Below are 72,089 nucleotides of genomic sequence, written 5' to 3'. Positions count from 1 at the left end.
ACAAGTCTGATGATTTTGACCATGGGACAAAAAAGGTTGGATTTGAAGCAATTTCTTCAAAAGATGGAGGTTTTCAGCCTCCGAGGGTGAATGGGTGTCTTCCAAAGAGTGAACACAAACCCGTGCTTGTGATTCAACCTATAACTATGGAGGAAGATGTCAAATACTTATATAATCATGCTCTGATTTGTAAATTCATGGGGATTAGAGTTTCTCTTCCTTTTCTAGAATCATGGGCTTGCCACACTTGGAGCCCAAAGGGGGAGATGGAAGTGTTGTTGATGGCTAACATCTATTTTGTGGAGTTTTTTTCTTGTATTTCAAGCAAAAAAAAGGCCTTTGAAGGGGGGCCTTATTTTTATAATCAAGTAGGTTTATTTATTAAACCTTGGCATGTTGGATTTAACCCCTCAAAGGAGTTACCATCAAAAGTCTCAGTTTGGGTGCAACTTTTGTGGATCCCATTAGAATTCTGGAGGCACAACATTTTCCACTCAGTGGCAGCTTTACTGCTTGGAAAACCAATGGGTTCGTCAACACAGACAATGTATAAAAAGGTAATTACTTATGCTTGGATAGGTATTGAGATTTATTTGAGTAATCCTTTACTAGACTCCATGGAAATCCAATTGGGGACCTCTTCTTGGATCCAAAAACTTGATTATGAAACCCTTTCATTCCATTGTCACATTTGCAATAGATGTATCCCAGAACTAACAATGCAAGGCCTTTGGGTAAAGAGTTGTCCTAGCCTCCTCCTAAAAAAGATAAAGGGAAAGCTCCTCTTGTGGAAGACAAAGAGGGTTTTACTTTGGTCAAGCCTCGTGGCAAGGGTAGAGGTATGAAAATAACTCTAAAGAATAGATGAGCTAATGAAGTTTGTAACACTTTTGAGGCCCTAAAGAAATTAGATCAGTTTGACGCAGCCTTGGCAGGTTTACCTTCAAGATAGATACCTATGAGCATGTGATATAGAAGCTAGTGGGAAGGACTCCATTCTTCCTGAGGAGCCCATGATAAGAGGTCTTGGTTCTCAAATGGATATAGATATAACTCTTCAAGCTAAAAATTCATTGGTGGTAGGGGTGGTAAGGAAATTTGATTTGGGGTAGGTGGAGGTGGCTCTAGGGCTATTCATGAGCTGGTGTCTCAAGATGTTGGTACTGGTAAAGGCATATCACCTGCTTTGGGGATACACCAAAAAAGTATCAAAAAGGGGGCTCTTGAGAAGCCTTCCAAGGTGGGTAGGAAGAAGGACCAGGAGAAAGTGAAACTAATTGGTGAAACTTTGGTAGAGTCTAGATCGATGAAGCCCATTGATTCACACTTCTCTGCTTCTCAAAAATTATTGTTCTCTCATGGAATGTAAGGGGTATGAATAGCATCCCTAGACAAAAGGATATTTGGGATTTAGTTTGTGGCCACTCTCTGGATATTATTTTCATCCAAAAGATGATGTTGTTTGTGGAGGGAATGTTGAGTGTGGCTCCAAGGATTTGGGCCAGAAGTCAATGCCAATGTATAGGAACCCAGGATTAACTCAGGTTGTGTTGCTTGTCTTTGAGACCTGAGAAAAGTGGTTCTTGTGTGGCGGATTTCTAGTAAATCCTCTTTGTCTATCGGGGCCTCAAGTTTGGAGTCAAGTGAAACTATTTTGCTTACTAATGTGTATGCTCCAACTGATCTTCCTAGGAAATATTTGTTTTGGTCCCACAATAAGATGGTTAGATCCCTTGTTCCTTATCTTCCTTGGATTTTGGCTAGGGACTTTAATGTTTTTTTAGGTATGGATGAAAAAAGGGGTGCCAAGTTGGATCAATCCTCTAAACTCTTAAGGGATAATTTTGATTTTCTGAAGTTGGTGGACATAAAACCGTCTAATGGAGTCTTCACTTGGAATAATAGGTGATGGGGTTTTGATTCTATTTCTGAGAGGTTAGACAAGTTTCTAGTCTCCAATTTTTGGATTGGTGATGGGTGGAACACATTCTCTAAGGTCCTTGATTGGAAGGGCTCAGGTCATTGGCTGATCAAATTTTCTAGTTCTCTCTTTGGGTCCCCCAAAAATCCTTCCTTCAAATTTCAGCTCATGTGGCTTTGTGACTCTTCTTTGCATGAGTTTATTATTGATTGGTGGGATATGGGGAAGCTTGCCTTTGAGACTACAATGTATTATTTTTCCAAGAGACTCTAGTTTGTCAAGTATAAGTTAAAGAAGTGGAATAGACAATCCTTTAGGAATGTTTTCATGGTCAGAGATGGGACCTAGTCTCGCTTGAACGATATTACTCGCTAGATTAGAGAGAAGGGTTTAGTTGCGGGGTATTTTAATTTAGAAGTTGTTGTTGTCAAATAATTAGAAGAATAGGAGTTGAGGGAGGAGATCTTTTGGAAGCAAAAATCGCGTATTGAATGGTTGCAAGTTGGGGATAGAAATACTACCCTTTTTTATCACTCCGTGAAGGATAGGAGGAAAGGGAACCTTATTACTTCTCTCAGATCCTCAAAAGGGAACCAACTCTCCTCTTACATGATGATTTCTAGAGAGGCCATTCAATTATATTCTAGAATGTTTACTAAGGACACTCCTTTGGCTCCTGAGGAGGAAGATCTTATTCTAAATAGTATCCCTTCTTTGGTCACTAATGATATGAATGCAACTCTAATTAAAACTATTACTTTGGAGGAGTTGGAAGGGATTATTTTTCAAATGAAGAAAGGAAAATATCTTGGGCTAGATGGTTTCCCAATAGAGTTTTATTAGGAATTTTGGTAGATTGTCAAAATGGATCTTCTTGAGCTAGTTTTGAAATATCAAAGGAATAAACAGATGTTGAAGGCTATGAATGCTACATTCCCAATTCTTATACCGAAAAGGGAAGGAGTTGATTCTTTGGATCTATTTTTTTCTATAGCTTTGTGCAATGTGGTTTATAAGATTATAACTAAGTTGATTGTTGAAAGGCTTAAACCATGGTTGGGTACTTTGGTGTTAAAAGAACGAGGGGGTTTTGTTGTCGGAAGGCAAATTTTGGATGGGATTGACGTGGCTATGGAGGCTATTCATTTGATGGTTTCTTCCAAGGAGATGGCTATGTTTATCAAGCTTGACATGGCCAAGGCTTATGACTGAGTCAAATGGTCTTTTCCTCACAAAGTCTTGAGAGATTTCGGGTTTGACAGGGAGTGGATCATGTGGGTCATGAGTTGTGTTACCTCCCCCTCATTCTCAGTCCTTATTAATGGTGAACCTTTGAAGCTTTTCAATTCTTCTAGGAGGCTTCGCCAGGGGGACTCTTTATCTCCTTATCTTTTTGTTATCATGGTTGAAGGTCTGGGAAGATTTATCATTTCTTGGGTGAGACAAGGTTTGATTCATGGTTGGAATTGGGGAGGCAGTACTATCCCTCAGTCGCACTTACAATTTGTGGATGACATGACCTTGATGGGGTTGGCTAAATTCAATGGAGCAGTCAACTTTAGGAGATTGTTAGATATTTTTTGGCAACTTTCAAATAAGGATCAATGACAATAAATCCTTCATTTTCTTCTTAACACTCTGCAATCTATTCAAAACAAGATTGCTCAGATTCTTAGGTTCCAAATTAGGACTGTTCCCATCATGTATCTTAGGTTTCCTCTGGCTATTAGTCCTTCACCTAGCAGATTTTGGTAGGAAATTCTTGAGAAATTTTGTAAGGTCTCTCACTAGACCTATAGATGGCTTTCTTCTGCTGGAAGGGTAATTATTTTAAAGTCAATTATTCAAGCTCTCCCTTTTTATAGAAGTTTTGTTCAAGGTGCCCCTTCTAGTTTAATTCATGAGTTTAATGCTCTTTCTTGACAGTTTTTATGGGTAGGTAATTTATCCTCTAAAAAGTAGAGCTTCGTCAAGTAGGATCTGGCTTGTAGGCCAAAGTAGGTGGGGAGTCTTAGGCTTAGACAAACTAAAATGAATGGGCAAACCTTGGTAACTAAACTCTATTGGAGGTGGTGTTGTCATTGTGATTAGGATTGGGATAAGATCCTTTCTTTGAAATATTTAGGTGGTGTTGAGAGTAAAGATATTCCCCGGTGTAACCTGGAGGGGAAGGGTTCTATGATTTAGAGTACTCTCCAAAGAGGTGCTAAGCTTACTAAGTAGGGGCTTTTCTGGATTTGCAATAGGGGTCTAGAGGAATTGTTTTGGATTGACTCTTGGGATGGCTTTCCTCCCATCATATATATGTTTCCTCACCTTTGAATTTTGTGCTCCATTTTTCAAGAGGTTGGTTGGAGCAAGGTAGTGGATTTTAAGACGTTCAGGTATGTGGGCCAAGTTAAAGTGTTTCAATGAAAATATCTACTTGAATGGCACCAAGAGCTTAGCAAAATTTTGGGGAGAAAATATTGTAATTCCTTAGAAGGGAGAGATATTTTGGATTGGAGTCCTAATCCTAAAGGTAATTTTTTTGTAGCTTTTGGATACTAGGAGTTGGTTAGGCAAAATTTTGGGCAAATGGAGATTCCCTGGTGGAAATAGGTTTGGAGTAAGTTTTCTTGGCTAAAATATAATTTCTTCATGTGGTTGGTTGTTCAAAACAGGTGCCTCACCTAGGATAATTTGAGAAAGAGGGGTTTCCAGTGTCTTTCTATGTGCACTTAGTGTAATAGCAGTGAGGAATCAATGTCTCGTATTTTCTTCCAATGTCCCTATGCTGAGGAAATTTGGCATTGTTGTTGGAGGCTTAGGAGGAAGGCTTGTTTTCATGCATCCTCATTGTTGGAGTTCTGGAATCTTGTTGGGAGTTCACTCACTAAGACCCCAAAGTTACACATTTCCTGGAACATAGGTCCTACTTTTATTCTCCGTCAGTTATGGCTGGAAAGGAACATAAGAATTTTTTAAGACAACAAAATTTTGAGTCACCAATTATGGATGATAATTATTAGTATTTTATAGGAGACTTTTCTTGCTAAATGCAACTTGTTTGCCCAAGTGGACCCAAGAGATATGGGAGTTCTTCAAAGGTTGGGGCTTGAGGATGGGCTTGAGGATTGGAGTTTGAGGCCCCCAAGGCCAATTTGGTTCAAAAGTCCAAGCACAAGTTTCGTCAAGATGGTCATTGGTCAAACCCCAAGCAAGGGGTGCTTAAGATAAATACGAATGGCTCTTTTAGGGGTAACCCTGGGCATGTTAGGATTGGTGGTGTTGGCAGAGATAGCTCTGGAGTTGTTCAGTTCCTTTTTTTCAATTTATAAAGGGTAACACACAAACAATCTTATGGAAGCTTATGCTATTATTGATGCTTTGGAGATGGCTTATGCTCTGGGTTGGAGAGAGATTATTTGTGAGTCAAATTCACAAGTTGTGATTGATTTGTTAAATAGGAGGCAGGTGGAGGGAACAATTTGGCAATTAGCTCTAGTGATTAATCAGATTTTGAAATTCAGTGGTTCCTTGGTTACCGTCACCTTTTGTCATATCCCCCTGGAGTGGAACAAGGTGGAAAATTGTCTGGCAAAATGGGCCTCTGATCAGATGGAAACGTGGAATATGAGGGACTGGAGACTCTTATCTTTGGAGTATTCTCAGATTTTAGAGGAGCTAGTTTCAAAAGATATGAGAGTGTTTTTAGGGATTGAGTCTTGACTTATTTTTGGTCTCTTTTGTTGTCTTGTGGGTTTTGAGATGAATTGGTCTTCTTTCTTTGTGATGGCCTCTTTTGATTAATAAATTTTTACCCCCTTTTCTTTTTAAAAAATGTTATTGTATGACATTTTTATCAAATTTATTTAAAAATTGTATCTCTTTATTTGTTGGGTATATGAGAGCTACATTTAGATGTGATAGTTTAATTTATTAAAATACTAATAATTTAATTATTAGTGATGAGAAGGATAATTTGAGTTGTTTTAGGTAGTATTTGAAGGCCAACACTAAAAAATTTGGTAAATAGCTAGAATTTATAGTAAAACTTGATCTATATCAATAAGCATGGCATAAATATTATGATGAGTAAGGGAGATTTAAAAAATTTAAATAAATAAAAAATAATAGTTGACTTTATTTGTTGGGTATGTAAGAATTATATTTATATGTGGTAGTTTGGTTATATAAACCATTTATGCATATATGCAATGCTACCATGATTAAATTTAGATGTGGTAATTTATTTATTCTACATTTGTACATGTTTTATATTTTTGATCGGTAATTTTTTATTTATTATTTAATTAAGGAAATTTACATGCTAGCTGTCCAAATTTCAGAAACCATCCAAAAACTCCAAATCACCCTTCAAAAAAACATCTTGTTTTCCAACCTAACCATCTAAGAAAACCACCCTACAAAAAACCACTCGAGTGCACAAAAAACGGCTCATTATAGTAACCACCTACGATATCTAGTTTTTATAGACTATATATCTTCTAACAATTTTTATACCGACAAACAAGGATTAACCCTTGACTCAAAAAAATAGTAAAACAACTTTAAATCAAGCTACCCGGAAGAAGGACCAGGGTCCGAGCGCCTCCTCTTCATCGACTGACTCTCTGCCTCTTCCATCGCTTGGGCCTCTTCAACCGCCCTCTACAATGCTTCCTCCACATCCATCAAATCAACAAATGTTTTTCAGAGCCTCCCAACTCACCCGTGCCTCCTCCTTGTAACTTTCTCTTGGCTGATAATCTAGCCACCTTAAGAAACATAATGTACTTGTGGCCTGCAATTTTGTGAAAATTAACAATCTCTTCACATAGGTCAAAACCCTTACTTGGAACCGCCCACTCATACACTGTTTCCAATCCCAGATAGTAGTCTTCGGGAATAACGGCTTCCACCACCTTCTTAATAGGCCCCAACGACTGTTTGAATTCCAAACCCCATGCCACTATGAGGGAGTACACATCCATGTTCGACTGGTACCGATGCTCCACCACACCATAATTGTCACACAATAGCCGCTAAATGCATTCAACCAATAACTCATCTTGGTATAGGAACATACCATTTAATCTTTGCTCTGAAAATGGCCCGAGGAAGGGGCAAAGTTGCTTTTTCATTTTCAGAGTAAAATTTGCTTCCATTGTTGGATTACTTCACCAACTCACCACAGTTTAAATTCACATTCAAATGCATCGACAATAAGAAAAAAACCCATTATAAATGGTGCAAAATATGAATTTAAACCCATTAATGCCATCTACTTAGAATGTCGCCTTTCTCTCTCAGGAATAAAGTTTGCATGCTTCCCCATACATTAATGGAAGCTTGCATTTAAAGCTTGTACTCCTTGAGAATTGAAAAACATGCCAACGGATAGTTTCCATTACTCCCATAATTGCCCCTACCTCGGCAAGTCCTTGTCCATACAAACACTTGATTACACTTCCTGTACCTCACCTTAAATGTTTGAGTAGTCTCAACCAATTGTTTCAAAACACCTAAGCACCCCATTGCACTTCTTCATCTGCACTACCCCCACCACTTGGTCACATAATGGTCCAATCTACATGCCACATTGGACAAATAATCCACCACCCCATTTCCTGCTCTTTTGATATGTGAAATTCAAAAATCATGGAAATTGCGCAACTTTGAGCAGATGATAGAAATGAATTTGTTAATTTGCTAGCATGGGGATGATCCCTTCGCAATTGCATTTACAACTACTTGCAAATCCCCTTACAAATGTACCTTCGAGACCTTCAAGTTATTAGCCATTTCTGTCGCAAGCAAAGTTGCTTGCACTTCTAATTTGTTATTCATCCCATTTTGCAACCACTGAGCACCATTAAGGAGGACTTTACCTTCCTCATTGCACGCCACACATCCTGCACCTGAAATGCTCGGGTTGCCCCTCGAAGCTCTGTCAAAATTGATTTTAATCCACCCCTATTTCGGTTTTGTCCAAACATCCACCGACTCCCTAACTGCACTAAGATTAACCTTAGACAACCCATGAACGTGTTACATTTGTACATGTTATTATATTTATACTTTTTATATAAAATATAATCAAAATAATTATTTAAAAATATCGTGTGATGAAAGGAGATATTTTTCATTGTTTTTCAATTGAGTAGTTGAAGGCTAATAACTTATCATTAAAAAATGTACATTCATTAAGTAAGTTGATAGTGAAAATTGATTCATATTTATAAGGAAGGTTTAAATCTATGAGTACACTTCGTTTTTATCAATTTATTAAAAAATATATGTAACTTTATTTGTTGGGTAAATGAGAACTACATTTAGATGTGATGGTTTACTCATAATCAATTTTTACAGATAACATGTAATGTTCACTAAAATTAGATTTAGATGTAGTAGATTACTTATTCAACATTTAAATGTTGCCATATTTACACTTTTAGAATAAAATATCATAAAAAGAATAGATTGAGACGTTTTGTAGTGTTAAATAATATAATTATGTCATGAAAATGATGTTTTGAGTTCTTCTAGTATTTAAAGGTTAAAAATTATCAGTTAAAATTTTGTTCAATAGATTAAGCTGGTAGTAAAACTTATCCATATTTACGAGGATAGCTTAAATATTATGAATAAGGGTATTTTTTTAACAAATTTATTCAAAAATTATATCCAACTTTATCTATTGAATATATATAAATTAAATTTTAGATGCGATAAGTTAATTATATTAAACTTTTATGTATATGAATACACAATGCTCACCATAATTAAATTTAGATGTGGAAAATATTTATTTAATATTTGAACATGTTTCTATATTTATATTTTTGTGGTAAAATATAATTAAAAAATTATTTGAAAATACCATGAGATGAAAGGAGATATTTTTTACTATATAATAATGTAATTGTTTATGATGAAAAAGATATATTGAAGTATTGGAGGGTAATAAATTTTGGTTAAAATTTTGAGATTTGTTCAATAAATAGAATTGATAGTGAGGCTTGATCCATATATGTGAGAATGGTTGTTATGAGTAATGACACTTTTTTTAAAATGATACCTAACATTATTTGTGAGGTATATGAGAATTACATTTGGGATACTCTACTGGCATCCATTTTTTGCATGTATATGAATATGTAATGCTCTCTACATTAGATTTAGCTATGGTAGTTTACTTATTCAACATTTTAGTAATATTACAATATTTACATTTTTCATAGCAAAATGTATATCATGAGATGAAAGGGGACATTTTTTAGTGTTCAATAATATAATTATTTGTGATGAAAAAGATATTTGAGTTGTTCTAGTATTTGAATGTCAATGAATTGTCAAAAAAAATTGATCAATAGATAGGGTTGATAGTAAAACTTGATCCCCACACACACACACATATTTGCATTAAAATATATTTATATATTTAATATCTTATTAATGAATTATAACAATGTGGTTTATAATTTTTTAAAATTACGATGATACTTTCTTCATATTCGTTAATTGGCTTATGCCTCGAAAACCTTATTATTATCCGCAAAGCATGATCAAATATTATACAAATCAAACATCACTTTAGCAATTATATGTCATTTAAAATATCTTAAAGAACCCATATTGAGATTGAATTGAAGAAGAAAGTTATCAAATTTATTTATCATTACTAAAAATTTAGATTTAGTTATAAGTTATAGATATCAATTATGTCTAAGGATCAATATTTATTTAACAATTGTTGGATGCATTTTAGCCTTAGAATTTTAGAGCTTCAATGCTTGAGCAAAAGTTGAAATATTTAAATAAACTCTTTTAAATCCTTTTGAGGAAAAAACGATGGATCGACCCTGGCAGGGCTTCAAACGCCATGAGGGTTTCAGATACAACGGAGGCTTCAATGGAAAATGGCTGAGGAATAGGAATGGAAACCATGGCCATTTCAGAGATACCTGCGCAGTATTCTGAGACCAGTCATGGTCATGGAAGGGTCTGGATAATGTGTAACAAAGGAGGACGACAATGGGTGGTTTTAAGCGCAATGACAGGCGTATGATCACCAACAATTTTAGAGGATATGAGGCCCTAAGCAATCGTCAGAAGGTGGATTTCAAGAAGGTGCAGGAGAAATTTTGGAAGCAAAAGCCTTCGAGGGAAGTTGCAAAAGTGTTAGAGGTATGCCCTAACTCTACCTATAATAGAGTCCTGAACATTGAAATCTCAAATGGTGAATGGGGTGACAATATCAATTTTCTTAATGCACATGCTCTCTTCCTGAAATGAGGGGGCTCGTGGTCGTCTCTATAAAAAATTAGGGCATGGTGTGATGCTATTTGGGGGGAGGGAGTAGAACTAAAAATAATAGAGAATGGATTTTTCCTGGTTATATGCCCTACTAATATGGATAGGGATTGGATTCTTGACAATGGACCTTTCTTTATGGATGGAAAAGGCTTTAACATTCTCAAACGGAAGCCAAATTTCAATCCAAATGCAGAAACCATTAATAGGGTGCCAATATGGATTAAATTTCCAAGATTGCCCCAAGAATACAAGAACACAGAAACTCTAACAAAAATAGGAGAAAACCAAGGCTTTTTTAGAAAAGCTGAGGAATTTGTAGACCCTACGGATTTCAGTATGATCTCACAGATATGCATTGATTGGGACCCGGTGCATAACTTACCGGACATAATAGAAATCAAAACTGGTTCGGAGATTTGGGCACAGAAGGTGGTCCTGGAAGAAAGGATGACAACATGCTCGAATTGCAACTCCTTTACCCATGCTAAAGGGGATTGCAAAATCAGAGACAAAGGAAAGTCTAAAGTCCAAGATGAACTGGCAGAGGATATAACCAGACTTTCAAAACAAAAGGACTGGGAACACCATTGGGGAACATTGGATTGGAATGTTTTGCAACATTATAGGATGTGTTATGAGCCGGATCTGAGCACAATAATATCTATTTGTTCTAGTAAAGGTCTGGTTGACGATCTATTTCCATCAGAGGCATCTGCAAAGGACCGGGTAACACCAACAAACACTGTCAGATCAGATTCAGTAACAATCCAAAACCAATATAGTGATCCTCAATTGTAGAGTAAGGGGATGGATGCAGTGGGAAACTTTTGGGCCCCAGTCATTTGATTAAGTGCTATAGATCTAATTTATTCAGAGAACCATAAGAAAAATGTTGATCATACTGAAGAGGAAAACAATGTGTCCCCACAAATTTTTCAAGCTGGTTACATGGCAGAAGAGGAAGAGACTTTAGTCCCTGAGACTCAAATGAAGGATATGTCTAAAGAACACAATGAGGTGCCTCGAGAAAGGACACACTTACAAGAGGACAAAATCTCATCTACACCTCTAAGAATTGAATAGGTTGTGGAGGAAACGGTCTTTAAGGATATCCAAATTTCTCCCATTAGAAACCTAGATGCATTCTTTGAAGGGGTGAAAGATAGTGGAGGTGACTTGATTTTGTTAGAATCTGAGGTAGAACTATCTGATAATCCAATGGGAGAGGATGACATGGGACTTCTTTCCATAGGAGGGGTTTCAAATAAGAGAACCCTGGAAATGACTTTGGCTCAAAATGCTAAGGTAAAGATAGGCGAGAGTAAGAAAAGAGGACCTAAATCCAATAGAGTTAGATTAGAGATTGCAAATAATGTTGTTGGCCAAAGAAAACTCAAACTTAGATCGGGAAGGGACGTGGTCCCTTCCTGAAATAAATGAGGTTCCTTTCATGGAATGTCAGGGGCTGCAATGCCCCTGACAAGGTTAGACTGATTAAGAGATGCCTTGATCAGTTTCGCCCAACTCTTGTTTGCCTATATGAAACCAAAATTAAGTCTGAAGATTTTGAAACCTTTTATAGTAGATTTAAAAAATGGAAATGCGTCTTAGTTGAGGCTCAAGGAGCCTTGGGTGGCTTAGCCATCTTATGGAATGAGTCCCTAGTGGATGTCAACATTATTAACCAAGGACACTGGTGGCAACGGGTGTGAATTCACTCGAAGCAACTTCAACTGCAATTGTTCTTAATTAATGTCTATGGCCCAAATAGCCCCTCTCTAAAAAAACAACTATGGAATGATATCTCAGGATATCTAAGACAGGACACTATAACTCCTTTTCTAATAGGGGGTGACTTCAATGCCTTGATTCGACCATCAGACAAAATGGGTGGTAATGGTTGGATGAGGTAGAGTAACTTAGATTTTGGCTCTTTCATCACAGAGTCAAGATTAATTGAAATCCCCTTCAAAACTAGGGAATTCACTTGGACAAACAGAAGAAGTGGTTTTTTAAACATAGCAGAAAGACTGGACAGATTCTTTGTAGCTGGTGACTAGTCTTCTCATCAGTGGACGTGTAGTGCTGATGTTTTGCCATTCACAGGTTCAGACCATTACGCCATTGGCATCTGAATTCAGGATGAAAGAGCCCCTGATAGATGCCCTTTCAAATTTGAAGCTATGTAGCTAAGGGATAACAATTTAAGATCTTTGGTGGAGACATGGTGGAAATTGCCCCCTGAGAAACTAGGTAATAAGGCTTTTATGTTCTTCAAAAAACTTCAATTTGTAAAAGAACAACTCAAAAAGTGGAATAGAGAGTCTTTCAAAAACATCTTTAATGAGAAACTGGGTCTAGAGGAAGAATTAAAAACTCTACATGAACAAATTATTCTTCAAGGCATGGATGAATCAACATTCTTGAGAGAGAAACAACTTAATAAGGTGTACTCGGAAGTCCTAGCAAGAGAAGAAACCTTCTGGAGACAGAAATCTCGTGAGACATCGCTGAAGGAAGGTGACAGAAATACTAAATTCTTCCACACCTCTACAAAGGTCAAGAGGAACTATAACAAAATTTCCTCTATACATAATAGGGCAAGGGAGTTGTTAACCGATCAAGATTCCATCAATAGTGAGGTGATGAACTTCTTCTTGAGTGCTTTCAATGGGGAGGCAAGGGCAGACCAAGAATTGCAATCTATTATGGATATCTTACCCTCCTGTGTGAAGGAGCAACACAACAAGATGTTACTTAGGGTTGTGTCGATGGAGGAAGTAAAGACAACAATTTTTGCCATGGGAGCTGACAAAGCTCCTAGACCGGATGGGTTCCCAGCTCTTTTCTTTCAACATTTATGGGACATTCTGGCAAATGATTTATGGGCAGTAGTGGAGGAGTCTAGAATGGGTGGTTTCATTCTTAAGGACTTTAACAATACTTTCATAGCACCGATCCCAAAAAAGGAAAACATTTCAACCTTCCATGACTTCAGACCCATTTCTTTGTGCAACACGGTCTACAAAGTGATGTCTAAAGTGATAGCCAATAGGCTAAAAAGTATTTTGGAAGAAGTTATTTCCTCAGAACATAGTGGTTTTGCCCCCGGTAGATCGATTTATGAAGGTATTATCTTGGCACATGAGGCAATTCATTCCATCCGTCTTTCTAAAAAGGAGAATATGATGATAAAAGTGGATATCAGGAAAGCCTATGATGAGGTTAATAGAGATTTCCTATTAAAAGTTCTTGCGAAATTTGGCTTTGACCCGGTCTGGATAGCCTGGATAGAAAGTTGTATTAAATCCCCTAGGTTCTCAATCCTTATCAATGGGAGCCCTAAGGGTTTCTTCTCTTCCAACAAGGGTTTAAGACAAGGGGACCCACTGTCCCCTTTTCTTTTCATTATTATGGCAGAAGTGTTGGGGCGCTTGATTTAGAAAGAATGTAGAGCTGGTTGGTGGAAGGGTATAAGGATTGTTGTAGGGGTGGATCCCATGACTCATCTGCAATTCGCTGATGATACTTTCCTGGATGGAGAGGCCTCAGCAAGGGAAGCTCAAACTGTAAAATAGGTGATTGATTATTATGAACAAGTCTCAGGACAAAAAGTGAACTGGCTCAAATCTGAGATTTTTTTCTTCTACACTCCACCTCCTAAACAGAGGGAAATTAGCAACATTCTTGGCATGAAGCTGGGAACTCTACCAAGTAAGTTTTTAGGTGTTCCCTTATTTGGAGGCGCTAATAAGTCAGCAATTTGGAAAAATTTGGTAGAAAGTTGCTACAACAGATTAGAGGGATGGAAAAGTAAATGGCTGACTTTGGCAGATAGAATTCTGATGTTAAAAACAATTATCTCAGCCATCCCCATCTTCTCAATGACATGCCTAAAAATTCCCAGCAAAATCATCAATGTGATCAAACAGAAAATGAGAAAATTATTTTGGAATGGAGCTAATGAACAAGATAAAATCCCTCTATTGGCCTGGGAAAAAGTTTGCAGTTCGAAAGTGAAGGGTGGTGTTGGGCTTAGGAATTAGCAAATTATGAATGAAGCTCTAGGAGCTAAACTCTCTTGGAGCATTTATAATAAACCAAATCAATTATGGGTAAACGTAATGAGGGCTAAATACTTGGAATCAATGGAGAATCACAAAATTTTCACAATAAAAAACCCACCTAGGGGATCTGCAATTTGGAACTTCATAGTGAGCAGTAGGAAAGTACTCACTGAACATCTTTCATGGCATATTGGTAATGGAAAGTCATCTCAATTCTAGGATGATTCTTGGGCAGCGTACCCAGTCATAAAACACATGGCCGATTTTTCTGAAGCAAAATCTCTTTTATGCAGGATTTGGGGTGACAAGGTCATTGACTATTTGGTATGCAAACAAAGCCACTTGGGAGAGGCTTGGTGCTGGAAAGACGTATCAGAAGTAGGGCTATCAAATCAACAACAAAGGTTGCTAAAACAAGTCTTGGATCAAAGAAATATTTACCTCACAAAAGGCCAGGACAAAGTAAGTTGGTGTGGTTCAAAATATGGGAACTACTCAGTTAAATTAAGTTATAAGCTTTTGGAAGGCTTGGTAGGGGACTACAAGACAACTAATGACTTAATATGGCATAAGCATTGTCTACCCAAAGTAGGGGCGTTTGCATGGCTGGCCCTGAAAGGGAGAATTCTAACTGGTGAGAGGAGGAAAAGGCTTGGATTGGTAGGACCGACCAAGTGCTTTATGTGTGGGGAAGCTGAAGAGGATCTTGACCACCTCCTGCTACAATGCAAGATAGCACAAAAATGTTGGGACTGGGTGAAAGGTAAATTGCAATGGCAAAGCCCATTGCCAAATACGCTCATAGATGTGTTTGATAGTTGGCCAAGGCAAAACAAGAAATCAACTTTCTCAAGCATATGGAACATATGCCCATCACTTGTAATATAGGAAATATGGAAGGAAAGAAATCATAGGATTTTCAAAGACAAGGCTGAGGATGGTAGAAGGCTATGTAGCATAATTGATCAGGCAGTGGAGGAAACTTTAGGGGCTGTAGCATCTCAGATGGATTCAACAAAAAACCCTTTTACCATAGAGGACATGAAAATACAAAAAGCATGGCCTAACATCAAAATAAGGCATGGGGCCTAGCGTTCTAGGCAGATGAGTAAAAAATGTAACTCACCCACAGTATGGACTCCACCTCAGCCGAGCTGGATCAAAGCCAATTTTGATGGGGCAACTCAGTGAGTTGGGGGTTTGTCAGGGGTGGGAGTAGTTTTTCGTGATCACAGTGATAACATTATAAAATTGGGAGCACATCGTATCAAACAGGGCACCAACAATAAGGCAGAAGTTTATGCAACATGGCTAGCAATAAGATGTGCTAGGAAAATGGGGATTAAAAAACTACATCTGGAAGGGGACTCATTGATCATAATCGAGGCCATAAAAAATGGCCAAATCAAAGTGTGGCACCTACAAAACTTCATCTCACTAATTCTAGAGGATTTGAAACTTTTTGAAGAAGTCATGATTACCCACATCAAACGGGAGGGCAACACAAATGCAGATAAATTGTTTAAATGGGCACTGTCCTTTAATCAGATTGAGGATTCCATTTTTGAAGTCTTTGACAACAAGTTGGACTTAGTATAAGATGAGCTAAAAATCGAACTCTAAATGATGACATGACAGGGTCATATCATGCGCTCAGACAACTTATGATTATTTCTATCTACGGAAGTACATATATGATGTGTGTGAATCACAACTTAGGTGGTCATTAACTCTTGCTTTGTAATGATTATTAGCTCAAGCATGTTGCTCTTTGGCTCTTTTGTTTTTGTGCATGTGGATGATAACAATGAAGACAATGATGTGAACCATTACATGTGCTTCCTTACAACAAGCTTCAATCTATAATGTTTCCATCTATGCGGATGGGTGATGATGTGATACTTGCAGCGTAAAGTTTTAATTATCAGAGGTCATGGCAGCAATGTGATTAAATACTCGGACGAGTCGACTTCCTTTTTAAAGAAGCCAAACTAATTGCATTTTATCTTTTTTCTGCTAGCTGGTGTATGTGCTCTATTTTGTGCAGGTTTGTTTGGCGACAGGATGGAGGTTACATTCACCTTCCAAACAAAGAAGCAACATAAAGCTCTTTACGGATTGGTGGAAAATCAAAGACTGAGACTACTGCTCAAATGCCCTTCAGAGGAAGTTATAAAGGTGATGCAGGGGATGCTGGGCTTTTTCTTCTAGCAAGCCATACACTGGTGGAAATGCAATGTAGATATTGCTTCCATGATTTTGGCATGGGGCCTGGAATTGGGGATTGTCGAGGAGGATCTCCACTAGGTCATGAACTATCTTTTTTAATAGGAACTAATAAATGGGATGGACTTTGTTCTTGAATGGGCACACTCGGGATATGGCTTTAATTTTGGTGAGTGCTTCGAGAGTCAAATCGCAGTGGAAGCGTTAGGGTTCGTGTCGTTTGTCCGCTGGCCGAATATGGTGAACCATAGACTTTATCTAAGTCATATAAGGGTGGAGTGGAACTCTTTAATGGAAGCAATCAAAATTTATCATAATGCGTAGGAGAGGCGAAGGCCATGGTTTTTGAGTGTCATCCCAAGGAAACGACGAAGTGAAAGACATTGACCACCCCAGTGAACTGGTTTTAACCCACCTGCAAGTTTTTGTGTCTATGAAGTGAATCAATGTTTGCAGTTACCAGTTTTTGATGAAGAGAACCGGTTTTAACCCACCTACAAGTTTTGGTGTCTACGAAGTGAACCGATTTTTGCAATTTCTAGTTTTTGATGAAGGGAACCGATTTTTGCCGGTCTGAACTCGATATGAAGTGAACCGGTTTTTGTTGTTTCGCGTTTTCGATGAAATGAACCGGGTTTTGCCAGTTTTTGTAGCTCTGGATGGGGACCCATGGTTTTTTGTATGACCCAAGCCTACATAGGGGTTTAAATTTCAGCCCTATTTGCAGTATTGTTGTAATGTTTAGGGATAGGCTGATAAATTTATAGGTTACATGTTATACTCTGGGCATATGATAGGCCCCTCTTGAATTGTAATCCAATACTTTCATATATTAATCAATAAAAAATCAATATTACCGACCAAAAAAAAAAAAAATTTATTTAACAATTGAATTTTTTTGCAACACTCTTAGAATATAATCTAATAGAAAAATAAAATAATTTGTTAAGTTATTTGAATGATCGTTAAAAAGAATTCTATAATTAGTGTGTAATTAGTTAGCTATCAACCATTTATCAATATTTTTTTATTTTCATAAATGAGCAAGATCACAAAGCTTTACCAATTCACACATTTTAAGTTAACTTACACAAAATATAATATTATTAAAATTTTAAAAGTTTGAAGAACCTCCACCTAGATGCTTATAAACTCCAAAGTAATTATTTTACATCATATTTAAGTAAAATTACTACGTCTTCTTCTAAAATATTATAAAATCTTATACCATAATATTTTTAATTTTTGGTCGGTAATAATGATAATTTTATTAATATATCAAAAGTATTAAAGAGTTCATATTTTCATCTTTTCAACACCAAAATATGTCACTGTAAAAGTCTAAAGCCATCAAGGCACATCATGAAAGCCCTACCACCATCAACCCTAAAAACCAGCCCATTACATTACTGAAAGTCTATACCATTATAAACATATACCCTATAATCATGAAACTACATACATATTGACATCAAATATAAAGAAAAAACATTTATTTATTCCTCAATACTTTGAGTGGTCTATTCACCCACTAATCTTTCAACTCAAACCCCATCTTTGGGTCCTCCTTCATCCATGCCTTCTTCTTTCCCTTCGAGCGCCCACATTCCTTCTCCCACAGAAAGAGCTTCAACGAATCTCAGCCAATATATGCCTTAGCCCTACATTTTTCCTTGTTCATCCCTTTTGACCAGTGAATAAATGACATTAGTTGTTGTGGCGCCTCCTCATTTTAACCCTTCATCGCCTTTGCAAGTAGAAAATCTACTCTTGAGACTGCAATACCAAGCACTAACTGCAAACCAAACAACCATTCATCATCCACACACCCCTTCATCACCCATTCAACCTCTTCTTTCTTGCCAACCTCTAACCCCCATGCCACCACCATTGATACAATATCAATGTTTGTTTTGTATCTTTGTTCAATAAAAAAAAATTCATCACCAAGAAGAATCTCCATTATCTGGATGAAGACCTCTTCCTCAAATTTGAAGAGACCTTTCAATCTCTTCTCAGAAATTTTTCCCAAGAAAGATAATTGTTGGCTCGATGTAATAAGTGAGAAGGTGGCCTCCATTTTTTATACACTCACCACCTGTCTCAATCTGTGATCCCCACTTGCTTTCTTCATGGGTTTTATTAACCCCCTCTGGCAACCCCTGTCACATCAATCCACCACCAAAACATATCATTAATGGCTCCTGAAAGTGGAAGCATACTCCAACTCATTCATCGAGCTTGAGATTTCAAAAATCCTCCAGCGTACTGCTCGCCTCATCATTAAAAGATAATGCCTAATTCTACAGCTTATTCGCTAGGTCATTACCTGACCTCAACACATGTCTCACTTCAAATTCATTGAATGTTTCTAAATGAAGCTTGGCAACGAATATAAACTTACTCATTTTTCACACATGTATCTCCCCTTTTTTAATTGCATTAATGATTATCAACGAATACCCTTCGAGATGGATTTTCAAAAGACCCATGTTTGTTTCCATTTTTAATGCCTCAATAGCCACATGTGCCTCAACTTCATTGTTCATCCCTTCTGAGAGTTTAGAAGCACCAATTGCCAAAATATTGCCTTATTTATCTCTCACCACATACGTGTCTCCTGATGATCCTGGATTACCCTTAAAGACCCCATTGAAGTTAATCTTATACCACCCTACCTTTGGTTTGGACCACTTCACTTTCATTACCTTGTAGGAATCCAGATAAACCCGAAAAGATCTTATACCATAAAACCATAAAACTTATATATGATTCTTATTTTTAAATACTTGTTTGTTGACGCTCATCACACACACACACACACACACACACACACACACACACACACACACACACACACACACACACACACACACACACACACACACACACACACACACACACACACACACACACACACACACACACACACACACACACACACACACACACACACACACACACACACACACACACACACACACAATACTCAATATATCCAACTAAAAACATAGGTAAGAACAATGTTACAAGGTATATTCAATGGAAACCTTTATTTTATTAAGGATAGATAAAAAGTCACCTATAACTTGAAAGTAGTTATGATAATAAAAGACATACGAGTTTAATTTAATTGTTAATAACATATTACATAATAGGTTGTGTCTAAAAATTCTCAATGTTAAAGTTAATAATCATTAAATTTGACTTCTTTTAAAAATTTGATGGCTTTATAGAGGTGGGGCCTATTTCCTTATTCCTCTTTTTGTGACATTTTTTATATTGGATTAATAATATGTGTCAACATATTTAAATTAACAAATAGCTTAAAGAGTTATAAATTATATTGGACAAAATAAAAAATAATAACATCAACAAGATACAACAATTTATAAATGCACATTTACTAACTACAACATGTCATGTAAGTGGATAAAATTGGTTCAAAATAATTATCTAATTCAAATACATTTTTGAAGTGGAAATCTTGTAGACAAGAAACACAATGATCAAGGTCTTGTCAATAGTGTTGTTAGTTTAGAGTAGAAATTAGATAGCATTTGGTGTGATGTTTTTTGACGAAAACCCATTTACTTACATGCAAAAATCTAGAATTATTTTTAGTAATAAAATAATTTGAAATATATTGTGACATTGTAGATATTTGCATAAAAAGAACTAAAGATATTTTTCTCAAGTTATTTTTAAAGACATTCACTATTAGAGTGATGACTAGTTTTTAGTTTATACTTGTAAATTATTTTTTCGGGTAAGATGTGTTATTAATTTTAAAATTAAAATGAAATTTCTATCTTTTAGTTTGTGATCTTTATTGTGAGGTTCAAGTTTAAATATAAAATAAAAATTAAGAAATAAATTTGTTAAAAACAAAAGAATATGAAAATCGCATTGTTTATTGTGTTTGAGTATTCTATAATAATTAAATTATTTAGTAAAATTTATGAGGGTCTTTACTCTTATAATTTTCATACTCACTTTTCTAATAGAAAGCAACGATTAACTACCCAACAAAATCTATGCACCGTTAAACTATCAATGTTAACTAACTATAAATTGATGCTTTGGATCAAAACATAATACTTCATCTTAAAACTTGGAAAATAGATGAACATTTTTCAATACGTGAGAAATTTACCATAGAGACTTGATTTTGTTGATCTAATAGGCTATATATGTGGGTACTCATGTTGATGATTATTTTTTTTGTCTAATATCACTTTGTTTTCCAGTCTCATAATTACATCAAGCATATTTATGTATGTATGATGTCTCATAATTTTACTTGGAATTCAATTTTTGAAATTTCAATTTTTTAATTAATGGAAGAGTTTAAGAATATTTTTAAGAAATGACTTGGTTAATATAAACAATAATTATAATATAAGACAACATAGCATATAATTTACTTTGGACATAATGGAATTGGACCTCCTTAAAACATAGTGCTATAATTGGCATAAGTTTTTCATAGTCCATGTTGTATTTGCAAGAATGCTTTGAGACAAATCACATTAGGTTTTTTTGTATCAACGTTTCCTATTGCATTAAGCAGTCCATCAAGAGGAAGAAGAAGAGTACAAAAAATATTACAAATAAAATATTTAAAAGAGGGGCTAATGGAGAGTGAATTGAAAAATGAAGGAATAATTGTGAAAGGATGAATAAAGAGAGAAACATTTATGCAAATACAAATGCTAGTTTATAAATAAGGGAAAATAGTTTTTGTATTATTAATTATAACATTTTATTAAGGATTACACTCTAGCTATATAAGTAGTTGATCACATTACCAAGTGCAAAATCATTACTTTGTTAATTATTCTACAATGATTACAAACAAAATCCACATAAAAAATATAATTAATTAAAATAAATTTTAAAATTAAATCTAAATTTAGAATGAATAAACTAAATGTGAAGTTGAAATATATAAAAATCTAAACATTAATAAAATAAATAAATAAATAAATCTATTAAACAAAATTATAGATAAAAATAAATAATAACCTTATCAAAATAATAAATAATTATTTAAAATAAGCATAAAAATTAAATCTATATTTAAAATTAAATTAGAATAAATTAAATCTAATTTCAAATTCAAATACTAATAAAAATAATAATAATGAACAGTATTTTTTAAAAGTTAATAATAAATAAAAATTAATTATACAATAAAAAATAAAATCATACATATGTTTATTAGAAAATTCAAATTCATAGGATGCTTAGACTTTTAGTTATCATATGACATGATACCACATAATTATACATAGGGGAAAAAATGTACAATGATTAATCACCTAATTAGAGGAAACTTTTACATTCTTAAAAATAATTAATAATTAAAAAAGGACTCAATAATTAAGTTTATTTCAATAATTGTCTTTATCATACTATGAAGAATATATATATGTGTTCATTAGGCAAAATGAATTTAGAATGTACATCTAGGCCATAATATCCCTTGTGGCTCCCACACTCCTTTGCGGTCTTGTATTGGTAATGAAAGTATTCAAACATGAATCCCTTCACAGCGGGAGTATGATTGAAATTGTGGACAATTGGTACGTTTGCACGTGATTGAACCTTAAAAGCCAATGACAGCCTTATCCTTCCCACTAATATTCCACTTTCAGATTATAGAAACTTCCAATTTCACCATTAAATCTTGGGATTCTTGATTGTGCTTTTTATTGCACGGTTATTTTATAGCTGTCAAATGATTTGTGTTTTGTAAGATTCAATGTATTACTTTAGGAAGTAATTGTGTTTTGTAAGATTCAATGTATTACTTTAGGAAGTAATTATTAATTGAAAATAAGTTTTATATGTCTTCTACATATTTATTTAAAATAAATAAAGAGATTTTTTTTTTTCTAATTATTTAGGTTGGTTAATCAAGTAATTATTATATAATTGATTTAGATAATATATTTAAGTTTTGAAATAATATTGATATATGTTATGATATTGATTAAAAGAAATATGCATATTTGGGTTTAAACGGGTTAAGAGAATATTTTATTGTAATTTGTGTTTAGTGATCTAATGTTGGTTCTTAATATTTAACATGTGATAATGAAATTTGGATAGACTAATGAATGACTTTTGTTCTATTTTGGCTCAAACTTACATCTATGACTTTCAAAACTTTCTTATGGTCTTGAATTTGATTAGCACCCACAATTTTTGAGATTGTAATCTTTAGAATCTTGTTTGCCCATAATATATAAAAAGGGTGATGCTTAGAAGCACAAATAAAACTTGTTATGCTTGAAATGAGAAGTTGACTTGCTTCCCTCTATATGCCTTAGTCGAGTCTTTAAATCAATTAAGATTTTGGAACAAGTTTGAAAATAAGCCAAGTTGAAAAACAAATGCATATACCTATCTTTGTGACCCTAGATGTTGATGCAATGCTCCTAGATGTTGAAGTAACTAAATGATGTTGTGATTGTTTATGGTCTAACATGAATTAGTCCAGTCATTGATGTCATTCTTGAAAGTGTAGTGAGTAGTTGTATTTAGGTTGGATCCTTTTTTAAGAAGTGTCATACTTTAGTTCTCTAGCTTACTTTTAGTTTTTTCACAAGAGGTTGTGTGTCTCTATGTTTAGAACACTACAAGGATGGTCCAATGAATGAAAGGTAGCTAGATCTCTCCTATACTTTAGGCTCTACAAGACATAGGGGTGGCCCTATTAACGTTCATTAGATCACAAATATAACAACCCATCTAGTCATAACAATAAGAAGGTAAGTTGATAAAAATAAAATGGTTTATTCATGAATAATTATTTGGATAATGTTTGGACAACCTTCAAGTATTAGATTGGTAACTATTCTTGTAATAATAGTCAAACTTGGATAAAACTCCAATGGTCAAGAAAACACCAACAGTCAAATAAGTCTAATATATTTTTCTCTATCTTGTAGAGTTTAAAATTCAAAATTCTCTTCTCCAAAGATACACATCTACATAATAATCCATAGAACTTTCAAACACTTCAAATATCATTTTAGAGAGGCTTCCCACCTTGGCATAAAATGCACAAAGCAAGATGGTTTTACAACACCTCTTGGATAAAAACTAACACATAAATGATATTAAGAACAAAAATGTGGACTTGGGAACTCCTTGAATTCTCTAAAATTTTCAAACAAATATGAAGAAAATATGTATAAATAGTATAGATTATGTCTTTTATTGATTCACCCATTTCATTTTGTAGAGAATGTCCATGCTCTCGACATCATTGTCTTTATTTCTTGTGCATTGAAATCATCCTTTGGATCCACAATTACACTTGCAAACATGAAAAATGGTCCCCTTTTGATTCATGATCATTCTAATTGTTATCAAATTTAAGATATGAGCGTGTGGGGTAGAAAAGTGCCCATTAAATTAGCTAAAATAGTGGCTTGGAGATGGTGTAGAAGATTGGGCTCTAAAATTTCAATCACCACAATAAATTCAGGTATGGCCATTTGCATCATTTTCTTCTTTGAATCCATGTGCTATAGAGTAAGCAATTATTTATGGGTGTCATTGAATCTGATTTTGTGGTTATAGGGCTATATCAACTCATTAATGGATTTTTGTGTTATTTTCCACTTTACCACTAAAAAATGATTGTGAATTTGTGCCTAAATGATGAATAATGATTATTAAGTAGGAAAAACCTTATTTAAGAAGTCACTACATCAAATCATGTAAATACTCTTTTGGACATGTCAAGGTAGGTGGGGTTGTACAAAAGAATATGTAAGAATTTTAGACCATTGGGGCTTAGAGGTCAAGGATACCTTATATAGCATGCTAGTTGGGAAGATGGAGTATTAGGGATTAGGGGTGATGAGGAAGCCATGCAGATGGAGGGAAGTTTGAACAAATAGTCCTGATGAGAAAAGAGGGTGCCAGTATATTTGGGATTGGGGTTCATAGGCAACTCATACCTAGTACCACTTGGCAGGAAAGATTGCATCTATAACTTTGATAGAAATTAACTTCATGAGAAAGTATATGGGAATTTATTAAATGGGAGAGTTTAAAGATGCATAAGGAAGAAACCCAAGGTAAATGGATGGGAAAAATCCTAACTCTAAGAAAGTTTATGAAGAAATCAATTGGGTTCAAGAGTTGGGCATAATGAAGAATGAGTACTTGGATAGAAGGATAGCTACAACTCCGACTATAATAGAGTACTTAGTGAAAAATAATGAACTAGGAGTTTAGATTTGAGGATGACATATGAATGATATTTTGGGAAGAGGAACTTTGACATTTCGCTAAGTAAAGAGTACAATGCATGATAGGATGGGGAAGTTTGAGAGTCTTGCACTAATAAAATACTTAAGAGTATAGTGCAAACTTTTAGGATCGAGGCTCGAGGATGCTAGGAAAATGGCATTGGGAAAAGCTCAAGTTTGAAATTGCAACCATTAGAATTTTTTAAGGCATTGAATTAGGGTTCTGGAATTTAGATGGATAGTATGCCAACATGGGAGTGATAACTCAATGATGAACAGATAGTACCAAACCAGTACTGAGAGGGGGGGGGGGGGTGAATCAGTATAGACAAAAACACAACCTTAAACTCGTTTGTCAGCAGACACTGTGCATTGACAAACAAATAGTAACACCGGTCTTTAAACAGAGTACAACCGACAAAACCCAGAATAACTAAGACAAGCATAAACCGGTTCCTACTTTTCTTCTCATACAATCTAACACTTCATTTCCATTTCACCCTAATGCATGAATAGGTAATCTACCATCAAAGATATACATATAACAGCTAGATCAACAAGATTCACCGCTTGATAGAAAACAACATAGCATCACATGAGGAAGACATCACATATGACACACATATTTTTCACGTGGAAACCCAACTGGGAAAAACCACGGTGGGGATGATTACCCACAAGCTTGTTTTTGAACTCTTTAAAAGTCTGCTCTGTTAGGAGCCTTGTCTGGTTAAAGACTGATACAATGGGTTATGTTAGGAACTGATCTTGTTAGGGATCACCCGGTTAAGGGATGGCTAGAATACTCGGTTAAGGGTTAAACCCTGTTAAAGGTTACCTTGTTAGAGGATTTCAAGAACTCAATGGTTGTGAGTCACCCTGTTAAAGGATTTACAACAAGCCGGTTAAAGCTACCCTGTTAAGGGATTTTCCAACTGTTGAGGTGGTTAGAGATCAACAGGTATTACAATGATTTGGTAACAACACTCAATGCCAATGCAGGTCCGCTTTAGCTCCTCTTCACCTTCTGCACTTACACTCTGCAGGTATCACTTTTCTCCTCTGGTCTGGCAAGAATCACGTATCTCTTCTCTTGGATACACACACACAACTTTTGCCAACAACCTCAGAAAGAAACACAACATCGACCTTATAGGGAAAACAGATAGGCCGGTAGCATAAACCCTAAACCCTAAACTTGTTAGGTTAAGGAATTCAAACGGTTCAATCCTGACCGTTGAGCACACTGCATTAAATGCAACAGTCTTGATCCAATCTCAAGACATTCTCCATCGTTCGTTTTCCACTGATTTCATGGCGGCTGATAACCCTTCACACGTTATCATTGTTTACAGACTTCGCACATTCTCGAGGTGATGGGAACAATCTCCTTCATGCAAGATCCTTCATGCGCACAAGGCTGACGTGGCAACACGATCTGTTCTTCGTTACAATACTAATTCATCACACAAAGTCACCGGTTGAGCCACATAGGCTTGAAGCACTTAAACCGGAAACCCTGAAGTTGAGACTACCAACCGGTAGTCATACGAAGCTTCCATGTGTCGGTTCCCATAACCATATGCCGGTTCACCTTAAACAAACACACCGCTTCACTTTGGCACAAATTTCGATTCACAGTGTTATACCGGTTCTCTTCTCTTCATCATATTGACATCAATGACAACACACAATGTCATTATGTCCTCATACCGGTTCACATAATGCCAACAGGGAGGGTCTAATGGTTCAAAAAATTTACATAGAGATATTTTATAAGGCAAAGGATCAAGATGTTAGGATAAAGTGGAAAGGTATATCGAGGTATGAAGCATGATAACCCAATAACGATAAAAGGGAAGACATAGTTGGATGGAATGAGATATCAAGATTAACAAGTGGAAAAAGTCTAAATCTTTGACAACTTTAAGAAACTTAAGGAAATGATTTAAAAACGGCCCACACTTAGAATTTTTGAGATATTTATCACATCCAACACATTGATAAGCATAAAGGATGAAAAACAACACATTAAACAATTTTGAGCTTGTGGTGAGCCATATCTTACTTTCACAATGCTCGTGAATTCACAAACTTTATAACATCCATAACCTTGCCTTATATTTTCTTCAAGTTCTTAACACTTTACAGTTTTGTAATGTTTGTGACATCACAGACCATGCGACTCTTTGAACCTTCAAATTGCTTTCACTTTCTTTATTCACTTTGTTGCACCTTTTGTGACATCTCGAACCTTGTTGAATCTTCATAGAGTTTGCTACTTTATGATCTTTTGAACTTTGACACTTTCCTTCAATAAGGTCTTGCAAGATTCACAAACTTGCAAACTTTGCAACCCTCTAAGCCTAACTTAGTCAAAACACTTAGGAACCCTAAACTCGGAAATTCTTTGAATTTGTTGAGAACAACTCAAGCTTAAGAAAGTGAGGTGGTAAAGCTAACATAAAACAAATTTCAACTAGAGGAATGTTCATTTAGGTGCTTTTTTAGATCAATTATCTTTGATGGACAAAAATAACAATTGAAAATACTTTTTATTTTCATTTTGTGAAACATGGCTCTACTAATACTATGAAGCAAAATGAGAAGATATGATTGCAGAAATTGCACTTACAGCATGTTGAGCATCTATTCGTACAAAGAGATTCTTTAGTTGTGATTAATGGAGGCCCAATCCTTATGTCTCCCATGCGAGGAAGCTGTTTTCTCACGGTTCTTCCTGGATATCAATTTTGTTGTGGATTTGTTGGCGTCAATACTTTTTTAGTGACTGTTTGGAGGAGTGTTTTGGTGTACAAATTCTAATTATCATCAAACTGGGATTGTGCTCTTCCTACGTGATCTCCTGGCATCACATTTTTAAAGGGTGATGAAGATTGTATAAGACGAAACCTATTAAGATAATTTTTTTGTGGTTTGTGTGCATGCTGGCCAACTTTAATTACCAGCCCTTGCAGACTTCCCATTTTTAATGGCGCATTGGTGTCACTTTCCATTCTTTTGATGTCGTATTGGACAGCTTTTTCTTTGATTGCAGATTACTCCAATGTGGGTGGTGGTAGCATTGATATTTTTGTTACTTCTCTAACATTTTCACGCTATCACCCATAGGTGCAAGTCCTTGAAACCAAGGGACCCTTATCTCCATGGGATAGTGATAGATAGTCGCTTATGGTCCATCTTAATTGTTTGACAAACTCAAATAAATGTGGTCTCAGAGAATGCAATGTTTGTGGGATATGCAAAAATGGATTTTTCAAGGGTTCTCTTCCAATATTTGAATTAATGAAGCACTTAAGAACATATTCTGAAACAATAAACTTTGTTTGTGTTATGTGTATGTTTTTTCTGAATGTGAGTTGTATTTATTTCACATGGGTAACCTTTGGTGCATTACATTTACAATTGATCATCATGTCTATGTTCAACCTACTTGCTTATGCTAGCTATCTTGAGGACATCCTCAAATTTATCATCAAGATGCGAGTTAAATTTGTGGTGGATGTGTGGATCTGTTTTCTTGCTGTATGCAAATCACATATGAATGTAGGCTTAGGAGTATTTCAGCAACGTTTTTGCATCTTAAAAAAGATGCAACCAATGTTCTCTCAAACATCTATGGATAAGTGAGCAGATCATGCAAGCAAATGGTAAGGAGATTGATAAAAGATAAAAACATTTAGAGCTCCTCAGATGTAATCGGATTGAAGGCCTTAAAATGGTATGTGTTAGTTATGTAGGAGATAGATGACATTCACAATCACAACAAATCTATGTAAAATTGGAGAAATTGGCTTAGGAGATGAAGAAACCAAGTTCTTTTTGAGATGGAAGAAAAAGAGAAAAATATTATTTCTTAGTCACCATAGAGAAAATTTGTATGCCCTTTAGAAATAATGTATAAGTAGTGGGGGGCATACCAACCACCTAACTGGGTCAACTCTTATAGTGTGTTGGTTAAGCCAAGCCTGCAATATCTCATTTGATTTGCCCAAGAGGTGGTATAACTAGGCCTATGAATATTTTCACATTATTTTTGTTATGCATGTAATCATAACAATAAAATTTATAAACAATAACATATAATTTCTTTCTAACCATATAGACATTTTAATGGTAATATAACATGGGCATTGGTTTATTTTTGTATGTTTACTATTCATTACACAAAAGTAATGTGAACACAAGAATTTATACAATTATAGTTCTTGTTTCCTTGTGATTAGTTGTGAGGCACTATCCCCATTGACATTTATGCCCTTATATGTAAGGGTATGTACAACAAAATGCAATATTTTTTAACCATGTAGACATTTTAATGGTAATATAACATGGGTATTGGTTTATTTTTGTTTGTTTACTAGTCATTACACAAAAGTAATGTGAACACAAGAATTTATACAATTATGATTCTTGTTTCCTTGTGATTAGTTGTGAGGCACTATCCCCATTAACATTTATGCCCTTATATGTAAGGGTATGTACAACAAAATGCAATATTTTTTAACCATGTAGACATTTTAATGGTAATATAACATGGGTATTGGTTTATTTTTGTTTGTTTACTAGTCATTACACAAAAGTAATGTGAACACAATAATTTATACAGTTAGAATTCTTGTTTCCTTGTGATTAGTTGTGAGACAATATTATCATAAGAAATATCTATATCCCCATTAACATTTATGCCCTTATACGTAAGGGTATGTACATCAAAATGCAATATATGTGAATGAGGATATAAGTGCTTAAACCAAATGACTTGTATTTTGAATATCTAGACCCTACTAGGATGTCTTGTATTTTCCTCAATAAAATAGACATGAATATTCTTATTCTTAGAAAAAACTACCCTCTAAGATAGTCATTGGATTAAGATTGCAACCCATTACAACTATTGCAAAATGGATATGTGAGTTAAATCTCAAGTAGTTATTTTCCTATGCTTATGTGTACATAATCATAGTCCAATCAACTTTTTGTCTAATTCAAATCATTAATATGTAGCTCTCTACCCCAAGTTTATACATTGTTACAAGGTCATCCTTATACTTGTAATCTTTATTTACTAAAAGGCAAAATAAAAATCAAACATTTTTGCCATCTTTCCCACTTTACACTTTGGCCCTGAGAAAAATATACAAAATCTTTGTATTTGATGCAATGTTCATCTATAAAATAACATCAACTTGCACTCAATCAATCACATAAAGAATCATTAGTTATTAGAAGGACAATAATTTGAAATTGAACTAAAATTCTAAAATAAAGAGAAATCTTGCACATCTAATCACACCTATCCTAGTGCATGTGAATCACCTAGAAATCATCCTATAATTCATGTCTGTGTTTGAAGTTTGTAAGTAGAAAAACCATGAGACTATGGAAGATGATATTATTGTTTAGTAGTCCATTTATCTAAGAATCTACTAAGTTCAATCCAAAGATCATCAAAGATTAGATTTTTGTGTGTAGAGTGAGATTACAGTTTCAATCTAGATTTAGAACTATGAAATCAATCTAATATTTAGCAAATAATATATATATTTAATGTTGATCTATATACATGACTATATAGAACATTTCAAGATCTCATGAAACCCTAGGTTTGAATTTGATAAAAATTTGACCTAGAATTGATATAATTTGACATTAAGTGGAAATTGAATTAAACAAGACCACCAAATTATCCTCCCAAAATTTGGGGAATTTTTTTAGAACCCAGTAGTACTAGGTGTATACACATAAAAATGGCTATGAGCAATTAAATAAATATTTTATATTTATTTAATAATTCTTCTTCTATTAAATAGTTAATTTGAAAAGATTAATTTATTTAATTCATTTCATGTCTTTCTATTAATTAATTTAATTGAAATAATTTATTAATTAATTCATCTATCATATTCTTCTAATTAATTAAATATCTAATATTTAATTATTCCTCTAACCAAGTTAATTGAATATCTAAATATTTAATTATCTCCTCCAATCAATTGAATATCTAATATTTAATGGTTATTCTCCTACCCTATAGTTTCAAATATTAAATTATTTCTTAATTTATTTAAATCCCTTATCCAACTCACCTTCCATCTCCACTTCATCTTCTCTTTGCCAACTCATCCATCATGTGGCTAAGGAAATTAATATTTCTTAAATATTAATTCATCATTTATCTTCAACCTCCAAACTTAATGAATATTGTGTATGTACACATATTTCATAACCATCTTCTATTTTCTCTCCAACACCCCCTACATCTTAGGAAGGACTTGAGTCCACTTGTCCTATTATGCCTAAATCTTCTCCAACCATCCCTAGATTCCCTCAGTCAACAACCCAGTCAAGGTGAGATGAGTGACACTTGTCTTCTCCTTTCCCCTTTCTCTCAACCTTCACCTTTGCTCACAACCATCCAAATCTGCAGATATGATCATGACCATTTATCTAAGCCACATCATCTCATCCTCTCAAAGTCTATAAAATCAAGAGCTTTAGTTGAGAGAGAGTTAGTCTTTAAATTAATCATATACATCTGTGAGTTTTAATCTTGAAGCAAATAGCAAATATCATATAGCATTTTAGCACAATCATTTAGTATAATCATGTAGTATTGCATATCATAGTATCAAATAACTACAAGTTATCAGCCCATCCTTCATATGCCATCTTGGAAGCCATCAGTGCATTGTCTGAGAGCACACCATCTGCAACCGGGAACAGTGGAGTTAGGACACAATGAGACATAAGTCGTGAACGTAATATTAGTATTTTATTTTATATGTACTTCATGTAGTTTCATTGGTTGAGTTTGGATATCCTGTAGTATTTCCATTTGTATTTTGTGAAACTAACTTATTGGAGGTAACATTCCGAGGATGAAATTCAAGTTGACACATTTTAGCGCCCACCGTGGGGCCCATGGACCTCACATATACCTTTAAAAATCTCGCAAAAAGGAAAATTAACACATTTGTAATTCAAATTCACGCATGTGTGAATTCTGATAGCACTTTTGTTTCGCAGGTTAGCACATTTGCATCCTAGGTTAGCACATTTGCATTCTAGGTTAGCGCATTTGCACCATAGGTTAGCGCTTTTGTCTTAAAGTTTGTGCATTTTCATTGCAGGTTCGCGCATTTGTGTCCTAGGTTAGCGCATTTGTCAAAGAAATCACGCTTTTGTATCCATAGAGCAGCGCTTTTGCAGTCTAGGATAGCGCTTTTGAGCAAGAAGATAGCACATATGTTAGATTAGCGCTTCTATTTACAAACTAACAAAAATTCTTTGCAGGTCCGAAAGTCCAAGAAATCAGATTTTTCAGACTACTAACATGCATGTGCAGGATGGTTTTTAAGGCAAATTTTATGCATTTCCTCATCTAGTTAATTAAAAGTCATATTTTTGGGAAGTAACATATCATATTTTGTTCATTTAGTCTAACTAAGATGGCAAATTGACAGCATGCAATTTGCATTTTTAGTATTTTCTCTAAAATAGTTGCACATAGACTTTTAAAAGGGCTAAAATAAATACCATGCTTGTTGGGGCAACATCTCCAAATAGGACTTAGCCAACAATTGCTTTGAAAAGGTTAAAAAGAACACTTATATTCCGTGTCTCAAAAGTGGTAGGTATATGCTCTCCCCTTAATTGGGTGACCAAAAAAACCAAACCCACTCTTTTATGCTTTCTTTACTTTCAAGCAATTAAATCTTTTAGAGGGTCTACCTTCCCGAGCTGCCTTGAGGGGGCTAGTGAGAGGAGAACGACCCAAAGTGGAAATGGGCTAATACCGAGTCCTTCCAATCCACTATAAATAAATCGTGTTTGTGACAAAAGTCCCAAACAACATGTGCTGATAAGTTCATACCAACACTATGTTTCCCCATAAACCCTATGGAGCATAACCTCTATAGGATGGGAACCTTCTGTATTTACAAAGCTAAAAGTGCTGCATGTATGGCCACATGACCGAAAGCCTTTACTAAAAACCACTTGTACTAGTTGCCAAAATCCTTCTAGTTGTTGGCGCAGGAGGTCGGACCTTTGAAGCAACTCACATACATACGGTTCCTAGTAGAGATATAAAGTTTGCCTTGGGGAGTTTTCATGGAAATTGGTGCTTGGCTGCCCCAAAGAAGTGAGTGCCGAGGGTGGAGCTAGTGGGGTCAAGCATCTAAATATCCACTTTGAATAGCGTAGCCTCGGGGGAAACCCCACGTGAGATTCAACAACTATTGTCTCAGCCTGCCATAGGAATTGTGCTTGCTTGTGCATTTTGTTTATTAGAAATTGTGTCTTCTATGTCTATAACATGTTCCAAATGGTCAAAAATTGAAGAAAATTATCATCTAAGAGTGAGCAAAAATCCAACAAATTGCTGAAAAAGTTTGATCAAAAGGGTAATACAAAAAACTTTCCAACACTTGAAACACCAGATCAAAACCAAAGTGTCAAGATGTTAGTATCAAAAGTATTCTTGAAGTAAGTTCATCTCTATACCATCACATATTGTCAAAACTAGCTCAAACAACTAGGTCACTAATCCTACAGGTTATTCCCAAAAAGTTCTATAAACATCAACATTCAACAAGCTATTGATTCAACCATCTTAAGAGCAAAAATCAACATCCTTATCAAGTCTCTCATCAGGATAATCAAATCCTCTATCATGAAGCTTGATCAATCTATACTAGGTTCCTAATCTTGGATATATCTTTCCTATTTTGAACCTAGGTTATATCAAAACCAGAATTGCACCAACATTGGAATCAAACAAACTTGTAAATTGTCAAATGCTTATATGACTTTTAAGTATCACCTTAAGAAAAGAAAACCCAGTTATAAAGCTACTTAGAAAAGGATAAGATTCTTGTATATCAATCATAAGATCTTATTGAAACATAGGATATTCCTACACCGTTTTCGTCACTACTTACGTGGCTGCGGTACATAATTTGATGGTGAAATTTTGCAAAGACGTGCTTTTCAACAAAGAGACGCTTTGTCCCAATGAACAAACAATAGTGGTAAAATCAACAAGGCATATCTTCCTAAACCAATAATCACCTATTAACTTTGTCCTTTGGAAATTTCAATAACCTTGAAATAATCACATGTCAGTTTGGACTAGAGCCCAACACAAACAACTTAGAAAACAACAACAAATGGAGGAAGAAGATAATCTTGTATTCGAAACTTTTGGATTTACTGTTGTTGACGAAGAAGCAGTCAATAGCACCTTTAGAGACCTTTAGCAAGATTTCAAATTTGATAGGCTAATGGAAAAATTGTTGACAAAGCAAAAAGAAAAATATCTCTTGATGTTGGCAAAATCTGGAGCCAAACTACCACAAGAATTTAACATAGAAAGCTTGAAACAAGATGCGAAGGCAAGTAACACCCAAAACACAGATGAGCCAAATAATGAAGATGAGAACAAAGAGAGCAATGAAGAAACAAGGAAAGAAAGGGATGATAAAAGAAAAGAGCGTAGTGACAAGAGAACTCACGAAGAAACAAGGAGAAACTATGTGGATAATCCATTATCAAACCTTACTCAACAAATACAAACTCTACAACAACAGATACAAGACATGCAAAATGGGACAAGCTCCAAGAATTATTCATTAAAAGATATATGCCCATATCATTTTGATAAAAATCTGAATATGATACCATTTCCGCAACATTGCGAGATTCCTAAATATGACAAATACGATGGAAAATCTGATCCTCAAGATCACATTAGGGAGTTTTGTACTATGAGCATGGAATTTGCTCATGATGAAACTTACCTTATGCATCTTTTTCCTAGGAGTTTAAATGGACAATCAATGGAGTGGTTTTTAAGATTACCATCCGGAATCAAATCTTTTGAAGAACTTGTGAATAGGTTTATTTCACAATACTCCTACAATATAAGAAATGAAATAACAATGCTGGATCTCTGCAATGTTAAACAAAAGAATGGTGAATCCTTTATGATCTTCTTGCAACGATGGAAATTCATGTTTAATAGGTATCCCCGAGATGTACCTGATCAAGAAAAAATGGACATATTCATTGATAATCTTATCAGTGAAATGAGTTATCGACTAAGGATGCAATGTCCTCCCTCTTTTGCCAAAATGATCGAGAATGGTCTGAAAATAGAGAACGCAATGGTAAAGAAAGGAGAACTAAAACTTTGCAATAATTCATACAAGAACAATAACAAAAACCACAACAACAACAACAATGACAAACCCAAGTTCTGGTCAAAGAATAGGAATGTCAACAATGAAGGGAATGACGATAATAGTCCTACAAAACAACAACAACAACAACCAATTTTTAATCTATCAAGTCAAATACCAAGCAATAACAATCCAGAAAACAATAAAGCCAAGTCCTTTTTCTCCAGTCCTCGGAGGAAATTTACAAATATTGGAGAATCTTTAGAATTAGCTCTAAAAACACTGCTTGCGAACAAATTGATTGTTTTACCAGAAGCAAGAAGTTATGAACCACCAGTCAAGCCAAATTGGTGGAATGACAATCATTTTTGCAACTACCATCAGAATGAAGGACACTTAACAAATGATTGTCAGAGATTGAAACACCTTGTCCAAGATCTAATCGATAATGGAACCATCACAATGGATAGCCATAAGACAAACGAATCACACTTAGCTTTCAAAACTCCACTTCCGAACTATGACAAAGGTGAATCGTCCAAATTAAAAGATGACAAATGAAAAGCCAAAGTGAATTACACTTATGCATACGATGATGTGGTAAATGTGATCATTGTTAATGAAAATCCATCTTCAGAACCAATCAATGTTATCACGAGAAGCAAAGCAAAGGTTACCTTTCCAGGTATAGCAAAAGACTCAACATCCACATCACAACAATACAATTTAGTAGAGAAATTACAAAGAATACCCGCTCAAATATCAATTCTGGAACTTCTCAAGGTTTCACCTATGCATAAAGAAATTTCGGAGAAAGCTTTAGTGGAAACAACAGTTTCAAAAAACTTGGATGTAGATCAGTTCCAAAACATGGCAGGACACCTTGTAGCTCCTCATTGCTTATCATTTTATGAAAATGATGACGCATCCTTACAACATCCTCACAATGCTCCCTTACATGTTGAAGTCTCCATTAATAAAACTCGTATTAAACATGTACTCATAGATGGAGGAGTTGGCTTAAATATTTGTGCATTAAGTTTGATAAAAGCTTTGGGATATTCAGAAAATGCAGTAGACCCAAAAAAGAAAATAACCATCAGGCTTATGATGAAGCAAAACGTTCTTCTAAAGGAACTGTTGTGCTACCAATAAGAATAGAACCTGTGGAAAAGGATACATTGTGTCAGGTTTTAGATTTGAACCTCTCTTACAACATTCTTCTAGGGAGACCATGGATTCACAAGATGCAAGCAGTTCCTTCTACATATCATCTATGTGTAAAATTTCCTCATGAAGGAAAAGAGATCACTATAATTGCAGATTCCAACCAATATTGCGATAATTTGAAGCCAACACAAGATACAAGAGTTCCCCATAACAGAGAATCAGTATATCCTACTAAACAAATTCAAGCAAAGTTATGGGAAACTTTTGAAGAAAAGCTCAAGTTAAATGATGAAGGAATGGGAAAATATTCTTTGCATAATTTTCCACTTTCCCCTAAGTCATATGGTAAGCCTACATATATTCAATCAAAGCCATCAGAAAGATCAAAACATATGTTTAAAGGAACATTTGTTAGTGCTGGAACTCTTGCAGAGGAAAATGAAGACAGAGTCATTCAAGGTTGGTTGTACAAGGATGCAGATAAAACTATAGCAACAACTGTAGAAGTCAATATTCCCATAAAACAATATGGCAAAGGATACGAAATCATGCAAAAGATGGGATATGGAGGGAAAGGACCAATTGGTAAGCAACATCAAGGTATTTCAGAACCTATTTGTCCACACTCACAATCCACAGAAGATAAATTTGGGCTGGGATATCTAAAATCCAATAAAAAACAACATAATCATCAACAACAAAAGTGGAGAAAGAAATCAGTTTCTAAAGAAGAAAATTGGCAAGAGAAACTACATCAAGCGGCCGAAACAGTAACCAATAAACAAAAGAAGCAAGAAGAACATGAAAAGAAGAAAAAGGAGATCACCATCCAAGGCGAAGAAAAATCTTGTCAACAAATTCTGAAAATACAAACAAATGCAAAATCTGAACAAGATATTCTAGAAGTAGTAAAAATAGAGATGGCAGAAATCAGAGAACTTTTGCACCATACGACATTCCAGTATGGTATAGTGGAGTAATCTTAGATCAGGATTCAGAGACAGATTCCAATGAGTATGAATGGGGTCCAGATGTCTTATCTACTACATCAAGTAAAGAACACAATGAAGACCAATAAGCTATCACAAAAGAAGACTTGTCTATTGCAAAACAAAAGATGAAATTAGAAACAAGGTAAGAAAAACTTAGAATGCAGAGAAAAGAGGCATATGGAAAAAGGAAAGGGAATGTCAAATACAAAGAAGTAATGCCACAAGAAGCACAAACAAAGATAGATCAAGCATCTAGAAATACAAGAATTTCATCACAAAAGGAACAAGTTGTATCTAGATATGGCAGAACCATAGAAGAATTAAGAGATAGTCAAGTTGGATTGACTATTACTCCAGAAGAAGTTGAGTTTGAAAGGAGACAAAGTCTAGCAAAAGAGTCCTCTTTATCATGTACACAAGTATATCAACTCCAAAATGCAAATGAGGTCAATCAAGAAAGAACTTGCAATGTTAAAGAGATGTGTGTTGATATAGTCCATTAATTTAAGGGACAAACGTCAGTTGAAGAACCACTTGAGTGTGAACTACAAAATGCTAACATTGATTTTGTTAGAACTAATTCAGAGACGCTTGAGAAAGACAATTCTCAAAAACATTTAATCTATGACAATATCTATTCTATGCCAAGTTATGATCACTATGTCATGAACGTTGAAACACCTAATGATGACAATGATTATGATTTACCCCTTCTTCATCCTGAACTAATTGATTGGGATAATTTAGACAACCTTGAATTGAATGTCTTTCCAATGATCATGACTTAGTCGTGTACCTTAACGTTGTTGAACCCATCTCACTTAAGATATTTTCCATTACAAAATCAAGTGATGTTTCTCATAGTCAGGAGAATGCCAAACTTTCCAGTCACAAAAGTTAAATAAAACAAGGAAAGAGACCCATTGTTGAAAACCATTTCATGGCAACATTAGATCAATCAAAAGAGAAAACAAAGGATGTATCTGCTGGTGAAAACCTCCTTGAGGCACCAGAAGATGGAAAGTTTGACATTCTTCCTGCATATTTTCAAGAGAGATCTGCTATCCTGATAGAACCAATAGAAGCAGTAAACATTGATACATCAAAAGATCCTAAAATACTTCATTTTGCTGCCTCATTGTTAGAAAAATAGAGGAAAGAATAAATGGAATTATTTACGCAAAGACAAATAAATTTTTCTTGGTCTTATGCAGATATGTCAGGACTTAATCCAGATCTTATCATGCATCATCTTAATGTGGATTTAAAAGCAAAACCCGTTAAGCAGAAACTAAGAAAGATGCATCCGCACATTGCTCTTCTTGTAAAAACCGAGCTGAAGAAACTATTAGAAGTGGGTTTTATAAGACCAATTGCTTATCCAGAATGGGTTTCAAGTATTGTACCAGTATCAAAACCAGATAAAAGCATAAGGGTCTGTATAGATTTTAGAGATCTAAATAAAGCATGTCCAAAAGATGATTTCCCGCTACCAAACATTGATAGCATAGTGGATTTATCAACAGGACATGAGATGTTTTCATTAATGGATGGCTTCTCAGGATATAATCAAATAATAATTGCACCTGAAGATCAAGAGAAGACACCTTTCACCTATGCATGGGGAACATATTGCTAGAATGTTATGCCATTTGGGCTTAAGAATGCAGGAGCGACTTATCAAAGGGCTATGACGACAATTTTCCATGATATGATGCATACATTTATGGAAGACTATGTCGATGACATACTTGTAAAATCTCATACAAGACAAGAACATTTGAACATTTTAAGCAAGATTTTTGATAGACTGGAAAGATATCAATCGAGATTAAATCCAAGGAAATGTGCATTTGGGGTAACCTCTGGAAAACTCCTTGGCTACATTATATCAGCTCATGGCATTGAAGTAGATCCTGAAAAAGTCAAAGATATCATGGAGATGGAGTAACCTAGGAACATAAGTCAATTGCGATATTTACAAGGAAGATTGCAATCAATTAGGATATTTGTTTCTTAGTTAGCAGATATATATCTTCCATTAACCCATCTTCTACATAAAAATGTTCCATTCAAATGGGATCCAAAATGTGAAGAAGCTTTTTTTTAAATAAAAGAATATCTTATGAGTCCTCCAGTACTGATATCACCAACCAAAGGGAAACCATTGTTGCTCTATATCTCAGCAACAAGTGTATCATTAGGCGCTCTCCTAGCCCAACATGATGATGAAGGAAAAGAAAGAGCAGTTTACTATATCAGTAGAACACTTGTTGGCTATGAATTAAATTATTCCTCAATTGAAAAGACATGTCTAGCAGTTGTATTTGTAACTCAGAATTTGCGACATTATATCTTGATTCATTGTGTGAAACTAATAGCAAAGATAGATCCTCTCAAATATTTGTTGAGCAAGTCAACATTGACAGGGAGACTAGCCAAATGGGTTATGATACTGAGTGAATTTGATATAGAGTATGTTGACCGGAAAGCTATCAAGGGACAAGTTATCGCTAATCAATTGGCTGATGCACCTTTACAAAATAACATGCCTTTGCACATTGAATTTCCTGATGTAGATATCTTGACAATAAGTACAAACTTTTGGGAATTATACTTTGATGGTTCTTATACACAATATGGATCAAGCGCAGGAATCTTTTTCATCACCCCTCAAGGACACACAATTCCGAAACCATATAGACTACGGTTTCCATGCACTAATAATACTGCAGAGTATGAAGCATTAGCTATAGGGCTTAAAATGACTATTGAATGGAATGTCAAAGAACTACATGTCTATGGTGATTCACAACTTATCATCAATTAAGTAAATGATGAATATCAAACAAAGGATGATAAGCTTATGCCATACAAACAGCTGGTGGAGGAGTTTAAAGGACACTTTAAAGAAATATCATTCACCCAGATTCCAAGAAATGAGAATAAAGCAGCAGATGCAATGGCTACAATAACATCTCTCTTGCAAAATAAGGAGAATTAACAACGTTATGAGTTTCTCGTGGAAGATATCTTAACCCCTACCATTCAATCCCAACATACCTACCAAATTTACCATATATCAGGAACCGGTCAATCCTTATACGGTCAAATTTATCATTATTTAAAAGAAAATGTCCTTCCTCTTGACTTATCTTGTAATCAGAAAAGGAATTTTATCCGTCAGTCCTCTCGCTATAATATTATTGCTAATATCCTATATAGGCATGGTCTAGATGGTACTTTGTTGAGATGTCTTGAAAAAGACGAATCTGAGAGAGTTCTTAATGACATTCATGCAAGTACTTGTGGCACACACTCAAGTGGTTTAACATTGGCTAAGAAACTTCTTCGTATGGGTTAGTTTTGGCCCACTATGGAAAGAGATTCATTCACATGTTCTAGAAAATGTAAACAATGTCAAATCCATGGAAATCTCATTCATGCACCAACACGAGTTATATCCTATGACAAGATCATGGCCATTTTCACAATGGGGCCTTGATTTGGTAGGAAAGATCAATCCCTCATCTTCTGATGGACATAAGTTTATTCTGATTGCTACTGAATATTTTACTACATGGATTGAAGCAGTGCCTTTAACAACAGTGACAGGAAAACAAATATCATCATTCATTTTGAATTATATAATCTATCGCTATGGAGTTCCTATGAGCATTATCACTGATAATGGAAGACCATTCAAAAATCAAGATGTGAAAGAGCTATGTGAACAATTTTATATCCAACATAGGTTTTCTACTCCATATTATCCACAAGGTAATGGTTAAGCTGAGGCATCAAACAAGACTATCTTGAAAATCTTGAAGAAAATAGTCAATGAAGCTGGAAAAGATTGGCACATTCAGCTAAATCCTGCTCCTTGGGCATATCGAACTAGCATCCGCACTCCAATAGGGGCAGCTCAATATTGTTTGGTCTATGGATCAGAAGCTATATTACCTATAGAAGTAGAGATACCTTCTCTACGAGTATCCTTGCAAGGTCTTATACCAGAAGAAGAACAACGAGTCTCTCGACTCCAGGAACTAGAACTAATTCAGGAACATCGCCAAAATGCAACAGAACATTTGAAAGTATACCAACAAAGAATGGCAAGAAGCTATAACCACAAAGTCAAGCCACATATTTAGATTGGAGATATAGTTCTAAGGGAAAATCCAAGAAATCAGCACGACCGAGAAAAGAAGGGAAAATTTGAACCAAATTGGCTAGGACCTTTTGTCATAGTAGCAACATATGGACCAGGAGCATACAAGTTATCTACCCTTGAAGGTGATTGGTTTGATGAACCTATCAATTCTATTCATCCCGAGAAATTCTATGCTTGAGATATAAAGTCCTAAAAATCAAAGCATATAAAGTCCTAAAGAAATCAGTAAAAACCAGAAAATCAAGAAATCCCTAAAAAGCATAAAACAGTTAAAAAAAAGAGAGAGAGAAAAATGCAATAAATTTAGTTGGTGACAACTTGGTAAACAGACGCTATCTAAGAAGTAAGTTCCTCCATCTATGAGATCACTTTGCGCACCTATCTACTCCATCCTATTGCATCTATCGCTTCCATATATCTTAGCTTATCCATTCCATCTTTCGCATTCATTTGCTCTGAACCATTTAGCAAGAAATATGCAGCTTACCAATAGTTAACAATCTTTGACATACTTGTCATAGTCGTTGTCTTAGATTTTATCAGAATCAATCAATCTGCATTTGTATCCCTCCGTGGTTTGGATCTTAATCAATTCATACATCCATAATGAGTTTTTGTTTCCATTGGGGGCCAAATCCTAATTCCTTTTGCTAAGGTGATCTCTTAAATCTTTGAAAATCCTAAAACATTCAAAAAACTTAAAGAAACCAAAAACACCTAGGGTTTTGAAACAGATAACGAGCAACAAAGAAACAAATAAATCAAGGCGTTTAATCAACAACTGAATCGGGAAACTCAGAAAATGAAGAATCGATCAGCAAGTAATAAAGGATTATCAAAGATCATTCATCAAGATAATTATATCAGTTAATGACCATAAGAACATGTGAATGACATACAAGATTCAGTGTTTATATCTTGAGTTTATTGCTAATCATGTACTCTATGAAACTCAAGGATGTCCATGACTAGAGAAGCTATGATGGGGCATGATTATTTTCTTTTATTGTTGTATGTGGTTTATCTCTTACTACGGTATGAACTTGTCTTAGGATATGATCAGCAAAAGATCAAGGAGGATGTTCCAAGTCATGCATGAAAGGAGATACTCCTTGCCTGTTCTGCAAGCAATACTCATGGTCAACTTGGTCCATTATATCAAGTTGCTCGTATTAACTTGCTATATTAAAATCCATGTAAGGAATACTCAGGTCATCTTGAATCATTATGTCAAGTTGCTTGTATTTTCTTACAACATTTTAATGCTCAATGATGAAATCAAGCACTGTTACAAAGATCGCATATGAAGAATGGTAGTACAATTTTTAGTTAGCTCATTATTCGTCTGCATTGTAAGCATTCATTGTTAGTTACATTATAAGCATTTCATTTCATTAACAGATCAATGGTCATAAATAAAGATTGAGTATACTTGGACAAACAAAAACAATTTGCATTTAATCATTATAGGTGCATTTATTTTTAGAATCATTTTAATCATCATCCATTTCATTTAGTTGCATTTAAATAATTGCATTAATTTGCATTCAATTAAGTGCATTTCATTAACCATGTAGAGTATCATCATTATTATTTGCATTATCATTTTATAAAGATCATTTAGTTGCATCTTTGCACTTAGATTCATAATCATTATAAGCATTACATATAAAACTCAATCATTGCATTTTCTTTTTTCCATCATTTTCAATTGCATCATAAAAATAAAAAACATTTCATATAGATCATTTGCATTTATATCATCATAAATCAAAACCAAATCAATCATTCATTTGCATTTCCATATAGATCATTACATTCATATCATTTAAGTTAGTAATCATTTTCATTTGCATCCAAGATCATCAAAATCGAAAATCAAAACAAAAACATTTATCATTGCATCATATAGATCATAATCACAAGGCAAGACAAACATCATCATATCATCATCCATCTAATCACTGCATCCATATAATCAAAGCATATAGATCATCATCAAATAGAGTAACATGCATAATATAGATCATCATAAAACAATAAAAGTCCAAGTATACAATGATATCAAATAAACAATACAAATGCTCCAAATCAAGTCACGGTTGTCTTGTACCACTACCACCTGAATCTATCTGTCTCTATGGCTGTGGGTGAGAAGATCCTCTAGATGCTTGTCTCCCATGCTCACCACTCATCTAAGGAGGTCCCATGACCCCACCACTGTTGGTGTCCATCAATAGGGTGGTATGATAACTACCTGCTCTCTGGCTCTCTGCAACTGCCTCCTCATATCATTGTCGCCAGTGGGAAGTCTCCTTCCCGGCCTGAACTAATGCTCTAACAGTGTCAGTCGAAAGAGTTCCTGATCCAACCTGCTGAATGTGATCAAGAAGGCCCTGAGTACCATGTTGTCTCCTAACAGCTCTATCCCTCTCAGTCATAAGAGTTTGCACCTATGCTCGAAGCTAATCAATATGTGCTCTCAAACTGTCAATGGTATCATGCTTTGGCACATCATGCTCTGGTACATCATGTGTTGGCATATCATGCTCTGGTGCATCCCGCTCTGGCAAATCCTGGTGTGGTGCATGAATCCCAATCCCCTCCTCACCACCAACCTATCCAACTACTGGAATCTCAGTTCGAGTAACTCTCCGAACCCATCCTCTAATCAAGGGAACATGATCCTTTGGATACTCATCATCTCCACCATACACTGCAATAACCCTAGGGTCTGGTTGAATCTGTCCAAAATCAATGCCTCTCCCACAACCCCCATCCAGTCTAGTCACCCTGCCTCCTCCTGTCAATGGAAACCCTCTCGGTATTCTCATACTTGTCCTGCCATGCTCCCTCCCAATCCATCCAACATCCCTCCCACCCATAGGATGTGGTCTCCCAATCCTACCAACTGGTCCAAACGGTCCTCCATAGACTCTCAATCGACCTCCCCTCCATCCAGGTCTCCTACCACCACTACCTCCATCCCCACCCTCATCTCCACCTCCCCCTGCCTCCCAAGCAACTCTAAGCTCTCGTCTCCATCTCCGTCTCCTAAAAACTGGATCATCTGAGTCATCATCCTCATCTCCTGAGCTGGGAGGAGGATCTGCAGGATCAGTAATGCGAGGAACTGGATGAACTAGTATGTACTGCGCATAACCTGCGGTAACCCCAGGATCAAGAATGTGCAATCTCATATCATAAGCCACTCTTGGAGTAGCAAGAAACTCCGCACAAGCAATCTCAAATGACAAAGAAGGTCCCTAATCTTGTCTATCTCTATACCAAACTATCTTAGAATGTGACTAATCAACTGTCGCTCAACAATGTAAGGAGTCCGACCAATGAGATATCTACTTTACATGATAAATGGTAAGGTTTGTGCATCATCCATCCATGGCTCACAATCAACATATGGTCTCCAAGTAATGCTATCTAATGAATCAAGCACCCAATGCCAATACTCCATCTTACCCAGCTTATGCTGATTAAGGATACCTGCATAAAAATATGCATATGGTTGTCTCTCTCCATGAACTCTGTGATGGATAGGCCGAGTAATAGCAATGTGCTCCCAGCACCAAATCTGCAATAAAGTGCATCCTGTAGACAAACTCGTACTCTCATCATACACTACTTGGTGAATATCATGATATAAATGAGCCAACATACAAACGCCCCAAGCATATCGAGTACGATGCTGCATCATACTCCAGAGAATCTCACCCCATCCAACAAAAAAACCTTGTGATCGCCTATCAGGACAATTAAATCCTCCAATCAAACCAGCAAGAATAACGGGAAGAGCCTCGTAATACATCACCATATCCTCCCATCGGATCTCTCCTCTAGTGATGCTATCATCAACAAACACGGCTCTGCAAGCCTCTTTCCCAATACGATCCTCAAAATCATACTCTACTAACTCGCCAGTCACTGGGATGTGCAAAATCCTATAAACATCCTCGAGCGTCACACTAATCTCACCCGTGGGCAAGTGGAAAGTGTTATGCTCACTGTGTCATCTCTCGACTAACACCATCAACAATCCTCTATTATGCATAATCTCATGCATATACAACAAATGGCATAAACCACAAGCATCTATATGTCTAACCTTAACCTATGTCAGCTCTGGCACTAAATGTCGTACTGCCGGTAATTTCTCCCGACACTAGAGAACATGACGTTTCTCCTATTTTATAAAGAGAAATAAATCAAACTGAATCCAATCATCTATCTATCTATCAAATCAAATTGAATCGGATCAACGCTATCTATCTATCAAAACAAACTGAAGCAATCAACGCTATCTATCTATCAAATCAAAGTGAAGAAACTTACGCTATCAAATCATTTTAAACCTATCAATCATGGTTTTCTATCAATCACTGAGTTCAATCAAAACTCTGCTAAGTTTTTGCATCAGAAACTAAATCGGTTTCTTAGAGCTGCTCTATCTATCAATCAACAATCAAACAATCAATCAATCAAATCAATCAAGCAATCACTCAATCAGGTACCAATTCATCATCAATATGTATTAAACATGTTAAATCTAATCATCAAAGTGATTTTTAGCCTTTGCACTTATCAAAAACATCAATTTTGAGAATTTGCGCTATCCTATTGAGCATTTGCGCTAAATCTAAATGCAAATGCGCTATCTTTTTGAGCAAATGCACTAACTCTAAAAGCATATGCACAAAACAAAGCAAAAGCGCTAACATCCTATGCAAAAGTGCTAAGACACGAAACATTTGCGCTATCCTATGCATTTGTGCTAACATCCTATGCATATGCACTAACAAAAAGATCATTTGCACTAATCTATGCAAATGTGCTAAACCTAATTGCATATGCGCTAAAACAAAATGCAAAAGCACTAACCTAACGCCGAAAAATCGCACAAAATTCAAAAAAATAAAAAACGCGCCTAAAAACATGAAAAGTCAAACGAAAAGTTGAAAACAAAGCTCGAGATAAGATGCATACTGAATACCCATACTCAGCAGGTCGTTGATATCGCCGAACACGCTCAAAATGATGGTTCTCCATAGGAATCACCATTTCGTCACCTCATCAAGAATATTTTCTTCACAAGCTGACAAGGATAACAATGAAATTAAAATTAGCCTTGGTTAATTTTATATTTACTATTTAAAGAGTAATTAATGCTATTCAATGGGGCAATTTAATTTGTTTTTTACAAATGAATTTAATTGACTAATTTTTTTTATCAATTATCATGAGATCAATCGTTCAAACCAAAGTTTTCAACAAATTCACGACCAATCTTTTGAGGGGGCACACAATCAGAATTTTCAATCTCCATCAGGCACATTATCGAGACTTGATTTAATCTTTGAAACAATGTTGTCTCGACATCATTTCAAAGAGGGGCAAAATGTATACACATAAAAATGGATATGAGCAATTAAATAAATATTTTATATTCATTTAATAATTATTCTTCTATTAAATAGTTAATTTGAAAAGATTAATTTATTTAATTCATTTCATGTCTTTCTATTAATTAATTTAATTGAAATAATTTATTAATTAATTCATTTATCATATTCTTCTAATTAATTAAATATCTTAGAATATTTAATTATTCCTCTAACCAAGTTAATTGAATATCTAAATATTTAATTATCTCCTCCAATCAATTGAATATCTAATATTTAATGGTTATTCTCCTATCCTATAGTTTCAAATATTAAATAATTTCTTAAATTATTTAAATCCCTTATCCAACTCACCTTCCATCTCCACTTCATCTTCCCTTTGCCAATTCATCCATCATGTGGCTAAGGAAATTAATATTTCTTAAATATTAATTCATCATTTATCTTCAACCTCTAAACTTAATGAATATTGTGTACGTACACATATTTCATAACCATCTTCTATATTCTCTCCAACACCCCCTACATCTTAGGAAGGACTTGAGTCCACTTGTCCTCTCATGCCTAAATCTTCTCCAACCATCCCTAGATTCCCTCAGTCAACAACCCAGTCAAGGTGAGATGAGTGACACTTGTCTTCTCCTTCCCCCTTTCTCTCAACCTTCACCTTTGCTCACAACCATCCAAATCTGCAGATCTGATCATGACCGTTGATCTAAGCCACATCATCTCATCCTCTCAAAGTCTATAAAATCAAGAGCTTCAGTTGAGAGAGAGTTAGTCTTCAAATTAATCATATGCATCCATGAGTTTTAATCTTGAAACAAATATCAAATATCATATAGCATTTTAGTATAATCATTTAGCACAATCATGTAGTATTGTATATCATAGTATCAGTTAACTACAAGTTATCAGTCCATTCTTCATATGCCATCTTGGAAGCCATCGGTGCATTGTCTGAGACACACCATCTACAACTAGGAACAATGGAGTTAGGACAGAATGAAACATAAACCATGAAGGTAATATTAGTATTTTATTTTATATGTACTTCATGTAGTTTCATTGGTTGAGTTTGAATTTCCTATAGTATTTCCATTTGTATTTTGTGAAACTAACTTATTGCAGGTAACATTCTGAGGATGAAATTCAAGTCGACACACTAGGTCCTATCAAATTTTTTCTGAATTTCTAGGGATGCGAGATAATGGGATTCTAATTGCAAATCTAGCTCGGTGGCTCAAACCATAATGTGTAAATATGTGGGATACGCTTCAAAGATTAAAATTAGGGTACAAGATTAGGATTAAATTAGAATTAAATAAAATGGGGCACACTTAGGATCAAGGGCCCAATTTTATGATATGTGTGAATTGATGAGAGAGGACTTAGGTTTAATTAAATTTATTAATTAAATGCCTAAAGAAGCCCTATAATGCAAAATGCAATGGGAGACACTAAGGTGAGTGCTAACTAAGCATGGAATTGGACAACTTAATTAAGAGTGTACAATTTATGATGCTACACAAGCTCATCCAACTTCATCCTATCTGACCCTTGAACCCCAACTTATTCTTATTCTACCAATTTCACTAACTCAAGATATTAGTATATAGACCTATTTTCCTAGAAAGCATGCCTTGTTATTATCCTCTCCATTTTGTTTTTCTTAATTATCTCTATGGGATTCCTTATCGCCAAATCATGTTCCTCTTTGCCAAAATATTGTCTTTTTGCCAAAATATTGTCTTTTATCTTCAATTTCATAAGATTCTCCTAGGATATGCTTCTTTATTGAATAACTTTAGTAATTTCTAGGGTTGTATTTCCTAGGAGAATCTTATTAATCCAAACCATGTTCCTCTTTACCAAAATATTATTTTTTTCTCTTTATGTTTTTTCTTGAATTTTTTCTTTTTTCTCTTTTGTGTTACTTTTCAATTTCTCTTTTCTCAATGAGGATCCTCCTATTCTACATTATTTTTGTATAAATTTGATTTATTTTCTCTTCTACTTTAGTTATTCATTGCTACTTTAGCATCATAGGTTACATTTGGACTAGACAATTATTTGCTTTCTAATCAATGGTGCCAACACATTATTATAGAGCTATTAAACTTAGAATAATTATAAATATCACATGTATTTATGACCACAAAATTACATGTGGATTTTCCTCCTTTTTTTTTTTTTCTTAAATTGCATGATTAGCATAATGTCCTAGTTTATAATAGTTAGAATATTTTGGCCTTTTGGTCTTTCTTCTTTCTCTAATACCTCTAATATTATGTGGTAGCCTCCTCCACATTGTCCTCAATAGTTATCGTGGTAACTCAGGGAGGGTCATATATCTTGAATTTGTGGTATCATATAGTTTATATTGTTAAGTGGTCATATAGCTTCTCTCAATTTAAGTTCTCATAGCTATAGCCAAATAAATATTGAATGCTCTTGTAGCTACACCCTTTGTTATATCCATATACATCTAGAAATATATTGAGCACTACTCAATCCATGAACCATTGGTTCATATTCTTCTTCTTATTCATGAAGCTACATTGGACACCTATTTGTTTTCATCTTTGTCCAACTTTATACTTTACAATATATATCAATTATCTTTCTAGGGAATTTATCAAGCTCTCCTGTTAGTGTGGTAGCCCTCTTCATTCATTTGATTATCAAACATTTATTCCTTATATATTCTCCCCTAATGCAATTTTTAAACCAAAACATACTTCCTCCAAGTGGGGGAGAAGTCTCATCTTTCTCACCTTTCCCTAAAATTTATTACTTCAGCATTACGTTTTGGAACTCTAATTACAATTATCAATTTTATAATTTCCTACTAAATAATTCTCCCTAATTTTTTAATATGATTCTATTATGGTGCTCAATTTTACTACATCCTTATACAAAGAGGAAATCTTCTCATCAACTTCTACTATAATGTGAGAGGTTAGCCCTAAAACAAAATAGTTGATTTATTTTTTTATGCCAAGGTTTCTTCTATGTTTCTAACTACACTTTTTAAACATTGTTCATAATATTTTACTAATTCCTCCTTAGTTTTTGTTGTCTTCTATCTTTTATGATTTTTTTGTCCATACATTAGGTGAATGGAGATGGATTAGGTGTGTCCTATGCTAGACGAAAAAATAGAAAGGGAAATAAGGCAGAAGACTTTGAAGGTTTAGAGATTGGTTTTGCCACATACCTTATACCTTTTGAGTATTATCGTATTAGTAATCCTACAAGTATGGCTTCGACAAGGAGGAATTCATATGAGAAGCAGGTTGAGGATAATGAGTAGGGAAGAATTGAGATGAGAAGTAAGTTGAGGGAAATGAGTAGGGAAAATACTTAAAGCTCAAGTTTTTGAGACTTCAAGGAAAAAATGAATCCTCAAATTAGGAATTAAGGATGGCGAATACCCAATGCTGAAGGAGAGAAATCATGAAAAATTGTAAATGGAGAATTATTGAGGTTAACGAATTAGTTTTATAGCTTAAAAGGTGCATGATTACATGGAGACCTAAAATCATAGGGCCAGAGACAGAGTAGTGAGTGGACTCATACTAAATCAATGATAAAGCACATAGTAATGAGAAGTCTAAAAGACTAAAATAGTGGTCTCAAACAAAAATGTAGATGTTGGATTTCAAGGAATGAAGGGAAATAATATTGGCAAGGGGAAACCTATAAGTCCTATAAAGGATACAAATAGACACAACCACCCCTAACACTCAAAAATTTCTATAGGTTAAGATATTTAGGCATGTGACAAGTATAATGAAAGACAAAACACTACAACAAGAACATTTTTTGATAAAGGGGTCTATTGAATGATCTATTGATTGGTTATAAATAGTGGCCAAACATGGTTCTATTAAGAAAGGAAGTACCCAACTCGGATAAATTTGCACTTACTAATATAGACCCCAACATCACCTAGAAAGAGGCAAGACAAAGATATCACATAATAACTATAGAGACAAAAATATACATAAATGTCAATGAAGGGCTTTATAGACAACTAAGTCAAACTAAAATAAATTAGAAGCACACAAGAGTCCTTGGTTACATATTTTTTAAGAGAAGAACATTGGTTGCATCTATTTAAGATCCAAGCGTTCCCTATATTCATATGTGATTTACATGCAGCAAGAAAACAGATCCACACTTCCACCACAGGTTTAACTCACATCTTGATGAAACTCGCATTCAAAAAAAGCATACACATAACACAAACAAAGTTTATAGTTTCAGAATATGTTCTAAAATGCTTCATTAATTCAAATATTGCAAGAGAACCCTTAAAAAATCCATTTTGTGCATATCCCACAAACATTGCATTCTCTAGACCACATTTATTTGAGTTTGTCAAACAGTTTACATGGATTGTTTATGCTTCCACACTTTCCATACCATCTTCTAGAGCATTTCCAATGATAATATCTGACAAAAATCCCGTTCCCATTAAGCTTCATACATGTAACAAAAATTCTGTCCATTAAGGTTGCAGAGTCTGGCTTTAGACCTGCTAATTGCATTTGGTTGAAAGATGAAAATATTTATTGCGTATATCCCATGCATTTCTGAGACCGCATTTCAATGGGGTATCCTATGAAACAGTTCAGTTGCGTTGCCTATGCTTCCACATTTTGCATACTTGTCTACGAGGACAGTTGCAGCTACAATATGTGACAAATTTCTTTCTTTTGGCGGATGTTCATATCCCGTTCCGAAGCTCCCATTTTGTCACAGGCAGGGAGGACGAGTCTGGATTTACACCAACTAATTACATTCATTGAAAGTTCAGAAATCCTTTTCAACAGACGCAATTTGCGGCTCGGATTCCCTGCAACTGTTTCATTTAACGAGACCACATTTCTTTGAGGTATCCTGTAAAACAGTTCAGGTGCGTTGTCTACGCTTCCAGATTTTATATTCATGTCTACCAGCGCAGTTCCAGCAGCAATGGTGGTCGTCCATACCCTGTTCCAAATCTCCCATTTTGACAGAGGCCTGGAGAAATCGGTTTAAAAAAATTTAAAATTTGAGCGGGATTGACAGTGGACAGTAACGGTGAACAACAAAAGGTGAACCACAAAAGGCAAACTGGACGGACTAATGGGGCCACACGAGCCACCTAAGTGGATCAACGCTTAAAGTGTGCTGGTTAAGCCAGGCCTAATATTCATGGTGCACCAAATCCAGTTGAGGATTTATCATTTCTTGCTTCCATCTTAGTTCTCAGAGAAGAGAGTTGTGTTTCTCTGGAGGGAGATAGAGAGTTAAAGGCCTTTTGCTCTAACTTGAAGAAGGTGATTGAGCATTTCACAATATCCTCTCTACATTTTAGGAAGCTTTTCCATTCAAAGAAATAAGAAGGTGGTTTCCATGGCATGAATTTTCCATCATTGGATGTGTTAGCAAAGTAAATGGGGATGGAGGTCGATGGGAGGTGAGGAAATGAAGGCAATTAAAGACTTGACATCATGGGGAGTTGATTAGTTGATTAGGGTGGTGGTGTAGGAGACTTGGGGTTCCCTCACTTGCTCCTTGTATTGCAAATGTTTCTATTTTTTTTTATGACCATATGAATTAAGATACTTTATTTATACATTTCTTATTAATAAATTTTTTTTAAAAATGTTTTATATTTAGAAAATAATAATTCAATATAATTTTTATGAAATAAAATAAAATGATGGTAAGTTATTGTATGATATTATGTTTCATTATATTAGGACGATAAATAATAGTAAATAGTTTGTAAAAAAGTTTAATAAATAATGTTTATTTAACATGTGGTTGATGTAAATAATGATACATTATTATACATTATAAAAATAAATTTATAAGAATAATAAAGTATTAAGTAAAGTTAAATATAAAATAAAGAGGTGGAAGGGTCTTTGTGTAATGGTGAAAAATGCACACCTTACTCTTTTTTTCTTCATGTTGGGGCCATTTTGACATGGTTATCTTTAATGCAACAACTAGTATACAAGTGACATATCCTAGTGTAAAAGTTATCAGATAATTTTAATTTAAATAGATTCTATACACGCATGCATTTCTAGAGCTAATCTCGATTGTTAGTTAATTTATCCATTATCCTAAGTCAAATTCATAGATTAGATATTTAACCTAAATTGCTTTTGTAAAATGAGAAAATGACTTAAAATTAAAATTAAAACATGGATCCTTTACAACTTCCTACAACTAGCCATTATTACCCAACTCAAATGCATTATATGTTAACCTCGGTGGTAGGGTGTTGTATTTAATGAAAATTATCTAGGACTTAGCATAGAAAATATCATAAAACATTAAATATGGTATTAATGTTGCATTGTCCTCTTACATCTACATTCCTATGCATTTTTGCATTCTTACTTGATTTCTTTGATCCTTTTCATTGAATTGTTAAGCGAGAGACAAGGGGTTGAACACATGAGAAAATTTCTTATCTTGCACGATCCTAACTAGTTCCTATCAACACCGTCCCTTTTATAAGCATTTAGTAGAAATAATGGTGATCATATTCTTGATATAAGAACCAGTGAAGTTCATATAAGTTGGCCAAATTCAGATTCAATACCAAGTTTAGATCCTTAGACATGGAGGTAAGTTTTATAGTTGTAGAAGTGAACCAAAGCATCAAGTAAAATATTTACTAAGATAAATGTAGTCATCCAAAATCATCTAAGGTTATAATAGTTTGGTGAATAATCAATTTTTGAGTCTACCTTTAATGTTTTCACCAAGTTTCAAGCTAAGTACCTTTATTATTTTAATTTTCAAAAATTTATTTGGGTGCAATTACTAGTCCCAACACAATAAATTTTAGGGTTGATTATTAATGTTGCTCGATTATGTATTCTCCTAGAACATTTATAAAAGGATTATTATTTTCATTTTTCATTTTTAGAGATAGAGACTTTTGATGGTGCCAGGGCCCTACGATGTCTTATTTAAACTCATATCCAAAAAATAAAACCCTATTACAATCAACATAAGGGAGGTTATATTGCTGAAAGCAATGCATGTAGTTGTATTGGATGAAAATTAGGAATTAGGGTTTCAATTAAAATAAAATAAAAAACTAACTAACCAAATTAACCCAATACATTAAAAGAGGAGTTAACCTAATAGATCCTAGCCACAATCCAAATAAAGGAAGGGCTAAATTTCTGATTAGATTCACTAGTTGTTAATAGCTATCCTCTTTCTTAGTTAAATTTGGAAGGTAAATGCGAAATTAGGGTAAAACCATGAATAATTGAAACAAATTGTCAAAAATAGACTGCTACAGATATCCCATAGATCCACAAAATGGGATCTGGGCAAAAGAATATGTTTAGAACTTGTTCCCAGAAGTTCGACTTAATTTTTCGATACTAAGTAGTACAAATTTGCCCTAGTCCTCTGAATTTTGCTCTATTGAAAGTTGAACCTGTTTATTGTTGTCAACTTTGTCGAAATCAAAAAGTACAACTCTTAAACCTATTTCTTGCACTGAATGAGAGGGAAATATGTTGGGGATAGGGGTTTTCTTTAAGTCAAACCCCAGTTTAGGAATTAACCTGAAATTGAAATAGGAATTGAAATGGAAATTGCTACTAAATGATTTCCTTTTGAGGGAAAGGCTAGATCTTAAATAAAAATTTGTGTAATTGAAATATACTTTGATCATTTCATGTTTGATCCTCATGCAAAGTTTTTAGGGTTTCATGTAGAATGTCTTCAAAAAAGGTTGATCATGGATGCCATCTTGAATACATAAACTTGACCTCACTACTACTCCAATGTTTGATAAATGGTTGATTGCTTGCTCACTTGAATTTTCTAGAGCGTAATTTGGATCTTGATTGAGGTTAGGTTTCAAATGAGAGGGGTAGACCTCATTTTATACTTGACTACCTAAAAATTAATTAAAATTCCAAAGTAAGCCGACACGAGATCAAATTTCCCCGTCATTTGAGATGACCATTCTGGGGACCCAAAATAGGCCCTAATTAAGAGGACTAGGGCACTCAAAACCTTGGTCTTATCAATAAAGATTCAAGCTTGGAGGAAAGGCAGAGAAGAAGGTGAAAAAGAACGATTCTAGGTGGTGTGAGCAGAATTAGAATAGGCATCAAACATCGAAAGCCGAGGCACCAAGGTAAGGTCTAAGAAAGAAGAAAATTTTATGTGGATACAATTTACGACTCTACATTTAGCCCCCACTTTAGCAGGAGTATGAGACTAAGTATAATCATGGTAAACTACAAAGTCGTATTGCAAAACTTTCACCAATATATCAGAGAGACAAGACACACCAAGCCCCCAGGGACTTGAAGATCTTACTACTTTAGTACCAAGATAAAAGGGACAATGCATGAAAAAGAAAGAGAGAGAGAGCATGAATGCACTTCCCTAGTGGGATTTACTTACTATGAGTCATGAAAAAGAAAAATGTCAAATTACAAAGCAAAAGGTTCAGTTTGCAAAGTAACTTGAGTATCAAAAACATATCATGGTGTGTGCATTAAGTGTAAAATTGAGTGGAGTGTATGCACCCACGTTAAAGCGATTGCATATACCTTATTGGGAGAAATTGCTTTAAGGTATCATACATCCAAAAGTCAAGCACATTACCAAAATGATATGCCCCCAAGAAAGGACAAATCAAATGATAATGGTCACAAAACATATAGGGAAAATTACATAAGGGGTCCACTATCTCTGGGGTCAGTATTCTCTTATGATAAATAATGTATGCTAAAAATATTTGTATTGAATTTACCTCATCCCCCAAAGGTATTGGAACTACGAACACAATGAAAGAAGAGAACAAGAGATAACAAATAAGTGTCTTTTTTAGTCAACATGGGAGAGACCAAAAAGAGATCTCAACGCTTTTCATCATCCCCAAGTAGACAACACAAGGCACAACATATGGAAGAATTGAGATACAAATCAAGGAATTTCACAACAGATTTAGCCTCTTTATTACCTTGCACCAATGGTGTAACAAGGGTCATCCAAAGAGAACCTGACATAACACAAAAAATGTCAAGCAACACATCACAAGGGAAGCATATTATGAACAAGAAAACACACAAAAGAGAATCTACAACACGAACGAAGCTAGTCAAGCAAATCATCTGCCTCCCAATATTGTTGAACATCATATTGAGATGGTGAACAAGATGGAAGAGGAGCCACTTTGAGCACAAAAGACATAGCTACTACAAGTTCCAAACAAGGACCTGCTCTAATGACGAGTCACTTTGTTTGTCACTAGGAGCTAGGGTTAATGCTTTTGAAAAATGTGAAGATAATTCATGATTGATCTCAACAAGTTTATAAATATCATCAAAATAATTAGAATCAACATTGTTAGCATGAACAACATTATCATCATCCATATCATCATCTAGATTAATAAAAATAGGATCTCTAACACGAAAAGAAGTTGAACCATCATTTTTCTTAAGCTTTATTAATTTAGGCGATTTGATGTGAACATCCTCCCTAGTGTTAGGATAAGGTTGGACAAATGGGACCAAGTCAACATTTGTTGTCTTTAGGAGGAAATGGTTTGGGAAGCAAGATCATGAGCCTTAGCACAACATCTTCGTCGACGTTCTCTTGCACAATGATTCCTTTTAGTTTTAGTCGACACTTGCAAAGGTTTAGGATAAATATGCATAAGCTTCTCTTCTTCCCTTATAGGAGGAGGGACAAAAGAAACCTCAATAGGTTGAGAGAGACTATATTCCAAGTGCTTTCCTTTATAAGAAGGAGGAGGCAGGACTGAGGCATATAGGAGGAATAGGAGTATGAAGAATACCAGGTCCATTATGAGGAGGAGGGATATCCATGGGTGTAGGGTCTCTAGGTTTACTTAAGGACATGATCATCTAATTTTTCCATTTCTGATAAGATGAGAAAAGGATATCATTTTGAGGCTTAAGAGGCTCAAGTTGTTTAGGCCAAAAATAATCAAGAGTGAAGTTTCCACGCTTCGCAATGGGTTGGTAAAAGCTATGATTAATTGTTATAATAGTTTCACTATGAGGAAATTTTAAACATTTATTAATTGTAGAAGGGATAAGGGTAAGTGCAAGAAGTTGAGTCCACTTAGTGTGGAAGTTTTACACTTAGAAAAAAATGGCAAATTGCGCAGAGTGCATGGGAAACGAATCAGGATCTCGTTATGCTTTGTGGTCTCAAGCCAAAATTTGAAATGAGATCTCATTTTGCAGCGGGGTCTTGAGCCTAAATCTATGGAACGGGATCCCGTTTCAAAAATAAAACAGGATCCAGTTTCTTTTAATATTGTCTTTTATTTTTATTTTATTTTATATTAAAAATAACATATATGTACATGAAATATTGGTAGGATGTTTGAGAGTGGTTTCATATCTCTAGGAGTTATAATACAAATTTTAGATTTTAGAAGATCTTATAAGTTTTTAGACTTAGTCAAATTTCAGTAATTAGCAGGATCCTAACAACATTTTCTCTCTCTTTATCTTCCTTGAGCTCTAGATTGGGAAGGAAGGAGGGGTGGTGTGTGTGAGAGAGGCAGAGAGCATGAGAGGGAGAAATAAATAGATGGTAGAAGATAGATATATGTAGAGAAAGATAAGTTGGTAGGGAGGGAGAGAAAGGTATATAGAGAGAAATAGAGATGTATATGTAGAGAAATAGAGGTAGGTAGGGAGTGAGGGGAGGTGTGTAGAGAGAAAGGAGATAGGGAGTAGAGAGTTAAGGATGTGAGAGGGAGAGGTAGAGAGATAGGTCTAGAATTTGGGAGAGAGAGGAGAGAGTGAGATAGAGATGTAGAGAGGGGATAGAGGTAGATAGGGACAGAAGGAGGGGTGTGTTGGAATCAAGTAACATTGAAAGGGGGGGGTGAATTAGTGTTCTGCAATCTTTAACATTATTAATATGATTCTTCAACCATCTAATGCAAATCAACAAAAGAAAGATGCAAACACATGAAGCAAATATTCACAACACCATAACACCAAGTTTATATGTGGAAAACCCGGTTAAGGAAAAAACCATAGTGGGATTGAGACCCACAATATTAATATACTTTGTCAAAAGTATATAAATATCACATAAGGGGAGTGCACATGCATTCATCCACACTACCTAGAGCTCACTGCTCAAATTACAATAAGGGCTACAACCCCAGAAGGCTCACTACCTTACAAAGTGATTACAAAGGATAATTGGAATGTCTGAACTGAGAAATAACATCTATAAATGCCAGGGTACAATTTTGGTTAAGCACAAAATACATAATCTTAAACTTCTCTATATTGCTTTGTTTTGCTATATTCCAGAGCACAGATCCTTTACTTGCACACATGAAAATGCACACAATCACTCAGAAATACTTTCCACATAACCACCAATATAAAAAATGATCATATCCACTGGTCTTTTATATTTGCAACATCAAATTAGGTCTTCTACATGTCGGCTAAAAAATGCATAACACACAAATGAAATGTGCATACCAAGTCCGTTGAATCCAAACCAAAACAATCATGCAGACCAAAAAGAATTGTCTACATGCTTCCCATATGTCGGTTGATCATCCTTAATCGCAAAATCAACCACCAAAACAAATCCACATAATTTGCACAACGATTAACCACACGAGATTGCCGATGAATATTGTTCTACCCAAAAACCTATATACCAGACCTTCTAACTCACTCAAGAATCATCCTCACTCAAGAATCATCACTGAAGCCCAAAATGTGGAATAAGGTAAATAACACTTCCATAAAGCTTCCCACACACCTGCAACCCAAAATATTCAATAGAAGTGAAACGCCAACCAAATTACTGCATACTACCAGACATCCTGTTTTATCTCACCGGACCTAACCAAAACTCAATCTATCTTCTGGTATGAACAAATAATGAACTGTGGATGGGTGCATTAACATTAGTTTCCATTAATGACAACATATGACTACCTAAGAAGTGTCTCTTGCCAACGGGGTGGTGAGAGAGAGAGAGAGAGAGAGAGAGAGAGAGAGAGAGAGAGAGAGAGAGAGAGAGAGAGAGAGAGAGAGAGAGAGAGAGAGGGATAAAGAAATAGAGGGTGGAAGAGAGACATATGTAGAGAAATATAAGTTGGTAGGGAGGGAGAGATATACCTCTCTCTCTCTCCCTACCTACCTATATTTATCTACATAAATCTCTTTTCCATCCTCTCTCTCTCTCTTTCTCCCACCCTCTTCTCTCCACTTCATTCCATCTTTCCTCTTCTATCTACTTTCTATCTCTTCTCTCCTTCTCTCTATCCATGTAACTCCTCACACACTCTGTCTTTATAAAATTAAAGAGGGAGGGGGGAAGAGGTGGGTAGAGTGCGTGAGAGAGGAGATAAAGAGAGTTATCAAGGACATATATGGATACAAAGAGAGGGAGAGGGGAGATAGAAATAAGTAGAGAGATAGACAGGTAGAGTGGGGGAGAGTGGGAGGGGTGAAGGTAGAGAGAGAGAGGATGGAAGATAGATGTATGTATATAAAGAAAATTTGGTAGGGAAGGAGAGAAGGGTATGTAGAGAGAGATAGGTATATGAACAGAAATAGAGGTAGGTAGGGAGTGAAGGGCTCGGTGTGTAGAGATGGAGACTTGACAAAGAGTAGAGAGTTAGGGATGTTAGAGAGATATAGAGATATAAGTATAGATTTTGGGAGAGAGGAGAGAATGAGATAAAGAGGTAGAGAGGGGATGGAGGGGAGATAAAATTAAAGAGGGAAGGAGGGGTAGGTAGAGAGAGTGAGAGGGAGTTAAAGAGAGTGATTGGGAAGATAGATGGATAGAAAGAGAGGGAGAGGGGAGATAGAATAAAGTAGAAAGAGATGGATAGGTAGAGAGGGAGTAGAGAAGGAGGGAGGGGTGGAGAGCTAGAGATAGAGAGAGAGGGGGGGACAAAGAGTAAAGAGATAATGATGTGTGAGAGAGGTAGACCAATAGGTGTATATCTTGGGAGAGAGAGGAATGAGATAGAGAGGTAGAGAGGGGATAGAGGTGAGATAATATTAGAGACAAAGGGAGAGGTAGGTAGAGAGGGTGAGAGGGGAGATAAAAAATGATTAGGAGATAGATGGATAGAAAGAGAGGGAGATGGGAGATACAAATAAGTAGAGAGAGATGGATGGGTAGAGAGCAAGAGAGAGGGAAGGAGGGAGGGGTGGAGAGGTGAACTATATAGATACAATTCAGACACCTTAACTCTCTAGTCTCTATCTCATCTCTCTCTACATACCTCCCCTCACTCCCTACCTACCTATGTTTCTTTATATATACCTCTCTCTAAATGTACCTTCTCTCTCTCCTAGCCAACTTATATTTCTCTACATATGTCATAATAGGTCCTAGTAAGGGGTCTTATGTCACTATTATTATATTATACCCCTTAGTAGGACTTGTTAAGGGGTATTATGTCATAATAGGACCTATTATGTCATGGTAGGACCTATTATATCATAATAGGTCCTGTTATGTCATAATAGGTCCTATTATGTTATAAGACCCCTTAAGAGGACCTATTATGATATTATACCCCTTAGTAGGACATGTTAAGGGGTATTATGTCATCATAGGTCCTATTATGTCACAAGACCCCTCAAGAGGACCTATTATGACATTATACCCCTTAGTAGGACCTATTATTTCATAAGACCCCTTAGTAGGACCTATTATGACATGTAATAGGACCGATTATGTCATAATAGGACCTATTATGTCATAAAAGGTCATATTATTGTCCGATTATTGTCATAATAGAACCTATTAGGTCATAATAAGACCTATTACATGTCATAATAGGTCCTATTACATGTCATAATAGGTCCTACTAAGGGGTCTTATGAAATAATAGGTCCTACTAAGGGGTATAATGTCATAATAGGTCCTCTTAAGGGGTCTTGTGACATAATAGGTCCTATTATGACATAATACCCCTGAACAGGTCCTACTAAGGGGTATAACATCATAATAGATCTTATTATGTCATAATTGGTCTTATTATGACATAATACCCCTTAGCAAGTCCTACTAATGGGTATAATATCATAATAGGTCCTCTTAAGAGGTCTTATGACATAATAGGTCCTCTTAAGGGGTCTTATGACAAATAGGACCTATTATGACACAATAGGACCTATTGTGTCACAATAGGACCTATTGTGTCACAATAGGTCCTATTATGACACAATAGGACCTATTGTGTCACAATGAGTCCTATTATGACACAATAGGTCTTCTTATGTCACAACGTGACCTATTATGTCACAACAGGTCCTATTATGACATGATACCCCTTAATAGGTCCTACTAAGTGGTATAATGTCATAACAAGTCCTCTTAAGGGGCCTTACATGACATAATAGGACCTATTATGAGATAATAGGTCCTCTTAAGGGGTCTTATGACATAAGAGGACCTATTATGACATAATACCCCTTATTAGGTCCTACCAAGGGGTATGATGTCATAATAGGTCCTCTTAAGGGGCCCGATGACATAATATGTCCTCTTAAGGGGTCTTATGACATAATATGACCTATTACTATTATGTCATAATAGGTCCTACTATGACATAATACCCCTTAATAGGTCCTAATAAGGGGCATAATGTCATAATAGGTGCTCTTAAGGGGTCTTATGACATAATAGGACCTATTATGACATAATAGATCCTCTTAAGGGGTCTTATGACATAATAGGACCTATTAGGTCCTATTATGTGATAATTGGTCCTATTATGTCATAATTCTTCTATTGTTGAAACCTTAGAGATATATGGTTTAATAAGAGTTATGAGTACCTTTTTCACAACTTCATCTTTCGGCAAGTTACCACCAAGACCTTTGATCTCATTTACAACATCATCCATCTTTTACAAGGTGCTAGTTATATTATCTTCTTCTTCCATCCACAAACATTCATATTTAGTTTTAGCATTCTGCAACTTAGCTTGTTTGACTATATCATCTCCTTCATTAGTCTTTTTTAATTTATTCCAAACAGCACGAGCAGATTCCAAAGATACAACTTTTCCTAATTCACTTTTAGAAAGAGGACTGAAGATAGAAAACCTTGGCTTTTTATTATCTTAAAATTTCTTTATCTCATCTAGGGTGTTCACCCTAGTTGATTATTTTATGTACTTTTGTGTTATAGACTTCCAAACTTCATAACCAAGAGAAATCAGGCAACCCCGCATCTTCACTTTCCAGAAAGCATAGTCGGATCCATCAAACATAGGGATTGTTAGTCTGTGTGCCATCAGGATCTCCTCATGCGATTAGGCTCTTTTCCAAGGAACCAAAGCTTTGATACCATTTGTTGAATATTCTTACACAAAAGACAACTAAGAAGGGGAGGGTGAATCATTTGTAAATACAACTCTAAAATCTTTTCCTTAAATTAGATCCACAATAACCTAACTTTATCACTTAATCCACAACATGAAAGAACATGAAAAGAAGAACGCATCATACAGAGTGAAACACTAGATTTGACATGAAAAACCATATTAAAGAAAAAAAAAACGGAGAATGCTATTCTTAATATATGAAAGCTTGTTAGGGTGACACTGGTTAAGGTGATTTTTACAAAGAAAGGCTCACTACCCATAAGAAAGAAAGAAAGGCTCACTATCAGAGGGCTCACTACCCAAATGAAAAAGGAAAAAGAGAAAGAATCCACCATTGATACACCTCTACAACCATAAAATCTGTAGATACCTTTGGCTCACTGCTTTCAATACATGAAAGCCTACACTGCTCAACACTTTTCACCAACTCAAACAACACTTATCGCCAACTCAAACAATCACGGAGATAGATCCTCTTTCACACACCTTCATTGCATACAAAAATGCCACAACTCACTTCTTTTCTATTTCACATTTGATACGCACCATCCTCAATAAATTATCTTTTATTTATATCCTCCTCACATATGCAAAATCTCCCAATGTCGGCTAAGCATCTTAACCAAACACAATTCAAATTAGGTTGGTACTAAACATTCCCGTAGTGGAAAAGAATGTAAAGTGGATCACAACACATCTTAACTAAGACCAAAATAAACATCATACACGTTATACAATGATCCATAATCATCGAAGCAATAATGTGAAGTGTAAACACTCGAGATCGGCCAAACCTCGAGTAAACAACATCAAACTTTGAAACCATGCCTCCAAGGCCTAAGAACTCATGCCAACATAATTGAATGAAGCTAAGGACATTATCAACTTATCTCCAAAATTGCAATAGTAGAAACCATAATGCGGAGAAATGCAGAGCATACATTTCACATGGAAATACTGTCAAGCATCGCCACACACTGGTGAACGCAACTTCTTTAGCAGTACAATCTTGAGCACCAAATACCGAATCAAACATCTCTAAACACTGCTTAACAACATTTCCAAACCACACGAATAGATGTATAACATAGAATACATGTGGAGCAAATCTCTCAACACAATTGCACAGGAAACTCAACGTAAACTATACTAACTAGTCACTAATGACAACCAAAGCATATTGACATCAATGACAACACACCAATAGCTCATTCTGCCCAAACTTACAATGCTCAATACCTTTCCAATGCTACAAGAATCACAAAAATTGGAGATCATGACTTAGAGGTCCAAAATGGAAAAATTATCACTAGTGAATAATAAAATTCACCAGCGAAAAAATCTGGAAATTAGTTACACTATTACAAAGTATAAGGAACTATATTTTCAATGATATTTCATTTGGGAAAAATTGATACCCTGAAAAAAGATAGTCATTTGAAAAAAAGGCCCAATTTGGGCTATGAAGGGGCCAAAAAGACTAGCGCCCATGTGTTGGTTCTTGGTTCTGTGTAGTGCCCTCCCTGATTCATCTTGTCTTTTTGTACATCAAAGGAATATATTGATCTAGCTTAGTCTAATTTATGACGATTTGATGGTATCATGTTATGAACTAACCCTATTTCATGATTGTATTGGATATGATGATGGATCTATATTTGATGATTTATATGTGTTCATTATTCATGATGGATCATATTGCTTATGGGATTTTGATGACATTATGATTATGCTAACCCTATTCTATAATTATGATGATTGTGACCGTCTTCTATTGTCTTCGTGATAGGGACGATGTCATACCACTCATTGCAAGCATGATATGGCGTTGCGATTCTCTATCACTTGCTTGATAATTTATGATGTATATGTATCATACATATATATTGTATTTTAGTGGTGGATGCAGGATTGCAGGTACCAGACATCGACTCCACATGGTCTCACATGTTTGAGCGTGTCTTATCCCAATGGAAAGTTGTCAGAGATGGCATGTGTTTCCCTCTCATACTTTAGGCTTAAGTTGATACCCTTGTCAGTTAGTGTCTTGGCTTGAGTCATTGGTTTGCGTCATGTGGTATGTTGTTCAACCCTATGTCGGGTTGCCTTGTGAGTTTGCAATTATTTATTAATTAATAATTAATCGATTTATATAGTTTATTTAGTATTAAATTAAATTAATGGATGACGTTAATATTTGATATTAATGTGTGAATTATTATTATTAGAGATTTATTATTTATTGATGTTTATTTCATGAATTTGTATTTAATTGATGATTTTATATTATTATTATTTTATGGTCTAATGTTTAATTGAATATTTATTATTTGAGCTTTTCATTTATTGGATTATTATTTATTTATAAATATTAATTATTGGTTGAGTATTTATGCCTATCTCTACATTCATTTATTTATTATATTTTATATATATGAGGGAGATATTTATAGTATCGAGTTTAAATTATATTGGCTAGAGCATTTATGTGTTCATACATTTAATTGTTTATTTATTGTTTAATTATTGGTTGAAGCATTTATGCTTGTTTGTACATTTACTTATTTATTATCCATTTTGCTTATTTGTCTATTGTTTATTTATTTATCTTCTTTATTGTTTATTTATTTATCTTCTTTATTTATTTATGAATTTATTGTTGAGTTATTTATTGTTTATCTATTGTTTAATTATTGGTTGAAGCATTTATGCTTGTGTGTACATTTACTTATTTATTATCCATTTTACTTATTTGTCTATTGTTTATTTATTTATCTTCTTTATTGTTTATTTATTTATTTATCTTCTCTATTGTTTATTTATTTATGAATTTATTATTGGGTTATTTATTGTTTATCTAATTGTTTATTGTTTTGATTATTTATTTATTTGCCTTGTTGTTTATTTATTGGTTATTTATTTGTTATTATTTATGTACCTACCCCTTATTATGATTGGCCCTCTTGGGAGTTGTGATTGTGACGATATTATTATTTAATTGTTTGTTTATTTATTTATATTATTTGTGGTTTATATTTAATTGGAACATTTATTTATAATGCCTTTGACTTATTTTATTGGGATTTAATTTATTATTATTGTTTATTATATTATTATTAAATTCTCTTGTTACTAATTGAGTAATTAAATATTGTGTTTATACCTACCCTATTATTTTATTGGTTGAGATTTGAGGGTAAGTAAATAATATTATTTTATATTTTTACCTCGATTTTTTGAACGGGAGTTGGTATAGAATATATTTTATAGGAATAATTTGATTGACGGATACTCTTCTATAGTTTTGAATGAGATTTTATTTATTGGCTTGGTGAACATTTTTGGTGGGTGTGTGCTTCTGGATATCTTTTTGCGACCTTTGGATTTTCGAATTCCTTGGAGTGAGAATTGCTTGGTTGGATTGGATTTTGGACAGCTTGCTGGCTTGAATTTTTGCTCTTCTACGATTGCATTAGCTTCACTCTACTTCGACCAGGTTGGAGATCTTTTTCCATTCTTGCATTTTGATTTTTGAGAAGAGTTGCTTTCTTTGTGACTTCTAAAAGATTGTTTTGGAGAAATTTTGGTAGTGATTTCAATTATTTATTATTGGTTTGATTGAAAGGAAATAAATTAGAAAAGATTGCATTTGAATCCGGAATTCTGATTTTGTGCAGTAGAGGAAATGGGTGTTTTGATATGAGAATTTATGGCTATGTTCTTCCTATGAATGTTCTATGTGATGGTTTTTGAGTTGTGGAGGCTTGTATTGCCCTTGTGAATCCTATTTCAAGACCTCTTATTGTCCGGTGATCTTTTGTTGTGTTTTGGTTTGATATGGTTGTCTCTACGACACTTTCTTGTGCAAGTATTTGCTAGTTGAAGTCAAATTATTGGATATATGACCTTATTGGGCTTGTGTATTCCCCATTTTTCTTTTAAGTTGATTGTCGGTGTGTCCTGGGTTGGTTTCAGACCCTGATTGAGCCCCTGCTTGAATATGGGCAAATCAGATTGCATCTTTTCCTCATTTTCTAAATGTTGCAACCCAATTACAAAAGCGCTAATTCAAAGTGTAAAAGCGCTACTCTGGGAGCCAATAGTTACAGAGCAGGACAAAATCACCAAAACAATTTCACCATATTTTTGGTTAGGGTTTTAAATTTTTAATTGACTTTTATTGATGGTTTTGGACTCCAGAGGCTCTATACTGTCATTTATGATGATTTTGGGCACTGTGCTATTCATCTTAGATGCATTTGAATCCTATTTGGGCTCTAGAAAGTATTTTTGCACTTGTCTGTTGAGGTATGGAATGTTGCTCCAACAAGATGTATGCATCCCTTGATATTGAGGATGAGTATATGCAGCTCCAGCGAGAGGTTATGTTGTGCCTCGCTATTGAGGACTATGTGGTATCATTGGATCCATATTCTTGCCCTATTTATATGTTTATATTATGCTTGAGGCTCTCTTTCTTTTTGCATTATGATGCTTTGAGCTTATGGCATGATTCTTGTTATATGGCATTTGTTTGTATGTTTATAGCTATCCTTTATGATTCAGTTGGTATTAGATTTGTAATGACTTTTGGATGCTTTCCTTGATGAGTTTCATGTTGTTATTGTGATGTACTTGTTATGTCCTACCCTATGGTTTTGGTCCATGGTAGAGGGAGTGGGCGCTTGCATGTGTGGACTAGGGTCTTGAGCATTAGGCCTCTAGGAGGGGGTCTAGACTTGATGGAACCAAATGAAGAGTTTTCTTGTAATTGCAAGTGATAATCTTAATAATTGATTCATGGGTGTGGGTGTTTAGGAATTCACTAAACAAGATAATAATTGGTTTTGTGGCCCCACCTCATAGCCCTAAAAGCGTGCATGCTCGGGATGAGCTTGGGAAGACCTTTGGAGTGGTAAACCAATCTCCCTTGAATGGCTCCAAGGTTGAGATGGTTTCACATGTCTATCAGGGTGAGGATAGCATGTGATGACACTCTTTCCCTACATGTGTCCATTATCCATATACCTTGATTTATTGATTGTGCCTCTGGAGGTTGATTTCTTGATTTAGCCATGTGATGTGATTTGATGTTGTATTCTGATATTGGAGTCCTGTGATGTCATGTTGTATCCTATGGTTGTTAGGTGTCAACTTAGGTCTTGAGTGTGAGTTGGAACCTTATATCATCTCCTGGCATGGGGGGTGGTTCCTAATAAGTTTCACATGGTCGGGTGGTTTAATGCCTTCTTGCATTGGGACAATCTTATTGGATGTTAGCATGCGTGGATTGGATTCTTGGATCTTCATTGTGTGGATATTATTTGGAGCTGATTTCTATGTATTTGGATTAGAAAGAAATGTATTATGATGGTTTGTATATGTAAAAGAGATTATGTATTCTTGAGACATGTATCTTCGTGTAATTGAAAAGGAATATGAGATAGTAGTTTAGGAGTAGTCCTCATTGTACATTCATTGATGTATTGGGTATTCATTATGTAGTGTTAGATTATGAGTTCTATGTGGATAAGAAAGAGTTAGTATGTATGCATTTGTATCGTATTGAAATTGTAAGATGGAATTGTATGTATAATCTTATGGAAATTAAGTTGGAAGAATAGTATTTGTTGTTATAGGTCTTGTTTAAAAAATGAAAGTTATCTAGATGAAATGGATTATGTTACTTAGGTAAATGAGCTAGTTATCTTAGAGATATGTAATGAAACTTGAAGGATAATCTAGTCTTATTGAAGAGAATGGTTATACAAACTATGATGCTTTTATGATGGATGAAAGAATGTATATTAGGATTATTTGGTTTGGTAATTTCCTAATGAATCTAAAGGAGTATGTTATAATGATTTGTTATAGTTGTATGGAAAGTAGATGGATAGATGGATAGTAGAATATGATGTTCTAAGATGGATATATGATGTGTTAGGATTTTGTCAAGTAATGACATTGAGATACACTAGGGAATGGATTTATATCCTTTTTCTTAGTAGATTTTGGTTTATTTCTCTAGGGTATTTTGACAGGCATTACATTCTGCATATGACCATCTGATCACACTCAACATAAAAAATGCCACTATCCTTGGCAATAGCTAGCAAGTGGCAAGTTCCCATGTACCCCTAAGAAAGCCCTCAATCCCATGTGATTGCCACTTAACAAAAGGGGCTAGCACTAAATCAAACTTGAGTGATAAATTTAAAAAAGAAAAAGAAAAAAAGCTAACATGTTCATATTGTATGACGCAATAAGTTTGCAGAGCTAGTGTAAAATATTGCAAATGTAGTGAAGAAAAATACTGGTGGAGGAAAAAAAGAAGATGCCTACTATTATGCCAATTAGTGTGTTGATGTAGACTATGTATTAAATGTACTATTGTATGACTGAAATAATGGCAAATTGTTTGGGTAACAGGGATAAAAATTTGATAATTTGATAGGCATTCCTATGGTTGTTGGGCCTTCGAGATGCAATGGCAGGGTTTGTTTTGGCCAAATATTTTTTTGAAAATCAAGTACCTCTTGGATTGGATAATAGCCTCCAACTTGAAACCCTTATAACTTTGGCAAAAATGTCAAATCCAAACAAAACAAAAGTCAATCCCGACTTTCTCAACCATCCTGAACTCAATGGTGATCTTACATCTCCTCCAATATGTGCCAAAAAAAAACCTACAATGAATGTTAGAGTATTCGAGTATTTACTTGATTAATTAAACATTCTTTGTTTAATTATTTAAGTTCCCTTTATCTCTTTTACACTTAAGCTAACTTTAGGTGCATATAATTAATTATTTTAATTAATTATTATGTGCAAACCTAGGTTTTCCCTTTTTAGGGTTTCTTGACCTATTAAAGGTTGAGTTCTTTCTTTTCATTGTAAGAATCACATTACATATTTTTGTGAATATTGAGCTCTCTCTTTTTGAGCATATTCTCTGTGTTTTGTATGTTCTTCAGATTTTGCTTCATTGCTTCTCCTTGTAACAGGTTATTCGGCTTGCAGAAGATCTTCAGGCTCCTGTGGTGTTGTATTTTATCAACTCTTATATGGTATCAGAGCTTCAAATCTACAGCTACCTGTTCTTGTTTTGAGAATTTTTGGCTTTGGAAGCAGATCTGGGGTTTCAGGAAATTTTTATGTACCTAGGGTTTGAGCTTTTTTTCTGAGCACTTTGGGCTTAAACGGACCTCACCATCATGCTCAGAAGGCTCGAAAACCCCTATGGTCATATAAAATTCGACCTATTTTGGTTCCTGAGCCTCTGGGAGCAATTTTTTTCTCAGATCCAGGTCGTACGGCCCTAGCATGCAGATCGAGAAAAAAATTGATTTTTTTTTTTTTTTTGCCTTTTTACGACATACAGACCGAAATTTGCCTTTCAAAAATATTTTCTTAACAAAAGTGGAAAAAAGGCAAATAGGGTTTTATATAAAAATTTTGAGAAAAAAAAAAAAACAAACAATTTTGGGGGTTCCCATGGTACGCAGGGTACCGTGGGACCCCTGCAGGTGTTAGTACGGCACACGGATACCGACCTGCACCCCTGCGGCCCCCGTCGGCGGCCCCTCTGTCCTTTTCCGATCCTCGCCGCTGTTTCTCCGGCCCCCGCCGACCATGCAGATTTCGACCCTCGCCAGCCTTACAGATCCCGGTCCCCGCGTGCCGCCCAGCCTGGCCCCGCCGCTCCACCTGGCTCTGCTGCCGCCGCCTGCAGCGCGCCTCCGGCTCCCTGCGGCCCCCGCCGCCCAGTCCGTCGCCGGCCATGCGGTCGCCGCCCTGGCCCCCGCCGCTCAGCTTGCGGCCCTCCGCCAGCTCCCCGCTCAGCCCTGGCCGCCGGCAGCCCGACCCTTTTTTCCCGGCCGTCCACCACTTCGCCACCCGGCCGCCGCCCTGCCACCCGGCCGCCACCGGAGCTCCGCTTCCTGGCCACCGGACCACCAACAGACAACCGGACCCCCTTTTTTGGCTTTTTCAGGGGGGGTTTAGTTTTTTGGCCCTATTTTGGGCATACAGAGTCATTTTTTTGAAAACGAATAGGCGTCAGAAAGCTGGTTCTGAGGCCGACCTCATGGTGTTGGTAATTTTTTCCAATTTTTTTATTTGACTGTGTTTTTTTACAATCAAAGTGAGGTCTCTTTTTTGCACTCCGGGAGACGTAGAATGAGCATCCAAACTCCATTTTTCAAAAACTTTATATTTTTGGAAAGCTTGTGCTGTGTAATTTCCAGGAAACATGAGTTTTTTTCCAGATTCTGCTCCATGCATATTTTATTCAGTTTTTTGCTTTTCAGCACTCTGGTGGATATCATGGTTGTTTCAGGTCCTGGGATCTCTTTTCTGAGTAGGGTGTCTGTTTTGATTCTCGTTTCTATTTCCAGTCTTCTTATCATTGTAGCTTGTCATTATGCAAGCACACCGAGATAAAGTGCCATCATGCATTGTTTACTTGGAATCTTGCATATCTTGTGTCTTGTTGTACATGCACTGTTGATCAAGTGCCATGAGAGGGTTGATGTTTGCCTTTGTTTGCCATCTTCCTTTGTCAAGTGAGTGTTCCTTCCACGACATTCGCCTCATGATGATGTGTCTCAGCACCTTTGATGTTCTTGGTTCTTCATCATGCAGTTGTTTTTTGGCTATCCTTTTCAGTGTTCCTGTCCCTCTCCCACTTCCGTGTTATGGGGAGGTTTATCCTTTTGGTTCTAATGCTTCCGTGGTTCGATTGATCAACTCTTTAGGCTTTGGTTTCTCATGCCATCTATATCTTTGATTTCAGTTGTTTTGTCTTGTTTGCCTCCTGATTCGAGTAGTGTCATTTGAGGGCACTCATGCAGATTACAATCTTCTCTACTTGGTCATGTTCTAGTTGAGTGGATGTTCTTTAGATCAGCAGTTATTCTTCGACAGAGTTTGCAGGGTCTTCATGCTTCAGTGATATTCTTTTCCATCTCTTTTTGGAGTAGAGTTTTGTTCCCATGTGGTTTTCTCTATTTCTCCAGTTCATAGAGATTTCATTGTATTTGGGTACCTGATCAGGCCTTGATGCTGGGACCCATCTTTATTGCTTTCAGTAGTTGTTCTAGGTTTTAGCTTCTCCCTAAGTCTAGCTTAAGGGGGGGTGTTAGAGTATTTGGGTATTTACTTGATTAATTAAACATTCTTTGTTTAATTATTTAAGTTCCCTTTATCTCTTTTACACTTAAGCTAACTTTAGGTGCATATAATTAATTATTTTAATTAATTATTATGTGCAAACCTAGGTTTTTCCTTTTTAGGGTTTCTTGACCTATTAAAGGTTGAGTTCTTTCTTTTCATTGTAAGAATCACATTACATATTTTTGTGAATATTGAGCTCTCTCTTTTTGAGCATATTCTCTGTGTTTTGTATGTTCTTCAGATTTTGCTTCATTTCTTCTCCTTGTAACAAGTTATTCGGCTTGCAGAAGATCTTCAGGCTCCTGTGGTGTTGTATTTTCTCAACTCCTATAATGAAACCCACAAAAAGATTTCTCATTTGGCAATTTAGCTCTACCCTTAGATCTTAGAAGGGTTTTGTATGACAATGATTCTGATACCATGAAGGAGCTACAAACTCTAGGATCATGTATGAAGAGAATGATGCCTTCCATAAGAGAGTATGAAAGATAATGAGCTTTCTTGAATATTGAGATGTGAAATATGTTACTAATGTAAAAGAGCCTTACTTATATATGAAAGGCAAGATGTAGTATGAGAAACTACCTTGTGAGAAACATTAAATGCTTAATGAAAATATTAGATGTACCTAGATAACTAAAATTAAATGAGGTGAACATGGCCCCATTATAACTAACTTCTATAATGACACCTAGGGCCTAAGTAAATGTAACATGTGAATATGTCTCCTTACTAGGAAATTACAAGG

This window comes from Cryptomeria japonica, chromosome 9 (genome assembly GCF_030272615.1).
Source record: "Cryptomeria japonica chromosome 9, Sugi_1.0, whole genome shotgun sequence".
NCBI classification, from domain to species: domain Eukaryota; kingdom Viridiplantae; phylum Streptophyta; class Pinopsida; order Cupressales; family Cupressaceae; genus Cryptomeria; species Cryptomeria japonica.
This window is presented reverse-complemented; position numbering follows the sequence as displayed.